Source organism: Macaca mulatta, chromosome 2 (genome assembly GCF_049350105.2).
Source record: "Macaca mulatta isolate MMU2019108-1 chromosome 2, T2T-MMU8v2.0, whole genome shotgun sequence".
Classification (NCBI taxonomy): domain Eukaryota; kingdom Metazoa; phylum Chordata; class Mammalia; order Primates; family Cercopithecidae; genus Macaca; species Macaca mulatta.
Window position 1 is genome coordinate 199,544,398 of NC_133407.1, and position 72,089 is coordinate 199,616,486.

A 72,089-nucleotide genomic window follows, 5' to 3' on the forward strand; every position below is an offset into this window, starting at 1 on the left:
ATATATATACTCTTTACTATATTCCATGGGTCAGCTATTCACAACAAAGGTAAATTTCTCAAATATTGATCCTTAATGATAAAACAAAGCAAACTGAATCAATAATCATTTCAGATTATTCAGCAAATTACATTTTTCTCTTTGGGTAGGTGACTTTTCTTTCCCAATGATGCTAAGCTTTGCTACGTGACCTCTGGTGCTCAGCAAGATACTGGCAGAAACAATGGTTTACAGCCAAGTCTTCGAAGGTGTCATGTATTCCTACTTGTCCATGTGCAATCTGGTGGTCACCATGAGAGGAACATGCTCAGGGAACAACTGGCCCAAGAAGAATGAAGTAATGTGAAGTAGACCTGACCCAGCAAGAAGCCTCCAGCCAAGCCCCGCTAACCTACAGTCTGAATCAAAGTTGTGAGCAAGAAAAATAACGTCTAATTGTTATAATCCACTAAGTTTTAAGGGGACTAATTATGCAGCATTGTTGTGACAATATTTTACTATTAATACTCTTTGATGTTTTATACTTATATGACACTATGCAGTGATGTCAAAGAGAGGGGAGTAAACAAGTTCTTGTATACTGTAAATTAAATTATTCTTAAGAACAGTTTATGCAACAAAAATCATGAAGATGTTAAGATGCTTTCTTCCTGAAATTCCTCTTCTAAATATTTTCTAAAGATAATATGATAAAGACAAATACATGATTACAATAATAGATACTGAAACTTTTCATCATAAACAAACACAAATTTTTAACCAAATTGGGTGTAAAAATTGTTGTGTATTCATTCAATGGAATACCACACAGCCATTGAGAGGAAGTTATAGAAGCATATTTCCAAATGGGGAAATACAATTAGATATGTTTAATTTTAAAATCATGGTATAACATTGCATGTTTAGCATAAAAGTGATAAAGAGAAGGAAGGAGGATTCAAAAATTGTTATTGCAAATATTAAAAGGGGTCATCCACGTTTTCCAAAATATTTGTATTTGAAAAAATACATTCAGCTTAAAATTTTACAATTTATTGGCAATTATAACGTAAAAGTAAATAACTGTAATATGTTTTTGGTGGATAATTTAGATAATTAATGTTTCATTTATGTAAAAAGAAGTTGATTCTTGTTAATATTCTTACACTTAAACCATTTTGTGGTGATGACTGAAATAGATTTCAATGTCCCCAAATACTTGACTATCACTCATTAAAGAGTATAATTTTAAAAGCCTTTAAATCTAAATTTTATGTTTATTCATGCATTCATGCTGGCTATTCCATCATATTTTCAATCTAAGGTTATTTAGATTTTTTTTTTGTCTGTGCTTTTAGAAAACAGGCATTTAATACTTCTAAGTATAAATAACAGAGTTTTAGATACTTATTTTAAGTGGAAGGTTTCTCAAAATGAATCAGAACAGGAACTTTTAATCAAATTTAGCATGTTAATGTTTTCACTTTAAAGCTATGCTTCAAAATGATTTCTAAATTTTCTTAGTTTATTCAAGTCACACCTATTGTAGTGTGAATTTAATATGTTTATACATGGTTTACAATTCCATTCAACCCTAGGATACAATTTCAATAAAGCACCATTCATATAAGACAGTCTCTATTTTCATCTTTTAATTTTTCATGAAATGTTATTTCATAATGGATGTAGCATAAATGAATTTGTAAAATAGGCAAGCACGGCACGTTAATGTTTGATGGTATTCAATAATATACTGGACAGCAACATGCTGACTTCTGACTCCACTCACTATTCTATTAAAATGATTACTCCAAAATCAACCAATCCTATTTCCCAGTCTCCTGTACCTCTGGAAGTACCTAATACTACTGTTCTCCTTCTCCAAAGAACAGTGTTTCCTCTTTCATATTTTGAGATATTGAAACCACGTCACGTTGGCCCCTTTGTGTGTCTCTGAAAGCTCTCTCTGTGGTTGTCTCCTGGGACTGCTTTTACCCTGTGTTTTGAAGGAGGGAGATTTCACTCTTCTGTAACGTTCTTTGGCATTTTATAAATTTGCCTTTCCATTCAGTAAGTAGTTGTTGATTCACTACCCGAAAATCAGATGTAAATGTATTGCCATTAACTATAGCCACTCTGTTGTACAATAGATCTCTTGAATCTATGCCTATCTAACTGTAATTATGTATCCTTTGATAAACTCCATATATTGTGTTCTTGAAAAATGAAAAAGAATGGATGTTGAGTGCTCTCACCACAAAAATAACTGTCTAAAGTGATGCACTTGTTAATTAGCTAGTGTTAACGATTCCACAATGCATATGTACCTTGAAACATCATGCTGTACATGATAAATGCATAAAATGTTATTTAAGTTAAAAATACATAAATAAAATGAACAGATTATTATATTCTGGAAATATGATTTGATAGTGTTTTTAATCTCCCTAGTTCTTCCACAAGAAAAGCAGAGTAAACAGGATGACTGAAAGAGATAATAAAATAAATCATAGATAATATCTCCAACAACACTAGTGATAAAGGATTCCAAAAATTCCCAGGTCCAGCTATGTCTTTTGAGACCAGAATGTGTCCGTAGCAGTTGGAAATGTGATCAAAATGAACAGAGAATGAAGCAGTGAGACCGTAATAAGAGATAAGGTCTATAAGTTACAGGACATGGGAAGGGCTAGTAATGTAGGAACTAGCAGCACATAGTAAAGATTTTCACTTTTAACATAGGAGTTGAGATGCAATTGAAGAGCTTTGCTGAGGAAAGTGATATCAAATCAGAGAGGGAAGGGGAAAGAGGAGAAACAGAGGCTAGAAACCAGTGAGGAGACTTAAAAATTTTAACTCTATAGATAATTACAAAAGTCTCTGGCCTAATTATAGTGTGGCCAGAAAGTTTGTGGCAAATGTAGTTGATGAATGGTATTTCTTGGTATTACTTTACAATACACGTTCTATCCAATATGTTGTTATACATAATAAACCTACACTCTTAACATAGCCTGCAAGAAATACTCATGTTGATTTAATCCATAAATAATAAAAAGTATTATTACCATACAAATTTTCTATCCTTCCTGATTTTTGGCCACATCAGTATAATATCCTCTAATTGTACCTTGTTTTTTGTGTGTTTTGTTTGTTTTATCATTAAAACTAAATGAAATATGAAATATCATTAAAACTAAATGAAATAAAAAAGCAGAAAAACCTACTTTGAAGCTGATAACTAATTGAAATATATACACACACACACACAGAGAGAGAGAGAGAGAGAGAGACTGGTAGTTATTAGCATTATTTTCACTAAGAATTTTTCAAAAGAATATAAAACAAAATTTTGGCCATATATTTGTAGAAAGCTACATCATTAAGAACATATCCTGAAGGTATAAAGATATTTAATTCCAATTGGTAACTGTATTATTAGAGTAATTTTAGTACCAATCTTATTACCAGTGTACTATGTTATTGTTATTTTGAAACTATTACATATAGAAGCAAAAATGTACACATTTTTTTAGCATCATTAAGGACCAAAATCTTACTTGTAAGACAAGGATACTGAAATATCAAGTAAAAGAAGTTATGCAAGAAATCTTGTAGTATTTAATTTGATTTGCACTTTTTCTGAAAAATAAAAATTTCCCATTTGTGTACTGGTAAGGCCTAGAAAAAATGAAAATGCTTAATGATAATGAAAATGTTTATCATCCCAACTGTGTTCTTTAACAAAATTTCTACCAAAATAAACCAATGTTCCATGAAAAAAAAAAAAAAAAAAAAAAGAATCTCTAGGTTTAATGTCTCACTCTTCTAATTCATACTCTATATAGTAGTCAGGTAAATTATGATCATGGTAGTTAAGTATTTAAAAACTTTGATGGATTTGTGATATGCAAGAGTCATGGACAGGATCCTTATTTGAAAATCAAGACCTTAAAGAATGTAGATAAATCTCCTTTTTCAGCACCCTTGTCCACTTCTACCCTATATAGAAGCCATGCTAACGCAAAATGGACAGCTCCTTCCTGAACGTGACCTACATTTGTTTCACCCTGATGCTATTATTTCCCTGTGGGATTCTCTTAAATGCTTCTATTTCCACTCTCTGAAATTTAACTCCACCTTCAAAGTATATAACAAATGACTAATTTTTACTATTTTTCCTAGGTCTACCAATCTGTGGTTTCTATTAGAGTTACTTGAATATATATTCAATTCTTCCTACTATAGCAAGTACTTTTTTAGTTAAAGCAAAGGGGTATATTTATAGTTACTTTCATCTAAAGACCAGTTCTATTGTGAATATCATTGAAATCACTATTTCCCTGACAATTCACAGTGTAAGTATAAAAACAGTAAAATAACTGTGAAATTTAAAAATTAAACTTATAAATAACGAAAGAACAATTCTAATGAGATATGTCAATAATCTCAATGAATTTTGATGATAAAAGTGAGAAAATAAAGAACAATAACTGTATTTATAAAGTTTGTTTAAAATTATGATTTGTGTTTTTTCAAGATAGCTGACTAGAGTTGTCAAATGCCAGTTCTCAGAAAGAACATCAGAGTTACAGGTGAATAGTCATGGTCTGAGTGGAAAGCTGAGGAAAGAGTGCCAAAAACACTCAAAGAAGCCACAGAATGAAGCTGCACTACAGAAAAGGAAGACAGCAAGAGCCTGGCAGAGAATCACCCCTGAGAAACTTGGGGTCTTATGGAAAGGGTAGGGGGGGCTGTATTTCTTTGCTCCCCTCACCCCTGGGTGACAGCTGACTGCTAGATTGTCGGAGAGCTCTCAGCCCTCATGAGTCCAGGCAACACTGTCAGGGTCAATTTGGGAACTTCCAGCAGGCAGAGCTCAGGGCAGCCAGATAAAGCAGTGCACTTGCACGACCCACAAAGCAAACTAAGGCAGCAGGTGCCACACTGTTTGTGCACCCATCATGGGTCACTACCCTGCCCAGGGAACTTCAGTTCTCATGTTGCCACATAACGAGATCCCCCACATATATTCCCCAGAACCATCTTTGATTTGGGCAATCACAGTGGATTGGCAGATCCCTCGGAAACTGTGAGGTCCTTGGTGAACTGCAGGATTCCTGGAGATCTAGCCCCCAACGTGGACCACTCCTAGAGGAAAGGAGAGCACAGCCTGCCAAAGTGTCCCTGGGCCAAAGGAAGCCTGGGCATGGTGGAGATTTTGGAAGGGATGAGTGTTGTCTCACTACAGCAACAGGCAGCACTGTGGTCTCAATAGATGTGAAGAGGAAGTCACTTCCTGCTCTACCCATTCACTGCTATGGACCCAACTGAGGCTTTTCTTGTACCACTTTGTTAAAAACCTGCTAACAGAAGGGCATACAAAGTTCTATGGTATAACATAAGCTTTCTGAGGCCTTGCATTCCCAGCCCTACAGAAGATAGTGAGTCAGCTCATACATCTACTACATCACCACAACAAGCAGCAACTGAGAAAGCCATATTTCAAAAGCTATCTATATTCAAGGAAACGAAACAGATCCTTGGACCTCTGAAAGCACCCAGAAACAAAACCAAATGATCATACAAACATACAGTAGAGTTACACCTTCAAGAGAGACAAGAATAAAAAATTTAAAGGTCCCATCCAAACAATAGAATTCTCAAAAATACGAAGAAGTATCTTCAGTTGAGAAGGAATCAGGGCAAGAACTGCAGTTATACAAAAGAGACAGTGTTTCAGCATACCCAAAGGATCTCAATAGCTCCATAGCAATGTATCCTGACCACAAAAAAAAAACTATGAAATTACATATAAAGAATTCAAAACATGAATAGTAAGGAAGCTAAATGAGAGCCAAGAAAAATCTGTAAACCAACTTAAAGAAATCAGAAAAACAGTTCAGGATTTGAAAAAAGGGAGATAGATAATTAAAAAAAAAAAAACTTCTGAAAATAAAAAAATTACTGAAGAAATATTAAAATGCAGCTGAAAGCTTCAACAATAGACCAGATCAGACAGAAGAGTTTCCTATTTTCGTAACATGAAGACCAGTCTTTCAAATTAACCTAGTGAGGTGAAAAAACATTGAAAAATGAACAAATCCTATTAGAAATATGGGATTATGTAAAGGAATCAAACCTACTACCTATAGGCATTCTTGAAGTAGAAGAACCAAAAGTAAAATTTTGGAAAACATATTTTTGGGAATAATTTGGGAACATTTTCTGATCTTGCTAAAGACATCAGCATGTAGCCAAAATAAATTTTGAGAACAACTGGAAGATACTGCCCTAGATGAACCTCATCAAGGCATATGTTCATCAGACTATCCAAGGTCAATGTGAAATAACAAATCTTAAAAGCAACTAGAGAGAAATGTCAAATCACCTATAAAGGAAATTCAATCAGACTAACAGCAGACTGCTCAGAAGAAACCTTACAAGCCAAAAGAGATTAGGTGATTACTTTTAGCCTCCTTAAAGAAAAAAATACCAGCCAAGCATTTAATATCATGCCAAACCAAGCTTCATGAGTGAAGAAGAAGTAAATTATTTTCCAGACAAGCAAATGGCAAGGTAATTTGTTATCACTAGACCAGCCCTACAAGAAATGCTCAAAGGAGTTTTAAATATGGAAACAAAAAGACAATACACACCATCATAAAAATACCTGTAGAAATGTACCATAAGTACAAAGTCACAGATACTATAAAACAATGATATAATAAAGACTCCAAAGGAATTAGCTATTAATAACAACACTGTGACAGCACAAAGCCTCGTATACCAATATCAGTGTGAACATAAAATGGCCTAAATGTTCCACTTGAAATATAAGTGGAAAATTGGATTAAAAACCAAAACAAAATAAGACAGAACGAAACAAAAAACAAGCCCCAATCGTCTGCTGCCTACAATAGACCCACGTAATGGCTAAAGATTCCTACATATTCAAAGAGGGAGAAAGATATACCATTCAAATGAAAAACAAAAGCTAGTAGGAGTAGCCATTCTTATATAAAACACAATTTAAGTTGAAAACAGTGTAAAAAGGAAGGATATTATATAATAATAAGGAGTTCAATATAGTCAGATTTAACTAAATATATGTACCCAATACCAAAAGCACCAAAATTCATTTTAAAAACATTATCACTAGACCTAAGAAAACAGATTGAGAGCAATATAGTAATAATAACAGACTTGAACACCTGACTAACAAATGTGAACAAATCATTCAAGTAGAAAACCAACAAGGAAACTCTGGACTTAGACCAATAGATCTAAAGACATTCACAGAACATTCTACCTAGCAGTTGCAGAGCACACATTTTTTTTTCATGTACACAGATAACATTTTCCAATTGACCATATGCTTAGTCATAAAGTAAGTCTCAATGAATTCTGAAAAAATCAAAATCATATCAAGTATCTTCTTGGATCACAGTAGAATAAATCAGAAATCGATACCTAGAGCAGCTCTCAAAATTACACAAACACTTGGAAACCAAACAACTTACTCTTCAATGGCTTTAGGGTAAACAATAAAATTAAGGCAAAAATAAAAAATAATTTTTGAAATGCACGAAAAGAATGACACAACATACCAAAGACTCGGATACAGCAAAAGCAGTGTTAAGAGGAGAGTTGATTGTTTTAAATGCCTACAACAATAAGACAGAAAGATCTCAACTTAACAAGCTAATGTCACACATTAAGGAGCTAGAAAACAAGAAAAACAAAACTCAAAGCCAGCAGACAAAAATAAATAAATAAATATCACAGCAATTCATATTGTATCTGTATAAATCAACAGCATTACGTTTTCCATAACTTGCCCACTACTTTTTAAAAAATTATCAATTTTATATTGACCCCATTTCCTATTTTATGGAACAATCAATTTCAGATAGACTGAAAATCTCAATGAAATTGTTGGGAAAAAAACGCAAAGCTTTTAGCACCTATTCATGTTGGAGTAGGCAAAGATTTTCAAATAGGAAAGAAAAAATTAATCATAATTAGAATGAACTGTTAAACTGGATTACATTAGATTTAGAACATTTCATCGTCAATGGACCTTATTAACAGTGTGAAAACACAAGTCACAAAGAAAAGATATATGCAATACTGTATCCCAAAGAGAACTCATAATAGCCTAAGAGTTACAAAGCCTTAATAGATCTATCTCTGGTGTCTTTCTAGAAAAAGAGATAGAAGGTGGGAGGAGAAAGAGAGAGATGATTTATACATCAGTACATAAAAATATCCAAATAAATATTTTATAATGTTATAAATGGAAAATATTGATTGGAAGTACCAGGAGAGTTTATTGAAACTTCATTTTTTGGGTTTATCCTATGATCAAAACCTCTGGCATCTGTACATTTAAACAGCTTTCCTATGTAAGGCTACTGGAAACTACTTAAGAACCATTAATATAGAAAACTGTTCTTGAATGTTGCTGTTATGTGCACTTTTTGCTTATTATTTTCAAGTTAGTTTATGTAAAAGAAACATATGTAAATGTATATCTAGCTTTCTAAATGAAATAAGACTAATTTATTAGCAAATTCTGTATGTGTATCATTTAGAATAAGGTTGACAACATTTAGCTCCCTTGTAATCTCACCCTTTTCAATTGCACACCACATTAAGGGAAAATGTATTGAACATGCACAAGCAAATATGCGTACTTATTTATAAGTTATAGATAGATACTACTAGAGTAATGGAGTATTCATATTCTAAGCATACACATACATAAATTATTAAATGATGAGATTAAAGTGTTATAAGCAATATTTTTAAAATATTGCTTGTCATTATGACTACATACTATTTTAGGTAACTATAAGTATTAGAGTGAGATTCCTCACTTGACATAAGGTGTGTAATGTCCTGTTTTATATTGTCTCTGAAAATTTTCCATTTTACAAGTTCTTTGCTGATAGATTTGATCATTCTTTTTAGAGTCGTATGTTTATGTTTGTATTATGACTGAAGAATGACACCCAGGAGCAGTAGAAGTGCCAGTTTTGCCACCGTTACTCGCTTGTGCTTTTGTAGTTGGAATTAACCTGCCTTTTCTAGTCAGATTTTTTAAAAGTTAAATGTCTATTGGTAGTTAAAAGTTATTCTATACTAGGTAATATAATTTACAAGCAGAATTAAATTCTTATAAGAAAAATACACTATGTAGCATGTGCTGAAAGTAAATGAATGAATCAGAACACCACTACCAATTCTATTGTGGAACTCACACTTTTTTTCTTAAAATGAACCTTCCACAAGGAAGATACATGAATACTTAACATGCAAAGTGGAGAAGCCAATTTTAATGCACACAGGAAATCTTAACCTCCAGTTTATTCAATAAAATTAACCATAACTATCTTGCTCACCCTGTGACATGTGATTATGTTACTCTTTTTAAGGTCATGGATCTAGATGGTGATTTTACTAAGGAAAAGAAAAAAAAGAGAAAGTTGCAACACTACTTCAATAATTAAAGTAATTCTAATAGTATTTTGCAGATGTATTTAGCAACTGTTTTGATTCTTCAGTAACGTATTTATTGAGCGTGTGATTTTAAATCAAATGACGCAAATGGTCAGTTTCAGCATTAGGAGCTCTGATGGAGAACCATAAACTGACTCACTCTTTTTACTTATTATATATTTTAAATTCGCATTTTCATGATGAAGCTATTGCTCTTCAGCCTTCATGATTGCAAAAACAAACAAAATATACTCTGATGCCTTGTTTGAAGAAATGGTTAATAAGCAGAAATATTTTCTAATAGCATGAATCATAATAAAAATACTGGTCATAATATTTTCAAAAATTACTTCCAAAATGAAGTATTGGGAGGGTCTATTTCTACTGCCTACTACTCATTCTAACTTTATCCTTTTGAAGACAAAGCCAGTCATCTTTGGTTGGAAATGACGATATAACCCACATTTGAACTAGCTAGGGCAATAGGGAGAATGTTTGACTCATCTGTAATCACAAAGTGTATCAAGGAGGTAGATACGGTAAAGAATTTACATTTTCCAGGCTTTCACTCTGCCCATTGTCTCTGTAATCACTGAACTTTTTATTTTATCCTGTCCTACTGCAGAATGGCTTTTTTTCTAGAAGAATAATATTAGCAGATCTTTGGGACTCAGATTTCCCTCCAGAAAGAAACAAGTCTCTTCCTCCAGCTCTGATTTCAAAAATTTAATTGGATAGTTTAGTTTCAATGTTCTTTTCTTGGACAGTTAGTGAGGTCAGTCATGTGAGTATATTTACAAAATGGGCAACCACGTTTGTGTGACATGCTCAGATCCTGGGGAGAGAAATGTTGAGCTTTTGCCTATAGAAGATAGATACTGTTTATTTGATAAGGAGAAGGCATTGAGCAGAAAACCAGTGTCCTTGGCAGGGGCTAGGTGGTCAGTGACATTAAAAGGTGCTTTGTGTTTCTGCAGTGTTAATGCATCCCTGCAAGGGAATCCAGTCCAGTAGTGAATAACATGACTAAGTACCTCATTCTCAAAATGGATGCACAAACTGGTAGGCATCATCCTTACGTTAAGCACTTCTGTTTCCTACCAGTCTCTATTATCACTAGGCAAATCTCAGGATTCGTTTAAATAATAACATATCTTTTGTCTTGCTCTTATTCAATAGTTCCATTTTGTTTATAATAGTTGCTTTTTCTCTTTAAAAATAGTTGTAAATTCAAAGGATTTTTCCTTTACTTATGTTTTCCTTTCTCTGAAGTGAGTGAGTCTGTTATTTCTTTCTTTAAATAAGCTAAATGTGGACAATCAAACAAAGAAGTAGAAATCTAAATTGTCACCCAATGCTCCCGATGATTTAGGAATACCTAAATCAGCTGTGAAACAATCACACTTCTTTCTTTTTTTAAGATTGAGAATAAGGTTTGTGTGTTTTCTAATGGAGCCACAAGTAATATATGAAAGAAACAGTTTTATTTTGTATTAGGGTTCTTTAATTTACAACAGAGCCCTTATTTCTTTAAGATAATTCATTTAATCAGTGTGGCAAAGGCAATATATCACTGAGTTCTCACATTACATTAAACAGATAATCAATAGTTTGAGACAATAAAATAAAATGTTTTCAGCTTTATTAAACTTCAGGGACATGTGGAGAGCAACTGGGAGGCAAAATGGCATTAAAAGTCAGTTAATATAGCTATTATTGCAAAGTGCATCTGAGTCACGGTTTAACATGGGGTTTCCTGTGGTTATTCAGGCAAAATCAGATTTAAAAACAGACACACAGAAAAAGAAGAGCGAACTAGATGAAATACTTAACTCCTCAATTTCTAGAGAATAAATAATTCAGTTTTTTGTCAACATATCATGTTTCATATTTTAAAATCTTATTTAATAATTTTCTTCTTATTTGAAAGCATTTAACTCTCTTACAATAAATAAATTGATAAAAAGCATTAAAGTCCAATACACACCATTATGTAAACAATTGAAATTTAGGTTGAAATACTGGTATTTAAAACAACTTTTTATATGAGATAGCACAGTTAGCACTTTTTATGCATTAGTTTATTTAATTTGCACAGCAATCCTGCTAGGGTAATTTGTCAGTTGAGGACTCTGAGGCCTAATGGACAGGCCTAACCCAGGCTTACCAAAAAATGAAGGGCAAGCTGAGATAGTTGCCTATGTTTCCTGCTGGTCCATCCAAAGAACCCAAACATCCTGAGGCTCTGAGGATCTGACTCAGGGAACTATTATAATTGAATAGCAGTTAAGGTGCTGACTAAATGTAGAGGATGCTTTTTCAGGTTATTACTAAAGATGCTTAATCAATCATTGTCACAAGTGGAACAGCTTTCAAGAGATGTTCTTTGTTTATAGCTATAGGTTTTTATGAAAATACATGGTGATGCTAAAACATTTTGCCCTCTTTTAGCAATGTTTTAATTTTTTAATCATCTAAAGTGATTAATAATTTTAGAAACACAATGAAAATACACCTGTATATACTCAGTTAAACTTTTCTTTTATCATTCAAATTGCCAACAAACATGTTTTGTGCCCCAGTTTTGTTTCTCAAACACTGCTAACTTTTGGACATAAGTAAATAAGATATCTAGTCTTTCCTCAAGTAGTTTATAGCATGGAGTTCGCTATTCTATCAATAAATAAATAGAACTAGATATTTGTGTACCTATTATCACAATTACAAAAGAAACAAATAATTACAATTGTTATTATTTTATGGTATTCTGCGCAAATTTCAAACAGTGAACACTGCAACAGAACAACAACAACAAAACATGGGCTAGGGGACAAACATGCCTGAGGCTGAATTCCATTTCTTTTACTTTCTAGCTGGTTGAATGTCGCTAATTATTTTACTTATGTTAGGCTTTTTCCCACACCTAATAGGAGATTTTTCACATTTATCTCAAACATGGGTTGGGAATATGAAATCAAGTAATGAGTAATTAAAGTGCACATTACAACATCTAGAAGATGGCAGGTAATTGATAAATGCATATTATTGATACTTAGGAGGAGCATCACCCTGAGAGGAGGAGGAGAAACTTGATTCATTGCTGTTGCTGCTGCTGTTACGGTAGACATGCCAACCAATACATTACTATCAAGATTTCACAGCATATTTTCTCTCTGAACCACAATTTTCCTAGAAATCTCTCATTTTGTAAATACCTTGTCTGCTGATGTTGGGAGTGACCTCAGGGAGGCAGCTAATGAATAATGAATTGGTATCTCAGACTAACAGACTAATATTAGTGCTAGTAGCTAATACCTAAATCAGGATATTCTAGAGTCTTTTATCCTGCCAACCCTCTAAATGGTCAAGCTACAAAAAGCCATTAAGAGCTCTTTCACCGATTAAAGGCTAATTTCAGCAATTAGCCATTTGACGACTTTTTTTTCTCCTCTCAAGCATGCACTTTTTAAATTTTTAAATTTTTTAAATGACAGTCAGATTTCACCTGAATAAAAGCCATGAAAATAAAAATAACATATATAATTTTATATTTATTGGATTCAAGGTTTCTTCCAAGATGAAGAAAATTTCTGCTGGTTCTGCCAGTACAAATAAGCATTCTAATCAGGCAGATGATACTACAGTCTTTGTTATCAATTAGTCAGAAAATTGAATCAATAAACAGTTTTTGGCAGCTAGTCAAAAGCCCATTTAAAGCAATACCTTTAGAGCAAAGTTAAAATTAGTTTTATTTTCTGAGCACCACTGGAATATTCAATATGATCTCTGAAAGCTCTGTCTGGAAAACTAAATCAAAGGGTTCCTTTCAACAGAGTACTATTGACTTAGGAACTTCCCTGATGTATTATTATTTACATTTAGATATGTCATAGGGAAAATCAAGATGCCTAAAAACTGCTAAGGAAGACACAGAAAAATTTTATTTTATGATGATAATGGAGACTTTGACCACCAGACAGCCATCACCATCAGTGCAATGCAATGTTTCTAATTGTCTTGTCCATCATCAGAAACTATGTTATGTGGGGGGAAAATGTTGATGAAAGCATGTCATGTAATTTCAGTTTACTTTCTCCACTCCTTTACTAGACTATTAGGTGCTACATCACAAAGACAGTAAATATCCCCTGGATTCCTGGGGAAGTGAATTCCACTATTTTACTTTTTTTTTCTCCATTCCTTATGCCTAATATTGGACCTGACATATATTAGAAGCTTATCACTTGTTTAAATGGATGAATAGTAAATATTTGAAATCATTGATAAAATTTTCAGAAGGCAAACGAACTCTGGAAATAACAAGAGGCTAAGGGATGAGAAATTCCAACAGGGCATTCCAGATTTTTAAAATTCTTTGAACATCACTTCTTAAAATTACTTAAAATTAACTTTACTAACTTTCTCAAAATTCTAGTTTTTAAACATTAATTGGAGCTTGGAGTCCCAACAGCTTACCCAAAAGAAAAATACCATCATTTCCCAAGACTCTGCCTACCTTGGCACGATTCTTTAAGCGCAGACAGACCGAGAGGGTAACTGCAGTGGGAGAATGAAGCCACTTTTTTTTTTTTTCCCTTGCCAACTGTGTCTTTAATCATGGATATTCTGAGTCTTTTCTCATACACAGGCAATTATTATTTTACTTTGATTTTTTATTATTATTATTATACTTTAAGTTCTAGGGTACATGTGCATAACGTGCAGGTTTGTTACATATGTATACTTGTGCCATGTTGGTGTGCTGCACCCATCAACTAGTCAGCACCCATCAACTCGTCATTTACATCAGGTATAACTCCCAATGCAATCCCTCCCCCCTCCCCCCTCCCCATGATAGGCCCCGGTGTGTGATGTTCCCCTTCCCGAGTCCAAGTGATCTCATTGTTCAGTTCCCACCTATGAGTGAGAACATGCGGTGTTTGGTTTTCTGTTCTTGTGATAGTTTGCTGAGAATGATGGTTTCCAGCTGCATCCATGTCCCTACAAAGGACACAAATTCATCCTTTTTTATGGCTGCATAGTATTCCATGGTGTATATGTGCCACATTTTCTTAATCCAGTCTGTCACTGATGGACATTTGGGTTGATTCCAAGTCTTTGCTATTGTGAATAGTGCCGCAATAAACATACGTGTGCATGTGTCTTTATAGCAGCATGATTTATAATCCTTTGGGTATATACCCAGTAATGGGATGGCTGGGTCATATGGTACTTCGAGTTCTAGATCCTTGAGGAATCGCCATACTGTTTTCCATAATGGTTGAACTAGTTTACAATCCCACCAACAGTGTAAAAGTGTTCCTATTTCTCCACATCCTCTCCAGCACTTGTTGTTTCCTGACTTTTTAATGATTGCCATTCTAACTGGTGTGAGATGGTATCTCATTGTGGTTTTGATTTGCATTTCTCTGATGGCCAGTGATGATGAGCATTTTTTCATGTGTCTGTTGGCTGTATGAATGTCCTCTTTTGAGAAATGTCTATTCATATCCTTTGCCCACTTTTTGATGGGGTTGTTTGTTTTTTTCTTGTAAATTTGTTTGAGTTCTTTGTAGGTTCTGGATATTAGCCCTTTGCCAGATGAGTACATTGCAAAAATTTTCTCCCATTCTGTTTCCTGTTCACTCCGATGGTAGTTTCTTTTGCTGTGCAGAAGCTCTTTAGTTTAATTAGATCCCATTTGTCAATTTTGGCTTTTGTTGCCGTTGCTTTTGGTGTTTTAGACATGAAGTCTTTGCCCATGCCTATGTTCTGAATGGTACTACCTAGGTTTTCTTCTAGGGTTTTTATGGTATTAGGTCTAACATTTAAGTCTCTAATCCATCTTGAATTAATTTTCGTATAAGGAGTAAGGAAAGGATCCAGTTTCAGCTTTCTACTTATGGCTAGCCAATTTTCCCAGCACCATTTATTAAATAGGGAATCCTTTCCCCATTTCTTGTTTTTCTCAGGTTTATCGAAGATCAGATGGATGTAGATGTGTGGTATTATTTCTGAGGACTCTGTTCTGTTCCATTGGTCTATCTCTGTTTTGGTACCAGTACCATGCTGTTTTGGTTACTGTAGCCTTGTAGTATAGTTTGAAGTCAGGTAGCGTGATGCCTCCAGCTTTGTTCTTTTGACTTAGGATTGTCTTGGAGATGCGGGCTCTTTTTTGGTTCCATATGAACTTTAAAGCAGTTTTTTCCAATTCTGTGAAGAAACTCATTGGTAGCTTGATGGGGATGGCATTGAATCTATAAATTACCTTGGGCAGTATGGCCATTTTCACGATATTGATTCTTCCTATCCATGAGCATGGAATGTTCTTCCATTTATTTATGTCCTCTTTTATTTCACTGAGCAGTGGTTTGTAGTTCTCCTTGAAGAGGTCCTTTACATCCCTTGTAAGTTGGATTCCTAGGTATTTTATTCTCTTTGAAGCAATTGTGAATGGAAGTTCATTCATGATTTGGCTCTCTGTTTGTGTGTTACTGGTGTATAAGAATGCTTGTGATTTTTGCACATTAATTTTGTATCCTGAGACTTTGCTGAAGTTTCTTATCATCTTAAGGAGATTTTGGGCTAAGACAATGGGGTTTTCTAAATATACAATCATGTCATCTGCAAACAGGGACAATTTGACTTCTTTGAAAACTGGCACAAGACAGGGATGCCCTCTCTCACCACTCCTATTCAACATAGTGTTGGAAGTTCTGGCTAGGGCAATCAGGCAAGAGAAAGAAATAAAGGGTATTCAGTTAGGAAATGAAGCCACTTTTGACGAGAGCACAGTGAAAATCTAGGACAAAGGGTTGATGCATGGAGTCTCACTCCACCCTCTTTCCTCACTGAGATCTCAAAAGCTGGAAACCGTATTAAAGCCCAGAGAAAAGAAAAGGGAGGCTGAGAGTCTGTGATAGAGAAGTTCATTAGACGGGATCATGAGATACATCTTATGTCCTTCATTGGGTTGGATTTGAGGATAGTCTTATTTTTACTTTAGGCATTTAGATTTATAATTTAAAAATTAAATTTTAGGGGTAACACAAAGGAACCCTGGGAACTAGTGTGACTTGAGATTTAATTACATGCACAGATCTTTTTATGTTTTCACTACCTACATTTCTACATTTTGTAATTAAAACACTTATTTTAGGCAGCTAGATCAGGAAAGCATTAAAAATAAAATGTCTATGTGATTCATAACTAATACTTATAAAAGAGGAAATACAAATACTAGCTACTTCACAGGGCTTTGTAATCTTACCCACTTTTGAATCCTAGCTCAGAAACTTTTTAACTGTAGGAGTCTCAATTGACTCACCCATAATATATAATTATAAAAATTTTTCGTTTGTAAGATGTGAAAATTAAACTACATCATGCCAATATGTTATGTGCTAAATAAATTATAGCTATTTGTTACTACCCTATCTAATTCTAAAATTATTTGAGGCATAAGTATTTATTTTATTATTGGTTTTATTTTTATCATTGCCATGATTAGGCAGAAGCAGTGAAGTATTCTAGTTTACATGGATGATAATGGGTGCCATACTATACGGACAAATAAAACCATTTGTAAATATAGACCAACATTTACCACTACCTAGAAAGTTTGAATGATATCTTATTCTGATAAAGTACTTGGTCGATTCTTTATGCCATTATTTATGTTCATTATAATCTGTGATGATACTCTTGGCCTACTCTTAATTGAATGCATGTTTTTGAGGATTTTACTTCAATTTTGATTATCATAGGCTTGAAATTCACAGAGATATTTACGCTATCTTTATTTGTCAGTTTGTGAAAGGTTTATAAGGTTTCTGACTAGCCTTTATTCCAGTGTCACGAAACAGTGAGTAACCCCATAACCCTGGTCTTATTAACCTCATGGTTAGCAAAAATAAATTAACTATCCAAGAGTCAGCTTATGTATGTAATCTAAAACCATAGTTCTTTGGGGCATATTCTTTGTCTGATCAGTAATCTATCATGTTTAAAATAAATCGGCAGCTGATCATGCCTCTACCACATGTTATCCCTTTTACTATAATGTCTCTTATCTTTTCTACCCAATATTAGGTTTTTCTTCTGTTTTATTCATTCTGCACATTACTGTTAAATGAATGTTTCCAAAACACTATTTCTATCCTTTAAGACAAAACTCATATATCACCTTATCTGGAGGCCTTGCTGTATTGCTTCTGGTTTAGGTATGCACATTTATATTACATTATTGTAACTTACAGGTTGTATTGCAATAATTTATTCTAGACTACTCTTTAACATTGACTGCAGAATTTGTGCAAGAAATGTTTATAGATAATTTATATAAATCTCCCAAAGAGTCAATATCTTCCCACCTCCTAAAGTGTAAAATCTATCATTTGTTACTGCCTTGCAAATCAATAAAATTTTGACCGAATTTATTCTATTCAATCTAGACTCATCTCTGCCCCCAATTTTATCACACCCTCTGACAATCTGGTCTTTGTCACATGATTTCCAGACCTGTAAATACTTTCCAACACCAAACACCTTTTTGAGACATAAATCAAGTGCCACACATTGTGTGAAGCATTTCCTGACCATTCTACCATGCACTAATGTCTCATCTCTAAACTTTTAAACATGTAACACAGTGCATCCAAGCTGGGAGGCTGTAGTCACTGTACCTGAGTACAAACCTCTGTGATTAGAGCAAGCTAACTAATATGTTACTGATGCAGTTTCCATAGATGTTATCAGGAATGAGAAGATGCCTAAATCATAGCATGATACGTAAAGAAGATAAGGCATCCAGTAAAATTTAACTATTGTCATCACACCAAGTGCATAAATTTAACATATAATAAAAAAGTGCTTTCTCATTCTAATACAGTTCATTTTCTTCTGAGATTGCGAGCATTTCAAGAAGAGCTTACGCTTCCTTTGTATACCTCACAAAATGAAAAGAGGTTCATTCTACTCAACCCTTTTCATTGTGGGCCAACAAGTTAAAATGTTTCATAAAGTAGCTGCTTAGTCCTTTTAATATTATGAAAGTCATTTTCAAAGCCATTACTTTATTATTTCACCCATATATTTACCAAGAGCTCAAGATTTGGCTTCAAATCTACAAATTTGGATATTTTTCTAAGACAGTTTATTGCACCATTTGTAAGCCTAGGTCACTTTCTTCCCATGAATCTGTATTCTCCTCTAATTGCATTCATCAATTTTAAAAGCATAAGTATTCTGATATAGTTCAAGTCAGTGTTCATTTCTCTTGACTTTTTTAAGCAATAATAATGGAGAGGTTACATCAAATATTGTTTAATTTAATTTCTATACGGTGTTTGCTGGAAAACTGTAAGAGATTCATGTCAGAAAGGTAAGTGCTTTATTAGAGGTAATATTTTAGTAACATGTACAAAGTAAGAAAGTTGAAATAATAAGAATTTTACTAATAACCTCTTCTTTCATTATCAGCTGAGATAATTTTTCATATCAAAACAGAATCACTAGCACTAAGAAGAAACAAAAAGATCATTTCAATACATCTTCACATGTTTTTGTAATTATGAAAGGGGATTATTTATTGAATGTTACAGTTAGAAGGAATCTTAATTATATAAATAGACATGTAATATGAACTTAATAATATCCCTCTTTTATATACCATGAGAATTTTTTTATTTTAATATATTTTCACTTATCTTCAAATACATCATTTTAGAGTCTTATTTTTCCAGTGTTTATTTTGTATTACTACACATTTTACCCCAATAGAAATTCTGTGAAAACCTGTAACCAGAATTCACATACAAGCTTAGTTTTCATATTGAAATTCTAAGCACAATCAAGGTCATTTAATGTACTGCTTTGGAAGGAATCCAGAAAAAGAGTGTGTTCTTTAGATTTCCTGGAAAATACCTCTGTTTCTGTAGAGGTAATAAAAATAGTTTTAGAATTATAGAATATTATAGTCTCGTTTACATAACCCGATCATTAAGACATTATCAGCACTAAATTATGTAACAGCTAACATAAATGTAATAATAAAATTTTTATTCGGTGTAGGATTAAGTCTTTCTTAAAACAGGCTATATACCGTCTAAAAATGAATTATTATTTGGGAATTTTGATATGTGTAAGTCCATTTCATGAAAAGGTATCAACATTTAATGTTATTGTCCTTAATATCCATTTTGAAATTCCCTGGAAAACTTACTGGATTGTTCAGAGCTATTATTTTTCCTCATAGCTTGCTTTCTTAATTTTATCCGTAACTATAAAGATTATGAATATTCATATTGCTAATAGTTTATATGATTCATAAATAGTATGAAAATGATAATCCTCTTAATTATGAGCAGCCTGATCATCATTCAAGTGTCAATAATATAGGCTTGGCTATTACACGTTCATTATTAATCTTTAAAATAAATATGTCCATCTCCTTTATGGACATTAATCCATAAAACATTAATCCTATTACAATGATCTGTGGATTATAAAAACAGACCTCTGAATCAGGATGAAAAGAATCTGAACAATAAAGAGGAAATAAATAAAAGGGTATTAGGAATTCAAACAAAATAACCAGAGATAATTAGAAAATTTAAAGTGAGGACAAAGTTGAAAGTGGAAAATTAGTAAGAACCTTTAGGTAAAAATGACAGTTCAATGGAAACAGAAACTTTCCATGAGTAGTGCCGAAATAAAAATCACAAGTCTAAGGCGAGAGGACCTTACAACCACAAGAAAGCTTCCTTATAACATTTAGTTTTCTAATCTGAACAATGCTGCACATTTATTGATTTCTAGAAGAGATTAATTTTTCAAAATTACCAAAACAAATGTGATCTTTCAAGAGTTAAAACAGTGTCCCATTTGCCTGATCCTGTTATTTCAAAGTATTTCATAATTAATTCCATCTCGTTTGACTTGACAGTAGATCCTAAAGTGATCTGCAGAATAAACTGTCGCATGATTCTTATCACCCACACTGATGAAACACAGTACCAACATACAGAAGTAATTAGTGGCAGGCTGAAAATGCATGCCTGTGGCTTAGAAACCTCAGAATTCTAAAAGGGATATAGTACTTTCATCCTATCTTTTGTGTTCTCCCAGAAAAATAATCCCAGGCTTCTTAACTCACAGGCGGAGAGCTTTCGCTAGTCACTTTAAGACAACATCATTTAAGTGAAAAGTTTAACTGGACTCTTCGGAGAGAGTTTTCTTTGCATTTGTAATTTTGCATGGAATGTTCATTTTGCCATTCATCTTTTTTGTTTTTCTTTCTGTCATTATTTTATTTATTTTAAAAAATACTTTGTATAAATAAGAGACAGGAGACACTGGCATGAGATGGCAGATTTGAAGATCTCTTGAACCCCAAAAAAGCAGCTTAGGAATATTACTTTTTAAATCCCAGGTAACTTTACAAAGTCCCTTTAAGGTTCTTGGATTATATAGCTCATACTGGTACAATTTAATCTTCCTGGCTTTAAACTCAGCTCCTAGGACAGAATGACAGCCTCACATCCATAATCAAAGTTTCTGGTAACTCAGCAGAGCCACAGGCCAAAATTCTCTCCCAGGAGAGCAATGGGCTCAGACCCAAAGACAGCTCAGGAGATCGATTGCAATAAAGCTACTACTTCTTTTTCAGAACTATTCATTCTTAAATAAGAAAATGTTTGCACTAAAACTCATGATCTCTAATGTATATAACTTCCTAACATTTTCCAATACTTCTAAACTGTCTAGAGGTTCAAAAGAAACTAAGTGGGAAAAATTCAGAGTGCTTTAATAAATAATTGTTAAATAAATGGATGAATGAATGAAAAGCTTACCTAAAGATGATCACCTAATGCCATTATTTGAGCTGAATTTGGTTGAAAAATAATGCATACCTTAAATATCCTACATACTTCCTTAGAAGGAAGCTCAGTAGAAAAATTCAAACATCAGTATAATGGTATTTCCTTTATATTTGCCTACTGATCAACTAAAGAAGAAAACATATTTATCTTCTACCAAAGCAAGATTTCATCAGTCTGAAGTTCTTAAACTCCTTTCTTTGATCATAAATGCTGAGAAAATATGCTGTACCATATCAGAATGGAATTATCTAAAATGAGACTTTTAGGACATAGTGGAATTCAGTCTTGAAACATTTCATTTTTATGCGGCACCTTCTGATAACCAGTATTATATAGAAACCCAAAGTCACTTGAAAATAGGACATGAACATATAGCTTCATCATTTGAAATCCTATTCTATCATATAGAAGCAAGTTGAAACACATCTGGTACCTCCGGATACTGAGACTAGAGAATACAGAAATTAGGGTATAAGCAAGCAAGAAATGGTAAGTTAAGGGTGATTTTATTTTTAACTTCATAGAGCTTGAAATATGGCAATTTTCCTATTAGTATTCTATACTAAAATGAATAGTTTAATAATATACCTCAGCTCTAGAAGAATAGCACTTAACTAAGGGATATATGCTGTTGCTAATAGTACAAGTTGAACCTTTTTCTCAAGTAATGCTGTGACCTACTTCTCTTCAACTGCTGTGGTTCATGCAAGATATGTCCTTTGCAATATTCTGTACCATAATGACCATGACTGTAGGAGTATATGTGCTAAGCAGTTCATGAGTTGAACTGCTTCTAGAGGTTAGACGCACATCATTGTACAGACCTTAGTTAACATTATCTAGTGCTGCTAAAGCAAGGCCCACGGTCATTGTGGACCATCACTGAGTTCCATGACTGAAGACGCTTAATTCAGGTTTTCACTATGGTACATGCATTGATGATTCTGGCTCACTCCACAATGTACAAGAGATCCCCTTTGGTGATAATATTCTATTATGGTCATTTGTTTAACACGCATCAGTCAAATGACAATTATGCATCAGTTAAACTGGATCTTGGAAATGCCGAGGTAAAATATAACCTGTCATGCCTCTTAAAGAGATGTGGGCGGGGCACGGTGGCTCAGGCCTGTAATCCCAGCACTTTGGGAGGCGGAGTCGGGCGGATCACGAGGTCAGGAGATGGAGACCATCCTGGCTAACACGGTGAAACCCCGTCTCTACTAAAATACAAAGATGAGCCGGGCGTGGTGGCGGCGCCTGTGGTCCCAGCTCCTCGGGAGGCTGAGGCAGGAGAATGGCGGGAACCCGGGGGGCGGAGCTTGCAGGGAGCCAAGATGGCGCCGCTCACTCCAGCCTGGACGACAGAGCCAGACTCCGTCTCAGAAAAAAAAAAAAAAAAAAGAGAGAGAGATGTTGGATTTTCACAGACCAATCTCCACACAGCCTTTCAGTGACTAGCCTGTCTTAATTTACAGCTTTAATAATGATTCCTACTCTCTTCTTTCGCAACTACATTGCACGTGGGTTGCTAACTCTTATGATGAACTCAATATTTTGAAAAAATAAAATCTAATTTTATTTTAAAAAACACATTGACTTCTCAAAGTTCTAAGAAATTACTGGAGCCTAGAATATGAAGAAAAATAATTTCCTTACTTCCACTTCAATGATGCGTCATTTTTCTTTTTCACCCTTTGAGTAAATGTTGTAAATGACATTTAAACATTAAATACCTTAATGATGAAGATGCACTTCATATGCTTTCATTTTCCCTCCTGACATTTTGGCTATAAAAATCCTCATAGCCTGTACAAGCCTATTTAATGAGAGAAATGAAGAAGACTCTGTAGTTTCAAAGAAACAATAAAGAATTTTATTCATAAGAATTTTTGTATCTGGCAAATGGAAGTTTGCAGCTCCTTCCTGAAGACTTCCTTACAAAGTAACCCATCTGTAGCCAATAAAATAAGGCATATGTTCTCTCAACTTGGCAAAGTAGAATTACAAAAGGTGAAAAGATCACGATCCTAGAACAGAAAGTTTGGTTCTTCTAGGAATCTGAAAAACACTAAGTAGAAGCATAATGACATCTAGATAAGTCTAAAATGCCCTCTGAGGTTGTGTACAATATTTTGGACACTCAAGTCAGGAGTGAAGTGTTTTTTCAACCTAATTTCCTGTGTAAAGACTTTTTGAAAGAATTGATAATATGTTTTAGTTTTTAAAAATAATCGATCCTAGGGCATCCAGACACAAAGCATTGGTGTCCTGGCAGAATGAGAAGGACTTCTGCATTGCACTGTGACCCGGTGTGAAAAGTCAGAGAACAAGCAGGGTAAGAAGGCTTCTGAAGGGATGAGGGGAGTGGTAGAAGTGATGGGAGATCTGTTACTTAAGGGAGGGTTGGTTTCTCTCTATGTGTGCATACATTTACACACAGAGCACAACACGAATACATACACGTTTATGCATGCATTATTGGAGCTATGACTTTTTGAAGAAAAGGCTGATTTTAGGGCTAGGACAGGGAATGGCAAAGATTAACCTAACACATCTTAATGTTCCAGAAGCAAGAAAGTGAAAGAATAAAAGGGACATGTTTGTACATATACCCATGTACATTTGTAATTATTGACATAATTTCAAATTACCTCCCCACAAAATCATAGTAATTACAAAGGGTAAATAAAGAAACTTGATAGTTGAGAAGCATGGAAGGCAACAACTTAACCAAGTGATGGACGTGAACATTATCCATAATGCCACAAATCTGATAGTTACCTTCAAATTTTTTAGAGGCAGAGAACTCTTTGTCACATACTTACAACTTACCCTTTAGTTTGAGATTTTTCAAAATAACTTAAAAAAAAAAAAAAAAAAAAAGGCTGGCATTGAAGACACAAGAAGGAAAATAATTTTACACCCCCTAGCATGTAAAACTAAAAGGCTTCCGCAGATTGACAAAAGTTAAGTTGTTCATCCCCAGGGACCTTTCCAAGGTACTGAATGATACTTACCTAATCTCTCTTTGTCCCTTTTATCTGAAGCCCCCCTTCTCTCCACCTGTATTTTTTCCTCTCTGTTAACTCTGTTGACAGGGTTAAACTTACCAGAGTGCTAACTGAAGTGGTTCAACTCCAATGGTTACACAAAATCAGATCTTTTATCCTACCTACTCCTACAAATACTCCAGCTTTGAACCAAATTAGTAAACTAATTTCTATATGCATTTGGGGCAGTATAGTTTAGCAATGGAGGGTGAGAACTTTTTAAAGCATATTCCTCATTTCAAATCCCTTTTACAAGCTGTGTGAATAATGACAAGTCTTTGTAACTACTCTGTGTTTCAGTTTCCTTGTTTGTAAAAATAAGTTAATAATTGTACTTATTATAGTTTTAAGAATTAAATCATTTATTATGTTTAACATATGTATAATATTGCATGTAACATTAGTACTCTATGTGCATTTGATGCTATTAATGATTTTTAACTGTTCTGTGATAAGTAACTATTATATTGTGTCTACGATAGAAATATCAAAACACATGCTAAACTGCATCCTTTAGGAATACTTGGAAAAATTCCAAACTCCAATGACAACTACTTTGGTTGGAAACAATGACATAGAATTGAGAAGTTCTAGCTTTTTTAGCATGAAAGAATTTCTCTTAAAAAAGCAGCTGTTCTTTCAGATAAGATGCATGCATCAATAACAAAGAAACCAATATTTTTTCATTGGTCAGCTAAATCAAAGTTGACTTAGATATTTATCTGATAATTTTGTCATTAATATCAAATGTCTTCAAACAGATACATTACTTATGTAGAACATTCCACTTTGTGATAGTGTAGTCTAAGGTGTGATTTCTAGAAAGGTAATGCATTATAAAATAGGTGCATGTGATGCTGCCGGCTCCAACTTATTGATGTATTCCCTGTGAGCTTCAAACACTGAGAATCTTTTTTATTTATAACATTTTGGAAAAATTAGCTCTTATACAAAAGTTACTTATGGATGTGATACACTCTTATTCAAAATATATACTTTATATATATGGTTCTTCTTAAAATTAAATGGAAAAGTGAAAAAGATTATTATATGATCATCATTTTCCATTAGAATGACAGAACAGATAGAGAAGTGTCCACGTAATTGTGGTTTCTGCTGGTACTTTCAATGGCAAAGACTGCAATTTACTTAGTGTTTTCTCTGCTAGTGTGGCTTCTCTGGCTTGTCAGCCTTTAGTATATCTGAATTGTATATTGCCTACATGTTTCTGATGTTTTTGAAATGTGTACAAGTTAGTATTATTTAATACTATTATACCAGTAAGTATAATGTCACAGTGCAGATAGTGATTTTTTTTTCTTTGAGACAGAGTTTTGCTCTTGGCGCCCAGGCTGGAATGCAGTGGCGTGATCTTGGCTCACTGTAACCTCCGCCTCCTGGGTTCAGGCGATTCTCCTCCCTCAGCCTCCTGAGTAGCTGGGATTACAGATGCCTGCCACAACGCCCAGCTAATTTTTGTACTTTTAGTAGAGATGGGGTTTCACCATGTTGACCAGGTTGGTCTTGAACTCCTGACTTCAGGTGATCCTCCCGCCTCGGCCTCCCAAAGTGCTGTATATACATTTGCTTCACGTTCTACTTTAAATATGAAAAGTTACAAAAGTATAAAATATCTAGATGAGTTACAAATAAAAGAAAAAATAAAATAAAAACTGAGCAGTTGTGTACTGTATCACCTTAAGAGACAGAACATCGCTAACCATTTTGAAAACTCCTGGGTTTTTATTCCCAAATTTTTCTTCTTCCCTAACCACCCTCCCAAAACACTATACTGAGTTTTGTTTTCTATGATTGCCTTGTTATTTTAAATAAATAATTTACACATATGCATATATAAAGAATATATGTAGAAAAATATTTAGTTTTATGCATTTTGATTATCTTATAAATGGAATTATGCTATACATACTATATACACCTCGCAGATACATATCTAGATATATATATATACACAGTATATACACTTAGCAGATACGTACCTAAACATATAGACACATAATATATTATGTTACTGCTTTTCCTCAAAGTAATTTTTTAAATAAATTCATGTTCATTCAACAATCTAATTCATTCATTTATATTTTATAGAATATCCCATTGTATGTGTATAAACAAAATTCGTTTATTCTTCTCTAAATGTTTATCAAGGTGTTTTACAGATTTGGTCCTCTATTAAAAAAAAATAGTGCTATAGAAATTCTTGTACATTTTGCTTGGCTCCCCATGGCAAGTGTAACTTTAGAGTGTATAATTCGGAAAACCGAGGAGTGGTAGAATGTGTTTGTCTTCTACTTTTCTACAAAATTCCGTTTTGTTTTCAAAAGTGTTTTTACCAATTTTAACTCCCTCTGAAGGAATGTAAGTCTTCTCATCCTTGACAGCACTTGGTTTTGTCAGATTATTAAACTTTTGTCAATCTGGATGTGAAATGGTATCACATTATGTTTTAAATTTACATTTAATTTGCATTTCTCTGAGGGGCTGCCAAGCAGGAGCTGCTGACTTGGAGGAGGCAGGAGACACAGCTGCCGCTACAGAAGAAGGGGCAGTACAAAAAGTAGAAGGAGGGATGAAATGCCCTGGTTTCTCCTGTAAAGACAGGAGTCTTTACAGTCTTCCATAAGTCTTCCTCCAGTCTTCCATAAGTACCTCCTATTTGAAAAACGTACCTGAAAATATGTGGTTAAGGAAGCCTGGAAGGTGTAATTACTTGAAGTACAGAACTGGGCAGAAAAGAATGAGAAATAAATCTGAAATCAGATTTGAAAATGGCTTTCAGAGCTATACCACATTTAACTTGTTATTCACTGTCTCTTCTACTGGAATATAAAGCTCAGTGAATAAAAGTATTTTGCATATTTTGTTCCCTTTGCTTAGAACAATCCCTGGTACATCAACAATAAATATCGAATAGATGAATGAATGAATTAATGGTCAAGTCTCATACAAGCCATATCCTCTCACATATTTAAATATTATTTTATGATTAAATTCTTGACTAAATACATAAATTGATATAATTTAATTTTTAGAGAAAATTCATATGAGATAGAAGATCTATTTGGTCATCTAATTTTTTCTTGTACTGCTGTTGTTGTTTATAAGCTCCTGTATTAGTCAGGGTTTTCCACAAAAACAAAACCAATCTTTAGGATCAAACAAAAAAATAATAGGGTCTCACTCTTTCATCAGCAAATGAGAGAGGGTGAGATCCTATTGATTGTGTACATACACATATATACATTTATATTTATATATATTTAGAGAGAGAGAGACAGAGAGATTTACTATAAGGAATTATCTCATGATTATAGAGTTTTGCAAATCCCGAGATTTGAAGGGTGGGTCAGCAAGCTGGAGACCCAAAAGAAACGATTGTTTAACTTCAGTGTATGTCCAAAGGTCTAAGAGTCAGAAGAACCAATGGTTTCCTTTCAGTCTGAAGGCCAGAAGGCTCTGGACCCAGGAGGAACCATTGTTTCAGTTTGAGTCCAATATCACAAAAAAACTTTTGTCCATCTCAAAGGCTATCAGACAGGAGGAATTCTCTTCTACTCTGAGAAGCCTTTTTGTTCTATTCAGGCCTTCAATTGATTAAATGAGGGCCTCTCACATCTGAGAGCGCCATCTGCTTTACTCAGTCTACTCAGGTCACATATGAATCTCATGCAAAAAATGCCATCACGGAAACATCCAGGATAATGTTTGACCAAATATCTGGGCACCACATGACATGGCCCAAGTGGACATCTAAAGTTAATCACCACAGCTTCCTTTACAAATCAAAGTAACTGTTGTATATGAATGCAACAGAAAACTTTACCTTACATGTCCAAGAAGCTAGGAATTCCTGGGGCATTGAAAGCTGCCCAAGAAAACAATTATGCTGTTTTTTCACTCTCATCCTGACCTCAGATGAATGTGGGAAGTAGGAGACAATGATCCCACGATAGTTCCATGAGGTGATTTTTCAGGATTTACTAACATTCCTAATTTCACTATTCTCCTACCTTTAGCATAGATATCAAAATCATTCAGTCATACCTTGCCTCCCTGTTTCCTTCTGCCTTTGAAGTAACAGGTGCCTACCTGTCCATTAACACCATAGCTTTCTTCTCCACCCTGTTGTGAAGATCCTTCTACCCAGCCCAGCCCTCTAGTCTGCCGCTGCTATCTTTTTTATTTTTCTTTCATTGTGCTTTTAAAGTTTACTCTTCCCCATCTTTCATCCCTGTCCCTCGTTGCTTTTCTTTTTTGTCGTACAATGGCTGACTTACTTTTATTTGTAAGCTATTCCTTAAATGTCACCTCCTCAGAACCCTTATCTGATTACATTATATACTATGGCCTTTTCCTCTTGCTTATTCATCTAAGCAGTTTTCAAACCAATTGCCATGACCTGCAGTTACTCTGCCTTTTTTTTTTTTTTTTTTTGAGACGGAGTCTCGCTCAGTAGCCCAGGCTGGAGTGAGCGGCGCCATCTTGGCTCACTGCAAGCTCCGCCCCCCGGGTTCCCGCCATTCTCCTGCCTCAGGCTCCCGAGGAGCTGAGACTACAGGCGCCGTCACCGAGATGGGATTTCACCGTGTTAGCCAGGATGCTCTCGATCTCCTGACCTCGTGATCCGCCCGCCTCGGCCTCCCAAAGTGCTGGGATTACAGGCGTGAGCCACCGTGCCCGGCCTGCTCTGCCTTTTGTTTGTTTTCTTACTTACTGTCTGTCTCACCCTAGTAGAATATAAACCAGGTAGGGCAGGACATATGCAGGTTTTCTTGATGTGATAGCCACAAAGATTACCAAAGCGCTGGGCAGCTGTATGAATTTATAAATCTTCTGGGAAGACCCAGTTTTTTCCTCAGATAGGTAGATTCATTTCAAAATGAAAACAAATGTTATTTTCACTAATATATGACTATCCTACTGGATTTGTGTGTAGTGGGTAATGTTCTACAGTGTGTACCCCATGCTAGGAGGAGGGAATACATTGGGTCAGGCATTATTAAGCAACTCTATGTACTGGTCTGCCATTTTTATAGAATATTAATCATTATAGGGGCACAAAGTATCTTTTCTTGGCCCATGAAAATGATCTGAATCTACTTTTACATTATAGAAACCCAGTTTCTTCAATATTGTCAGCATATTTTATTTTTTGGCTCTCTTTACCCTACTATTCATTCTCCTCTGAAAACATCCCAGGTATTAATGTGCCACATATGGAAATTATTCAGTGGTCTAAAAGCAGAGGAAAGCAAAATTATGAATATCATCACTCTGCTTCCTTGGAAAAATAGAAATTTCTAACCTTGATGGAAAATTCACATTGATTCTGTCATGATTTTACACTTAATGGGAAAAATAGAGACACTGATCTCATTAATCCCAATAACTGAAATTTTACATAGGTTTTACAATATGTTAGGAATATTTTTATAAAAGTTTTCTAATATCCACTAGACATTTCAGTTTACTTACCCATTAAGCAATAGTATTATCTAGTAGATAATTAATGAATTTGGAATTTTAAATACCAAATTTTAAATTCCAAGTTTAAAATGTTTAAAGTTTGTTGAATAGCTTTTCACAGTTAAAGAAAGAAATACAAAGTTGAAAACATTAAATTTGATACTTAAATTTTAAAATGATCTCACAATATTGGACACCCATGCCATTTATAGTTTTAGGTCAGATTTTGGATTTGAATAATATTCCTAAACTCTGTGTAACCAACTGTGTGATAGACAAGGAAAGAGGCTCATGAGATTAAACTACTTATCCAAGATCTGATAGCAGCAGAACCAATAGAAGGGTTCCAGGCTTCTGATTTACAGTCTGTTTCTTCTTCAGTTACACTGTGTTGTTTCATATCCAAGAAGGATGATCCAACAAACAGAAAATGAGATGATCGAGAAAGTCTACTGCATATTTTCACTGGGAGCAAGCAAATGATGTAGTGTAAACATAATAGTGTTTAAAGCCTGAAGACATGGCATCAGCATCCTATTCTGCCATCGACTGAGTGGCACTGGACAAGCTACTAAATTTCTTTAAACTGAAGCTTCCTTAAAAAGTGGGAGTGACAATTAAGTAAGAAAATGTACAGGTACATTTTTAAAACTTTAGTGTATTACCAGTTGGTTTTGTTTTAGATTTTTTTGTTTGCTTTTTAGCAGCCTTGTTTTGTTTTACTCCACATAATGTCAGATAAATCCTTTCATACTCCTGGATAAAACTCTTCATGACAAAAAATATTATCAGATTATTTAGAGTAAAATTTTGTATTTATTCACTTCTTCTGGGGACTATGATCTTCCAAATGATCTATTTTTACAATGAATGGTTAATGTTCATCAAATGCATAGATTCCACCTTTTAAATCAGTTTGAATACAATCAAATAAACCAAAATATATAAGTTGTTAATAAAGAAATTCATAAAATAGAATGCATGTTGCAGAATCATTTTTACAGCTACCAGTTCTATGGGATAATATGCAGAGAAAATAATTTTATGTTAACTTTCAGTTGTTTACTTTCAGATAAATTGTTACTTTTTTACTTGTGTAAGACATCTTAAAAATAGACCAAACAAGGGGGATAAAAGTAACCTTTACTGAGTTTTAAGTTGGTTTGCAGATCAATGAACTATGTCATTATTATTCTGATATTACAGAATGATGTTTATTTGGAAGTCATAAATTTGAATATCTTTCTTCCTAACGACTTCTTAATTCATAAAACTAATATTTTAAATAATATAGAAATAAGAGTGATACAATTACAAAAGTTATTGAAGTAAGATCTGGAAGAGGTCCATTTTCAGGCTTCCAGTTTAGTGTCATATTAACTCTTCTCTAAAAAGGGAAAATATAAAAGCTGGAAGCCAGTGAATGATATGCATTAAAGACTTTGTGCTGGCAGGATAGGAGCTATTAGATCATAATGTCCATAATTTCATGAATATAGAATTGTTTCCTATACCATTACCCACTTCTTTGTCTGGTCTACATAAATGGCTCAAGCAAAGGGGCCTTTTACTATATCCCTAGGAAACAATTCTTCAGCCTAATAGACCTAACAAGGCTGCCTTTTCTATGACAGTTACTCACAAATTTCCTGCACTCAATTTTATCCCATTACTTCTGGTTATTTTCTCTTGACTAACCTAAAATTTTCTCCTCTCCCCCACCGGCCCCCCCTCTTTTTTTATCCTAGGTATGCTTTCAAGTGAATGGGTTTCCCATTAGTCTTTTCACCAAATTAAATGGATACTGTCTTTTAATCTCTGTCCATTAATCATTTCATTTAGACCCTTAATCATTTGCATTGTTCCTTCCTGAAGTTTCATTTGTTTGCTTTTTTCTCACACTGGAAAGTCTATGTTTCTTTTCTGTACTGTGGACATTTTTGTAAGAAATTTAACTAATATTATTTCTGACTAGCCTAATCTCACCTCCCAGAGATGATTCTTTTATGTTGTCTTCCACAGCATTTATGCTTAGGTTTTACTTTACTAACTACACAATTAATTATGCACTCTGTAGGGTTTTTTTTACTTGATGTTATTTTTATACATTTCTTAAAAAGATATATCGTTTTTCTCCATTTTGTGGCTGTTACTGCTATGTATAGTTAATTTTTAAAAGCAAATGGGTTTTTATAACCTTCGTCAGGAATTAGGCTTACATAAACCCCAGAAAGGAATGTCATACCCCACACTGAAGAATGGAGCTGTAGTGTTTGTCAGAATTCTTTCTGTAGCAAGACCTCCCCCTTTTAGTTACTGAATATACTCAGCCTTTCCAACTGAGAACAGTTTCAAGAGAACTAAAACATGCTTAGCCGTAGTATCTATTAACTCACATCCTATCATGTATTGTATTGTTACTCAAAATTAGAAATTCATTTAATTTGATGAAGATAATTTCCAGATAAAATGCAAATTTTTTTAAGTGGACTGACAAAAAAAGGAAAACCATGAAGTATTTATCAGATGAAATATTTAATTCTCAATAGAGAACTCATAGCTCCCAGAGAATGAGATGCACAGTAGTGTGTTAAGATAGCTTGGTAGGAAATTGTAGTAGCTTGGTAGGACTATTCCAATCTTGGCTACTGTCTTTCCTTTCATGGAAAAAGAAGGAACTCTGCACAACCCAGAACTCAGAGGCTCAGAGACATTGAGAAACATGGACAAGAATAAACACTGAAAGATAGAACTTACATTGAAATAATGTAAGGCTTTGTTTTTTTCTGGTGAATCTTCTATATGCATTCACACAGTAAATGATATCTTTGTGAATATAGTAATGTCGACTACATGGAAATTCAACCTGATGTAGACTGCAGTATGAACCATATCCTTCCTGGATCATGAAAGAAAACAGAACTCAGGTGATATGGTTTGGCTCTGTGTCCCCACCCAACTCTCATCTTGTAGCTCCCATATTTCCCACGTGTTGTGGGAGGAACCTGGTGGGAGATGACTGAATCATGAGGGCAGGTATTTTCCATGCTGCTCTTGTGGTAGTAAATGGGTCTTATGAGATCTGATGGTTTTTAAAAAAATGGGAGTTTCCCTGCACCAGCTCTTTTTTTGCCTGCTGCCATCCATGTAAGATGTGACTTGCTGCTCCTTGCCTTCCGCCACAATTGTGAGGCATCCCCAGCCATGTGGAACTGTAAGTCCAATTAAACCTCGTTCTTTTGTAAATTTCCCAGTCTCAGTTATGTCTTTCTCAGCAGTGTGAAAATCAGCTAATACAGTAAATTGGTATCAGCAATGGGGGGCTGCAGAAAAGATACCTAAAAATGTGGAAGCAACTTTGGAACTGCGTAACAGGCAGAGGTTGGATCAATTTGGAGGGCTCTAGAAGAAAACAGGTAAATATGGGAAAGTTTAGAGCTCCCTAGAGACTTGTGCAATGGCTTTGACCAAAATGCTGATAATGATATGGACAATGAAATCCAGGCTGAGGTGGTCTCAGATGGGGATAAGGAACTTGTTGGGAACTGGAGCAAAGGTGATTCTCATTATGATTTAGCAAAGAGGCTGGTGGCCTTTTCCCCCTGTCCTACAGATTTTTGGAACTTTGAACTTGAGAGATGATTTAGGGTATCTGGCAGAAAAACTTTCTAAGCAGCAAAGCATTCAAGAGGTGACTTGGGTGCTGTTAAAAGCATTCTGTTTTAAAAAGGAAACAGAGCATAAAAGTTCAGAAAATTTGCAGCCTGATGATGCAGTAGAAAAAAATTATTTTAATGAGAAATTCAAGCTGGCTGCAGAAATTTGCATAAATAACAAGGAGCCAAATGTTAATCCCCAAGACAATGGGAAAAATGTCTCCAGGGCATGTCATAGGTTTTCATGGCAATCCCTCCCATCACAGACCCAGAAGCCTAGAAGGAGTAAATGGGTTGTGGCTTCAGAGGGTGCAAGCCTAAAGCCTTGGCAGCTTCCACGTGGTGTTGAGCCTGCCGGTGCACAGAAGTCAACATTTGGATTTTGAGAGCCTCTGCCTACATTTCAGAGGATTTGTGGAAATGCTTGGATATCCAGGCAGAAGTTTGCTGCAGGGGCAGGGCTCTCATGGAGAACCTCTGCTAGGGCAGTGTGTAAGGGAATTGTGGGGTTGGAGCCCCCACACAGTATCCCTACTGGTGCACCACCTAGTGGAGATGTGAGAAGAGGGCCACCATCCTCCAGACCCCAGCAGGTAAATCCACCGACAGTTTGCAATGTTCACCTGGAAAAGCCACGGACACTCAATGCTAGCCCATGAAAGGAGCCAGGAGGGAGGCTGTACCCTGCAAAGCCAAGGGGCGAAGCTGCCCAAGATTATTGAAACCTACATCTCACATCAGCATGACCTGGATATAAGACATGGAGTCAAAGGAGATCATTTTGAAGTTTTAAGATTTGACTGCCCTGCTGGATTTTGGACTTTCATGGGGCTTGCAGCTCCTTTGTTTGGCCAATTTATCCCATTTGGAATGCCTGTATTTACCCAATGCCTGTACTCCCATGATATCTAGGAAGTAGTTAACTTGCTTTTGATTTTACAGGCTCACAAGTGGAAGGGACTTGCCCTGTCTTGGATGAGACTTTGGATTCTGGACTCAAGTTAATGCTGAAAGGAGTTGAGGGATGTAATGATGTGGTTTGACTGTGTCCCCAGCCAAATCTCATCTTTTAGCTCCCATAATTCCCAGGTGTTGTCGAAGAGACCCGGTGGGAGATGATTGAATCATGGGGGCAGATCTTTCCCATGCTGTTTTTGTGATAATGAATGGGTATCATGAGATCTGATGGTATTTAAAAACCAGAGTTTCTCTGCATAAGCTCTTTTTTTATTTGCCTGCTGCCATCCATGTAAGATGTGACTTGCTCCTTGTTGTCTTCCACCATGATTGTGAGGCATCCCCAGCCATGTGGAACTGTAAGTCCAATTAAACCTCTTTCTTTTGTAAATTGCCCAGTCTTAGGTATGTCTTTATCAGCAGGGTGAAAAAAGACTAATACATAAGGTTCATCCAATGATTCTATATTAACTCTATAAAATAGAATTTCCTTTAAGGTAAGCCACAGGAAAAATATAAATACATTTATCAGTGAGATTTTAGTGAAGTGATTTGTTTTCATATATTAGAATGCCATATAACTTGAAAGAGGGAAAATATAATTCAGCATATGGGTTTTCAGATACAACTGAATTATTGATAAAGGCTTACTATTATTTATGTTGGGCAAAGTTAGTTCTCAAATTTTGCTGACAAATTCTACACTGCTGACCCTGATAATAATGGCAAAACATCATAAGATTTTTTTTCCTGATTATATGCCTTTCCATAACTATAGTTAAAATACAAATGTCCAATATAAAAAAAGTCATTTATATTTGAAAATTTAATTTGCTATTTATGCTTTATGCTAGTTCATAAATCATTAATCAATATCTTTATGGAAATGATATTTATTATTGATTTTTGCAGCATCCTTGTAAGCACCATATTTCTATGAGATGTCTGATTGAATGATTTTCTATAACTTTTGCTTTACTTGTACTCAATAATGAAACATATACTTTCACAGTAGTACAGATACATAAAAACTTTTGGCATGAGTTATTTGGTTGTGTCTACTAAACATTGTGTTTTAAACTTTGCAATACAAGCAAAGTAATTAGTGGTCATATTTTGGCAAGATTTATTATTCATAAGCTGCATCTATTTCCAGTACAAGTTTCCATTATCTGCTAGGTGCTTTAAGGTTTGTTTTTGATCTTTCATAATACATCAATCATTTTCTTCTATTTTTGAGGTTTGACTTAGCGATTCCTAATGGGACATTAATAAGTGTATTATTCTAAAATTTGGTGAATTTGGTTTTCATGTAAATTGTTAATTTGATAGGTTAATTTTATCTTTTATATCAGCAATGTCATTGTTTTTGTTTGCTTTTCTGATTCTTTTTGAGTAAATATTCAATATAGTCTATAAAATTATTTCTGGGAATTTCTTCCTGTATCTAAATAAAAATATTATAGCTGTCATATTACCAGTGTTTTATAATCAATTGAATGATTTTTTTTTCTACTACATTCTGTACACGAAAACTAAATGTGAAAATTCAAAGCTAAGCTCAAATTAGTTAGCATGCGCATTGTGGCCCCTACATTCCATTGAGTTAGTGTTTCTGTTATAGATGTTGTCCTTTCAATAAAGTCTCTAAATTGAAACTTCAAATTCCATCATTCTTAAATTACTTGTAAGAGGAATAAACGCTATTTTTGTGTGGGGGCCACTGTTTTTATAGCTATGTAGATGTAGTCATGGGGACAATACATGTCAACTCCTTCTGGAGTAGTTATTGAAGTTAAAAGAATTTAGCTGTGGCGCGATGGCTCACGCCTGTAATCCCAGCACTTTGGGAGGCAGAGGTGGGCAGATCACGAGGTCGGGAGATCGAGACCGTCCTGGCTAACACGGTGAAACCCCATCTCGGTGGCGGCGCCTGTGGTCCCAGCTCCTCGGGAGGCTGAGGCAGGAGAATGGCGGGAACCCGGGGGGCGGAGCTTGCAGTGAGCCAAGATGGCGCCGCTCACTCCAGCCTGGGCCACTGTGGGAGACTCCGTCTCAAAAAAAAAAAAAAAAAAAAGAATCTAGTTCCTAGTTTTCCAGCGAGTACTAACCAGGACCAACCCTGCTTACCTTCTAAGAGGAGATCAAGGGCTCTCAGTATGGTATATTTGTAGACAGAGTAAGGAAATCATGGTATTTGCAGTAAAAATAACCGTGGAAGACATTATGCTAAGTGAAATAAGCCAGTCACAGAAGGACAAATACTAAATGATACAACTTATATAGGGAATCTAAAACAGTGACAAACATGGAAGCAGAGAGTAGAATAGTGTTTGTCAGGGGTTAGCATGAGGGGAAGTGGGGAGGTATTAGTCAAAGGGCAGAGTTTCAGTTATGCAAGATGGCTAAGTTCTTGAACTCTACTGCACAATATAGGGCCTATAGTTAACAATACTGTATTGTATATTTAAAAAATTTCTAAGGGGGTACTTGTGTTAATTTTTCTTATCACACATACATGCACATACAAATAATGATAATAAATAAGGAAAGCAGGTGGACATTTTTGGAGGTGATGGCTCTATTTATGACAGACTGTGGTGATGGTTTTATGGGTATATCCTTATCTCCAAACTCATCAGGTCATGTGCATTACATAAGAATAGCTTTTTATATGTCAATTATTCTTCAATAAAGTACTTTTTAAAAATCAAATCTAGTTTCTCCAATTCCATACTGTATTAGTTAGGATTTCCTATGTTATGTTGTAGTAAATGATGTCCCTGAAGTTTCAAGTGCTTACCTAAGTGTAGATTTATTTCTCCCTCTTTCAATGTCCATTGCGGGTCACCTGCGGCTTTATTCCTTGTCATCTTTAACCAAACCCTGATGAACTGGGTAGTCTCTAGTGGAAAGACAATCTATCATCTGGTAATGGAAAAATATGTTAAGCCACATGCTAGTCTTAAAAAAATCTGCCAAAATGTCATTGGCCATAGCTATTCACATAAAGATATGTGACCCTTTTGAAAGGAAAGGCACCACAGGCCACACTTTTTAATCCTCCTTTTTCTTAGGTGCTTGAACTACTGAAGCTTCCCTTCTACGTAAAATAATACTAGATGTTCAAACAGAGAGGGATAAGCTAATTCTCCTATTCAGTGAAGATTTTTAACATTTAGTTCATTGAATAATGTGATAAACACCCAACTGGATATTTCTGCAATATAAAATACCATGTACAGGATATCATTATTTTTTATAGTTTTTTTCCATCTCACCATAATTTAATGTTGATTCTGCATCCATAACTCTGGAATTTATTCATTATGTAAAAGTGTCGAAGAAGATTTTTCTTTCCATTATGCATAAAATGAGTGCATGTAAAAATACACACAAACTTTTTCTAATTAGAAATTATTCTGGTTAGAAAGTAATAAATCACCTGTTTCAAATCACAAAGTTCACAAAACTTATCTTGTTGAAGAACTTTATCTCTGTGTCTTAAAAAGTATGTCTTCTTTGAATCACCATTTCATGCCAGGAATTTGCAGAGCTTTATCATACTTTATGCCATCGTTATTAAGTCCCTGGCAAAAGAACATGTTTAGCCTATTTTGTATGTTTCATTGAATGATATAGTTAATATTTTGAGTCGCTTATATTGCACTCTTTACCTTTCTTCTCCTCATTTCTTCCTTTATTTTTTGCATAACTGGAATTCAAAAGTTTTCATAGATGAATCATGACCACGCAGCTTAATTTCAACAAGCAACTGTAGTCCAAATATACATTGGATTTTGTTACTTTGCTGAGGTTTTAAGGGTACTTAGCTTCGAAAAGTTTCTATTATATTCAATATGGGACTGTCCACTAGCAATATCATTTTATTTCTTTACATAAATAAGAATCATAGAATTTTAGACTCAAAAAGTAGCAGAGTAACATTTGTTTTGTGTCTTTTTTATCATCTGTATGTGACAACTCTTAAAATATTAAAAGTTAGTTATTATCTTTTCAAAGAATATTTTCCTTGGTTAAATAACTTTATTTTCTTTATTCTTGTTCATATGCCAGTATCAGATTCATCACTATCTAGGTTTCAGCCCTGCTCGTTAGTCCCTAGTTTCCTTCTCTCTCTCTCTCTCACTTTCTCTCTCTTTCTTTTTTTTCTTCTTTCTTTAATATAAGGCCTGGAATTTGATATACTCTGTCTTTTAACAAACCTAATAGGTTTGTTAGCTCTCATAGCATGCCATTAGGTTGTGCTGAGTTTGTAGTTGGTTGAACTCAATGAGTGGTTTAATATTGATCTCTGAACTTATTTTTCAAATATTCTGTTGCTCAATATTCGATTTCAGCTTTCATCTTTTTCTCTGTTGATGCATCCTTTTTTCTAAATTTTTAATTGCATTTTCATATTCAGTTTGTGTTCTAAGATATTGGCTCTCACTCTCAGCTGTATCGCAACTGTGCACTTCATGAAGTTTCCTTCACTGATAACTATATTAAACTTCACAGGATCAAGTACACAGGCTTGTGTCAGGCCTTTGGAGGTCCCTCTTCAGGTTGATATTGAAGGGTCAACACAAGAAATCTACTGGTTTAATTAGCTACAAATCCAACACCTAAGTGTACTAGCATCCAGCCAGTTTTTCTCTACTTTGTATATTATGAAATGATGAAAGCCCTTGTCAAATGCTTAGCTGAAATCAAGATAAACTGCTTCGAAGACATTCTCAACATCTAAAAGTTAACTTAGTACAAGTAGAAAGTAAGTGTTGCTACATGCATCTCCTACTCAGTAAGCCCATGACCTTTCTCTTTACCCTAAAATGCCCAATTGTTGAAGGATGTTTTTAATAAGCCATTCTTTAAATTTCCCAGTTATTGTATTATTCTTACACATTACTTTTTTCCCCATTTACCTTTTGTTAAAAACTGGTACAGTTTTATGCCTCCTTATAAAGTTTCTAAGAAGTATAAAAGTGAGATTTGGTGATCATCTTTGCAGTTTGCACAGATGGATATATAAAATTTTGGTGCTAAATAATCAAGTGCACTTAAAATAACTAAGTGCTTTTCTAACACTGGTGAATGTATAGAGTTTACAAAATTGTATTGTATTCTCACAATAGTAAGATTTTATTAGCACAGCGAGCAGTAATCTGAGGCTCAGAAGGCTAGTGAGTTTCCAGGGTATAGAAATAATAGGAGATTAAAATATGTGTTTATTTAGTATTACTATTTGCTTTTAACTTTCGTATTTAATGGTAACATTTATACATATGCCTTGTGGAATAGTAAACACATACAAAACAGGAAAAAATCTCATCATTAATTGCAACACACAGATATTAATGGTTGTTAATATGTTTAATCTCTCCTCTCCTCAATTATGAATACTGAAGCCCCTTCAAATTTAGAAGGAGACTGGAAGTTCCCATTTGCAGCTGTCTGTTAACTTTAAACCGCCTCTCACAGAAGCTGGTTATAGAGACTTTATTCTGATACTCCAAGCATCATTTTTTTCAGTGTGGGCTAATCTTTATTTTTAAAATGTGTTGCTACCATTCTATTTTTTACTTTTTTGTATCAATTTGACTTCTTGTAAAAATTTAATTTTTAGGACCTCCTGCCCTGAAAAACCCATGTCCCATTTTAAAAGTGCTGGGTTTAAACACTATTTTGAAAATATTTAAAGTTGTTCTTTAACTATACTTAACACTATTGTATTATTAAAATAGTCACAGCCATTTTCTGCCATCAACTTCAGAGCTATAATCTGCTTTTAACCTACTCTCCCAATTATGTATCTCTGTCATCTACCTACCTATTTAATCTTAAGCCACTATTATCTACCAGCTGAGTCATAAAATTGAAAAATAATTTGTATTTATCAAGAAAACAAACCAGTCAGTAAGAAGAAAACTGACGTGTTGGGCAAAGTGTTGTTCTGATATTTAGACTAAAAACCCCTAAAGTTCGATTCTCTGTGTCTAAACATGATGTACACCGATTGTGTACAATTAATGTTGCTTAAGAAAAAAGTCTCTTTCTGAGGGGAATGGCAAGGGAGAGTATTGTAAGAGTGATGAAGAAAGGAGAAAGAAGTGCAATTATATTTTCAGGTGGACTTTCTATTATTAATTTCTCGGGATAGGAAACACCAAATATATTTACTATTATTTAATATTAAAATTTATTTTCCTCAATCCCTGCCTTATTAGAGGCTGACTCTACTGTATTCATTTATCTTTGGCTATTAAATAAAAATAATGGTTGTTCATAATTTCTATAGCAGCTTTATCTACTTTATGTGTCCTATAGAATTCCATAAAAAGGAGATTTAATATTCACAACGTAGCAAGATGAGCCTTAGACAAGAACCCCTCAGACACGGAGTTGTAGAAGGAAAGGGCTTTAATCAGCTGGGAGCATTGGTGGACTCAAGTCTCCCTAAACCAAGCTCCCGGAATGAGCAATTCCTGTCCCTTTTAAGGGCTTAAAACTCTAAGGGGGTCCATGTGAGAGGTCATGATCCATTGAGCAAGCAGGGGATACATGACTGGGGGCTGCATGCACTGGTAATCAGAACGGAACAGAAGAGGAGAGGGCTTTTCACGATGCTTTTCCATACAATGTCGGGAATCTATAGATAACACAAGCAGTCAGGTCAGGGGCTGATCTTTATCTACCAGGCCCAGGGCAGTGCTGGGCTCTCTACCTGTGGATTCCATTTCTGCCTTTTCGTTTTTACTTCTTCTTTCTTTGGAGGCAGAAATTGGGCATAAGACAATATGAAGGGTGGTCTCCTCCCTTAACTAAATGAGTAAGTGACTCTTAACTTTAATGTTAGCTTTTGTAGCTGGTCCAGACAAAAGCAAATGACATTGTAATATGATTAAATTTAGCTACCTAAGAACTATGGTATATGAATAAAAACATAGTTAAAAATAATGTCTGTCTTATTATGCTTTATAAGCAAGTATTTGGGAGTCTTTAAAAGAGATCAAATGAATAGCCTTTAAATACATTAAAATTCGGTTAGATTTCCTTCTAAATAGTGTAACCAGTTGTGTCTTTTGAAGGGCAAACCATGAAATCTGACCACTAACCTTCATATAACATACAGAAAATTGTTGTTCAGCTCTTAGTGAGGTAATGGTAACATAATATTGTATATATGTATATTTATATTCATTTATTTGCTTTAACTCAAAATTTATCTGACATTTTACATAGGTTTAAATTTTTTGTCTGTTTTCACAAAAGTTTGTGGAGCTTTTATTCTCAGATTTCTCAGGACAATAGGTAAAAATCTTTTTAAGAACTTCCTATTCAAATTTAAAATCTTGTTTATAGTAGAAAATATCCTCTTCTAGCTTCTTTCTTTGCCAGTTTTTATTAGAATTTTAATATGAGCATTCCGTTCATGGTGATCATCTTATCCAAATCACTGTGCCATGGAGTTCTCATCCCTTCCACTTAGTGTCAAATTTAGTTGACCTTTTTGAAGTTCCATCTTTCTTCTCAGACTTATCATCTTATAAAGATATTTTTAACACTTGAGCTTGTATTTTCTTCACCTTTTATAGCAATTCATAAAGATTAGTTTTTGAGCCATGTATTTACATGTGGTGTCTTGCAACTTTCTAAATTATTAAGATGTTTTACTGCATTATTTAATATACCATCACATCTCAATTAGTGATCTGTGATATATACACACACACATATATTGCTGTGTAGTACTGATTTACACTTCAAAAAATGCCTGTTTAACTGTTAACATTCTTAACTTTGTATCTCTGCTTTCAAAGTATAATTTGAATGTCTGGTAATTTTCCTTTTTATCTGTCAAAATCAAGCATGGATAAATATTCTATTTAAAGCAGATGCATAGATCAATGCCTGTGGATTTGAAATTTTTTAAACTATACATATTTCAAAATTACTCAAGACAGAGTTTTTTAAATAGCTTGGATAAGTAGCTGAATGTCATTACAGTTCATTAAGTTTCATCAAATGGCATGCTATTGCATGTTTACCCACCTAAATGTACAAAGTAGACTGATTGTATTAATGGCGGACAGGGATGTGCCAGGTATGCTTTGCTTTCCAACTTTTATAGATGTTCACATTAACCACAATAAGGCGTTGTCATCATGATCCAAGGACATAATGGAAATCAGTTTCTGACATAGCATATATTGTCCTTGAAAACTGCACTGACAAAATGAAGGGTCCAACAGTACTTCAAATAATAAAGAACAGATCAAGGATATTACTACAGATCTAGGATATATGAAAACTGTTATGGTTCTAATATCCTTCTTTAAAATATGTTTTGTCTTAGTATCCAAGAAGTAAGGAAAATATATTTGCAACATTTATAACTGTATATTTACTATAAATATCTCATATGATAATAATTTGGATAAACAAGTAATTTATTGAAGAGATGTAGAAAACTTTTTTAAAAAGAAATAGTAAGTTAAACTTAAGTTTCTGTTTAGCTTGCTATATTTTTACATCAGCCTTTTATGTAGAAAGTAAAAACTTATCATGAGATTATATAATAAATTTGCTATCAGGTAAGTTTTGTTTTATTTATTTTCTTCTGTTCACTATTACATTTGTCCACTACTAAACTTCCCCATTTAATTATGGTCATAGATAAGCTGCATTGATTTTGTATAAAATCTGCCAGCTTGTGTAAAACACGTCTTTTCTCAGTTCTAAAACGATACACATTAAATGCAGAACTTTCAACTTACAAGATCACCTTGTAGAAAGAAGTTGAAACACCAATAATTTACTTGTTTTAGAAAAAAAAAATGAATGTCAGTCATCTTCATTCAACTTTGCATGGTCATTATGCTTTTCTTACTCTGCTACTCTACTAAATAATAGCTTTTACAGATTAAAAAAAACTCCCTTATACCCTTATACTTATACCCTTATACAATATACAAAATATTGCAATACTTTGATATTTTCATTTTAACTCTATTGTAAATGGAGAAATTATTAACCTGAAATAAAGTGATCGAAGTAACCCTGAATAAAAGTCATTCAAAAGCTATTTCAGTGACACAACAGCAATGAAGAAATACAGCAAATTGACTCTGATGTAATACCAATGATCACATCTTTTCACTCTGAATTAGTGGTCATGGATATGTTAAAAAATATGTGTTTGGTGCAAACTTTGCAAATACACATAAAAATACTGGATTTTCTAATCCCCGAAAGAAGTTATCTTCTTTCACCTCTCAGTCGTGTAAGAGTTAATTCTGTTTCCTACAAGGATGCAATCTGTAAGTTAGGTCTGGAAGGCAGCAAAGGCAACCTGGACTTGAAGTTAACACTTCTGTTGTCAAGGGTTACTGATGGGGGAAGGGAAGGGGCTGGAAAGGGAAAGAGTTATGGAAATGAAGAAGGATTGTAGCACACACTACATAAATTCAAATGCTATACATGTATTTGGAATCAGATTTTGAGTCTGTTGTATTTTTGCATTGTGTTTTCATTTATTTAGTTTACACATTGGTGGTGAATTTATAGGTTGGTTGATGTTAACCTTCCGGGGTGTCCCTTTCCAACAATGTTCATTTAGTGGTACATTACATATATGTAATAATTTTGTAATTAAATTGGAATTTATCATAATTATTTACATCAAAGAACAATAAAATTATGTTACTTCCTAAATTGTAATATCAGTAAATATCATATCTAGGATTTTGTGGAAAGTCTATGTCATTTTAATTTAAATGAAGAGTTCTCTTCTCCTCCACAAAATTAAAGACAAAAGAAAACAGCATGTTTAAGACTTCAAATTAATATATATTAAGATTCAGCATTTAATATTCTAATTCTTAAAATAACTGGCTTTCCTGATGATGAACTAAAGTGATTTTGCACACTGTTTCAGTATTTCAAATTGCTAGTCACCACAGGTCTGCCTCACTTTAAATCTCCTTGTTATGCCAATTTGCATTACTAATGGACTTGCTAAGAGAGAAACTGCAAAAAGAGAATGTAGCAATTAATAGTAAATGCTTGACATACTGTGACATTATAGATACCTTTATGTTGATTTATATTTTTATGCCAATATTTACAAAGAAAATATTTCTGAATTTCTAATTTTGCAAAGTAAAAATGATGCCCATGCCATTGTCATTGATATGATTTTTTTCTGTAGCATTTGATTAATATAACCCGTGTTTTATCATTGGTAGACTCATATTTTGGCTTCTACTATCTACTACCCGTGTAAGATATTTTATCTGGAGTAGCTATGAATTGTAAGGAATACAATTGGGTGCTATGTGTACCTATGTGAAGCGCAGAAGTATTTGATTATATACAATTTCCTGGATTTATATGAGAGTAATGCATAATAGAGAGCAAAAGAGGGTTTTCTTGCCAAAAGTATCTGTGTGAATTTTCCTTCGAAAATGTTCTTTTAAAATCCTTTGTATGATCAAAGCCACTCCACACAGACAATTAAAAGCAGATATGAAATGATAGATCACATGACAGGAGTTAAATGTAAAGGTTTTTTTTTTTCCTCCTCCCTCGGTTAAACATCGCAGCAGGCATTACAATACCAGAGGTAACGAATCAATTAAATCCATTTTCCCCTCGGCGTCTCCAAAGCTGCGTGCCTAGTGTTGCTGTGTAGTTTAGAACCGGAGCAGTAGGACCCAGGGGCCTCCGCAGCCACCAATAGAAGCGCACACTTGGACCTATTTGTATGCAATGCCTTCTGCTCTGCGCATTAATAGTAATACAGATAACGGGTTTGAAAGAATTCTCTACCGAAGAAGGATTGAATTTTTCCAGGGTGCTGATACCGAGAAGAAACCCGACTTCACTCTCTCCCCATTTTCCCACTCTTAGGTTGAAAAGTCTCAGACACCTTTCGCTTGGTTTAAACTCGGAAAGGTCTCAGTGCACAGCAAAGTTGGAGGGGCTGCGTCTGCACTACGGCGCCGCTAGATCGCTGAAAACAGGCTTATCCAAGGGTAAGTCTCGCAAATGGTTGCAAAGGAAGTGACAGCAGGCTTTCGGTTTGTGAACGGGGACACGCTGGGTTTTACACTGGTGGTTGTGGGAGTGCAGAACGGTTGCCGAGAGGACTCTGCGGTTTATCCAGAAATTGTGGCTGATACGCCAGGGTGTTTTGGGGTAGAATCCAAAAACCTTCAGGCTAAATCGGAAATTGCAGCCTTGCGATCGGGAGGGATTCAACAAGTTTTCCTGCAGGGATGCGATGTTTGTTTATTCCTTGCAAGTTGTGCAGAGTGTCTGTTCCAGGTAGGCTGCGACTGCTTAACAAAGAAGTTTTGGGGTTTGTTTGTTGTGTGTGGCTGGACTAACCCTTGTCTGAGTAGGTTTCGTGCCGCCTTTGGCTTCTTGGGGGCACACCGCGCAATTTCCTCCTGGGATGCGGCGAGCACCAGCGGTCTGCTGGGCTGGGGCCGGGCAACTTTGCAGCTGATCTCAGTGTCGCTGACCGCGCCGTTGGGAGTGATGTGAACTGACTGAGGCGTAGACCCCGGCTGGCTGCAGGGAGCTTCCAAACTCTGAAAGCATTCTCAGGAATGGATGAGCGTGGGGGCTTTGAAAATAAGCGTTACTGGGTGGATTTTGGTAAACTCTTGGCGACATGTAGGCAGTGGGGACTTTTGACACTTGCGATTGCAACCTGCAGGATTTTGCCTGAAAACATGGTGCTGATGTGAAGATGAGCGCTGAAAGCTGAGCCAGCGGGGACTTTATGTGAGGGAGGCAATGAGGGAGGGAAGGAGGAAGAATGAGAGAAGACAGATGAATGGAAAAGGTGCGTCCCGTCTTTCACACACAAAAACCACACGAGTGGGACGAACTAGGAGGCGCTCCAGTTGGAGGCGTTTAGCTGGAAAACGTATTGCAGGGAGGTCCAGGAGCCCCTGCATTATGGATGAAGCTCGTGCCCTTCTGGGGCCCCTTCCTGCTCCCTCTCCCGGCCCGCTCTTGCCAGCGCCGCTTCCCCGAGCCTGCGGCCCCAGCGTTGGCGCGGGTGCGGCCGCGCGCGGGGCTCGGTCCCACAGCTCCGCGAACACAATAGGGAGAAGCAGGCGAGCCCCGCGGGCGGCCGATGCGGAAAACTCGGCGTGGCAACCCCAGTGCCGCAGCCTGCGCTGCCGCTCCACCCGGGACAGCGGCGCTGCAGAGGCGGCTCTGCCCGGCTGCCACGCGCCCTGGGGTCTCGGAGGACCGCGTGCAGGGCGCTCACACCTGGCCGCTGAAATCCTGGGATCCCCTTCTAGGAGGCACTGTGTCCCACGCACATAGCCCGGTGGGGGGATGGAATGCTAAGACATCCCACTCCTGGCTCGAGTCGGAGCTTCCACTACTCGAATATCCTTAGTATGCACCCCAAGCATCTAGAGGACCTGCGCCCCCAAGAGAAAAACGACACGAAGGGGAAAGAAGGGAAATGTTGATGAGGCTGCAAGAGGGGAAGGAAAACAAGCAATTTGGGGCAATTATGGTCAGTGGTCAGGCTTTTCTGGGCTCTTTTAAGTGGATTGATTTAGACGGAGCTTTGAAATGCTGCCCCTGGCCTCTCTGCCGCACTAAAGGGGGCAGATTTCCAGAAGCAGGAACTCACTGGAGACTCCTTCTGTAGATGAAGGGAGGAAAGGGCAGGGCAGGAGGCTCATTTCACAGGGTAGTTTAACCCTGACCTCAGCACCTCCCACCCTTTCACGCCCCGCCAGGGACTGCCCCGACCTTGTAAACTCCTCTGTGTCATCTGCCCTGTGTAAGTGATTTTCATCAAGCTGTGTGGTACAGAGGCCTGTTAAGAGATGGCTGTCTGTTTCCAAGTAGTGGTGGGAGGTTGTTTAATTTGGAGGTTGATTGTCAACCCCGGATGAGAGCGCAGAGGAAGGAGCGTAGATGCAGGACCCTATAGAATGGGCCACTTGGGGTTGTCAGTTACTTGAAGGCTACATATCAAAGGAAATAGAATGCTTTGAGCACCTGGGGGAAGACGGTGCCATTTCATTTTTTCCTCGCTTTCCCTGCGCCTCCTTTATTGTGGTTGTTTGGGAACTAGGATATAATAATTACCAAAAAAAAAAAAAATGTTGAAAATCCACTGATTTATTTGGAAGCCTCATAACTGGGTTTTCAGGCCCAAACTTTTATGCTCCTAGCACCTATTGTTCTGAAAGCCTCAGTTTGCCACCTTAAAACCTGCTTCTCTACTATATCTTGAGGAAGCACTGGTAACTTTCAAAGGCCATCCGTAAGCATGCAGCATATTGATTTTATTAAAGGGAAGAGGCAGGGTTGGGAAATGTTCCGTCAATTTTTGCCCTTCCAATATCGGCCCCCATCCCCCCCCAAAAGGAAGATGAAGCAGCAGCAGCTCAGAGCAGATATCTAGTTAGTAAGAGGACTTTGTTTCTTAGGGACCTATACCTCTCCCATGAGGGACAAAGATTAGGAGTATGTAAGGAGTGGGGGCATTCACCTCATATTGTTGCCTTGGTTTTTGGACTTCCTTTCACCTTTTCCCACATATCTTCCTGCTCCATGCCTCTTCCAATTTAGCCCTGTAGGATCTACAGAATTGAAGCACAATGACACAGCTGCAGATCCCTGGTGGAGGCTTGCTTCAGAAAACAGCTGTTAATCACATGTTTGTTGTATTTTCCTATTTACTTCCTTTTACTTCCCTTCCCTTATCCTGTCCTTGAACCAGTGTTACCACCTTCTGGGCTCTACTCTATGAAGGTTAGTGATTTCCAGAGATACAGCACTGAGCTGAGCATGGGAGGAGGGCAGAGACTCAACAGCTGCCTAGGGAGTCCCAAAGGTTTAATGCCGACTTTCTCTTACCCTATGCTGCATGAAATAAAGAACAAATACCCTAATATCTCCCCAAAGAGAACTGCATTGTTCTGTATAATTTTCCTTTACCTTATAACATAACAGAATCAATTCAAACATGAAATAACATTGACCAGAGATGAAAAGGAAGCTATACACTTGTGTGCACTATTTGGAAACTAGTGTTGTGCTTAGCTACAAAATCTCGCTTTTTGGCATTCCTGTATACTTAATACATTAGGAACTACTTTTATTGAAGCAAGATTTAATATGTTACTTTCATTATGAGGCTGAGAAACTCAAGACACCACAAAGATGTGAATTTAAAATGAAAAAAAAGCAAGGCAGTAAAGCAAGCCCCTGGCAGCTTGATGAATGAGCAGGTGCAATGCACCATTTGAAATGTAACTTGAGGTGAGCTTCCGCCAATTTGCTGGAGAATGAGCTCCTTCTTGTCACCTAAACTCAACTGAGTTTCCTCTCTTTCTGAGACCCTAAACAAAAACATAATAGCATACAGTAGGCTAGATTATGACCTGGTCACATAATCGTTTATCTCTCTAAACTTGCTGTTGAAGTGAGCAATGTTACTGTTGATGTATTCATATTTGTACCTAAAATATATTAGTGCTATATGGATCAGTCAATTCTCCCAATTCTACAGGAAACTGAGGTTCTAGAAGATTAACTGACTAATTCAAAACTGTATAGGATAAAACTGTAGAAACAGTGTTAGGCACCGTACCTGCAACAGGTATTTCAGTTAATCCCCATATAACCCTTTCAAAGTAGGCTTTATTAGGTGTCTACAACATATGAAGAGAATGAAGCTCAGAGAGGTTAAGGAAAATATACATGACCATTCAGCAGAAAAGGGGTAGAGCCAGGATTAGAAACAAGTTCTTTCTTACAACAGAGTACATGCTTTTCTAGTATGTCATACTGCTGCTTTTAAATGAGCCATTCTCTTCAATTAACTATACCTACCTATTTTCTCCCATACTTAAACAAGGAGTTTGATTATTCCTTGAATTTTATTTTAGTACTCGTAATTTTTAAATCTCCTTTATGTCGTTTTCATGTCCAAAGCATTATTTGCATTTGTCCAAGACCAACCTTTTACAGTTACTTTCCAGGGATCTCATAGCCAGTAAATAACTGTTTCAGAAAATATACCCCACCCCTATCTGACACCCTACCCGTATTATCATCTCTGGGGAGCAGATCATTTGGGGAAAATTGAGGGACTTTTCATTTTCTTTGAAATTTGTACACATATAGCCAGGATGTCTGAGAAAGATCCATTACGTCATTTTCAGCCAGAAGTTGTACATTTCCACCTTTACATTCTGCACACATGTCTTCTCTAATCTGCAAAATTATCTTCCTCATTTGGCCAAACACTATCCATTTGTCCGGGATGGTTCATGTTCCTTCTTTACCATAAAATTTTTCTTATTATTCCAACACTATTGCTGTTCCTTACCTCTGAAATTCCAAGTAAGTTCCAATAACATCTGCTGTCTAATCTGGTCTTTATTCAGGGATTAGGAGTAAACTAACATTTCTTGAGCCTTTACCTTATATACTTTTACATACATTATCCGTCAACTATAAATTTCTATTTCTTCATTGTATTTCTTCATTTTGCCCTTATTGTTTTTTCACTCTAGATAGTCACCCAGATGTTGTGATACATTTCTGGAGTTTATTTAATGACATCCAAATTTTATATTTCTTGTCCATGCATTGCTCTGATTGTCACACCTATATTTCCAAAGATCTAATGTCATCTCCACATAGAGATGCATCACAAACATTTTAAAGGAAACTATCTTAAAGGAAAGCATTCCAAGCCACAGGTATCATCCTCCATGCCACACACTTGCTTATTTCTTTAGATTTCCAAGTTATAAATACTACTTCATGCATCCAGACACATTCCTCTTTGCTATGTCCCTCTGCCTCATTCTCTATGTTCAGGTCATGAAAAGAAAAACAAATTATGATTTTTCTCTTGAGCTTCACCTCTTCTCCTCATGGGCCTGTCCTCCAATTCTTCCTTCTGCCTCCTGGGATCAGCCATTTGAAGTCATGTGCATCCAGCGTGGCAAGCTATCTGTTAGGGCAGAAATGACAATTTCTAAACTCCTTATCACGTCTTTGAAGGTACTCTGTGATATGAAGCGTGAATTCTTCTTTTCAGTCTTCAGAATGATCAATTACTATGAAAATGTACTTGCATTTTATTAAATACTCAGGATGTTTCATTCCTCTGTCTGTGTGTGTGTGTTTTCCAGAATTCTGCCCCAAATGGTTCTCACTTTCTCATTTTTTCAGCGATGTTTGAAAACACAAAACAAGTGTCACTTCTTCTGTGAAGACCTTCATGTTGCGAAAATAGGTTTAAGTATTCCTCCCTTTCTGATCATTTAATAATGCCTCTGAAATTCCATTGCAATCATTTATTCATTTCTACTATGAGACTGCACTATGATCTGATGTTGTGTCTTCTCCAAATGCATATGCTGAAATTAAAATTAGGAGATGGGGCCTTTGGGAGGTGATTAGACCATGAGAGCAGCGCCCTCAAGAATGGGATTAGTGCCCTTATAAAAGAGGTCTGAGTAGGCCGGGCGCGGTGGCTCAAGCCTGTAATCCCAGCACTTTGGGAGGCCGAGACGGGTGGATCACAAGGTCAGGAGATAGAGATCATCCTGGCTAACCCGGTGAAACCCCGTCTCTACTAAAAATACAAAAAACTAGCCGGGCGCGGTGGCGGCGCCTGTGGTCCCAGCTGCTCGGGAGGCTGAGGCAGGAGAATGGCGGGAACCCGGGGGGCGGAGCTTGCAGGGACCCAAGATGGCGCCGCTCACTCCAGCCTGGGCGACAGAGCGAGACTCCGTCTCAAAAAAAAAAAAAAAAAAAAAAAAAAAAAGAGGTCTGAGTAATCTCTCTTGCCCCTTCCCCCACGACTAATCATGAGAAGATGGCCGTCTATGAAGCAGAAAGCGGGTCCTCCCCAGACACCAAATCTTCCAGCACCTTGATATTGGACTTTCCAGCCTCTAAAACTATGAGGAAAGCATTTCTATTGTTTACAAGGCACCTCCTCCGTAGCGCTTTGTTGTGGCAGCCTGAAGATTCTAAGACAGACTCTAAATTCTGTGAAGAAGTATGCCTCAAACTTTGTCCATTGAACCAAATAAATCTTAAAAGTGAAAAAAATAACCCTTAAAACACCAGTTCCAGGATCCCCCATCAGAATGACTGCAATAGAATATGTGGGGGTGGAGCACTTGAGTCCACATAGTAACAGATATTCCAGGTGTAACCAGGGACAGGATGTTGATCACAAGAGTTGCTCTCCAATTCAGCCAGATCAATATGGTCCTGATTTTAGCAGTTGGGGGAGGAGCCATTTGCACAGCTTTTTAGATCTTATTTTGTGTCTTCCCGGATTACTGTGCTTCAGAGAAAGATTTGCTTAGAGTCTAATAAATTAGATCACATGAGTCATTCCTACCGAAGTACGAGAGTCCTGCATCAGAAAGGCCGATTTGCCAAGAGGAGAATTTCGGTAATCACATGTGAAAATGGCATTTAGAGTTGAGGTGCTGCTGTACAGAGTACTTGGAGCTTTTAATGACTCTGACTTTTTATTATTATGACATGTTTGATTAGCAGACACAAAAATGAGTTAAACAAGTTCCCTTGAATTACCACCCATGTTAAATAATAAAAGATTAAATGTAATACTGAAGTTTTCTGGGTACTCTTCCAGATTGAATCTCCCTTTTAAGAGCTAACCAGTGAGTAAATTTGCTGTTATTATTTATATGCATTTTGTCTTGCGTTTACTATATATATTACATCTTTAATTCATAAATAGTATTGTATTAATTAAGTGAAATATTTGCCTAAATTGTCAAATATTGCTTGCATTCTTGGAAATTTTTTTATGATTAATTAAAGTTGCTTTGGGTAGAGTTACTTTATTCATATTCATTGCAATACAGTATTCTATAAATAGTACATTCTATACTATATATACAGCATTTATATTCTATAAATACTATAAGTATATAAGTATATTATAATTTTAAATATATTATTAGATATTTAGTAGATATGGTAAAATATATCGTATATTCTATATATAGTATATATATTCATATATAATATAGTGCATATATATAGCATATATACAGTATTAAAATATATATTATGATTTATGTTTTTCTCTCTCATTTATAGGTATTTTCACTTCTTACTATAACAGACTGTAGCAATTTTTTGGCACATGTCTCACTATGCACATATACTTTTTAGATATTTGCCTAGAAGTGAAATTGCTGGCCGGGCGCGGTGGCTCAAGCCTGTAATCCCAGCACTTTGGGAGGCCGAGACGGGCGGATCACTAGGTCAGGAGATTGAGACCATCCTAGCTAACACGGCGAAACCCCGTCTCTACTAAAAACACAAAAAACTAGCCGGGCGAGGTGGCGGCGCCTGTGGTCCCAGCTCCTCGGGAGGCTGAGGCCGGAGAATGGCGGGAACCCGGGAGGCGGAGCTTGCAGAAATTGCTGATGATATGCAATGTGTTTCTTCTCTTTTTTGTGCGCAAACCCATAATAGTACCTGTAGTATATATAGTTTCCAAGCATATTTGTGAAAGCCCCCATGAATATTTAATAATATTCACATTTCTTAATTTTGCCAGTTGAATGGTTTTAATTTGTCTTTTCTGATTATTAGTGTGGTGAGCATGTTTTCATAGAACATTCAGGGTTTTTTTTTCTGTGAGTTGCTTAAACATATTTTTTACTCATTTGTCTAGTGAGACATTTATCTTTTATCTTACAGATTATAGAAATTCTTTATATATTCTGGATTCTACTTTTATTTTGGTATATGCATTTGAAATATATTTTTCTAGGTGGTGTTTTATCTTTTTTTCTTCTTAATGAAGGAAATAATTTTATGTATTTTTTTCAAATATGATATACATTGTGCTTTATTAAAATTGATAACCTTTTATTACATTTTTCCATCTTGTTTTGGGACACCAATCTTTATGGTGAAGTCATAAAGTATATCTTACATTTTTTTCTGAAAATTTTTCACTTATGCTTTTTTATTCTTTTTTTTTTTGAGATGGAGTCTCACTCTCTCACCCAGGCTGGAGTGCAGTGGCACAAACTCGGTTCACTGCAACCTCCACCTCCTAGGTTCAAGCAATTCTCCCGTCTCAGCCTCCCGAGTAGCTGGTACTACAGGTGCCCGCCACCACACCTGGATAATTTTTGTATTTTTAGTAGAGATAGGGTTTCACCATATTGGCTAGGCTGTACTCGAACTCTTGACCTCAGGTGATCCACCCACCTCGACCTCCCAAAGTGCTGGGATTACAGGCATGAGCCACCACGCCCCGCCTCAATTTTGCTTTTTACATTCAGGTATTTTGCTTTAGCTGGAATTGATTTTTTGTTTTATGTGCTGAAAAATATGATTGCCACTCATAAGTTTTCCATATGCGGGTGGGCTAGCACTGCCTTTTGTTTATAAGGCTGGTTGGCATCTGTCCTCGCGTGAGACACTTGTTTCTGGTTATTATCTGTCAGGTGGGTTTGTGGACAATCATCTCACTGAATCATCACAATGTTAATGAACCAAAGTGAAAAGCATTAATTAAGACTAATTAAGACTTCAAACAAAATCCGATTATGTTTAGCCAGAATTAAATACCATTTTTTAAAAGACAAACTGTATAATCTCTTTAAATTATATGTGAATTGTTCATGTGTAATGAGTCCTTAGCTAGGCATAGCATCATTTACTTAGTTTTAGTTCTTTATAGAGAATATTAATGAATACTATTTACTAAGGATGAACTTTCCTTGTGTATAGGACTATAGCAAAGGTAAACCTTAGAAATGGACTTCAGTATGTGGAAGGAAGAAGCATGACTCACTGTACGACTGTAGCATGACTGACCATTTGCCAGGTGAATTAGAACCTGGAGATAGAACATTTCGGCACAACAGCCAACAGCTTCTGATCAATGTGTAACTCTTGAATAAGCATTCAAAAATATTAATCCAAGCACAAAATGTTTTGAAAGGAAATTATTCCAGCATATTGTACATATTATATTAAATTTTACCCTGGAATGAGGAACTAGGAGGATTGTAAAACAACTTCGCTTGCTTATATGCAGTCGCAGAAAGTATTCTGTAAGAATTTACCTTTTATTCTCCAATTAACAACCTCATACTAAACAAGCATGCTTTGTGCTAAATAAGTATTAGATTTTTAAAATATTGGGTATTAATTTAAGAGAGTGTTAAAAATGGCCTGGTTTAGCCAATGACAGATGCATAAATTCATAAGCTTACCTAAAATTAATCTCTGTACCAAATATAAATTGTATTCATACCAATAATTTTGATTTCTTCCAATGAATGATTTTTGTCACAATTCTGATAAAGGAAAGAAATTATTTTGGAAAATGAAGGAATTTATTGTGTGCCTTTATTCAGTCTTTCTGGCCCTCTTTTATGTGATTTTGAATTTGAGTTCTTCAGCACTCTGCCTTTCATAGACTCCAAGCTACTTTCCTAACTTCTTTCCCTTTCTTCTCCCTTTCTCCTAAGTATAGTGTGTCTTACAATACACTGTACACTTTACCCTCCCTCAACACACCACTCTGTTTCCAACTCATTGCCTTCACCTTCTTGTCTTCTCAAAACACCTTTCTTCTTTTCTGTCTGTAGAGATTATGTTCATTCTCCAAGATATAACTTTATTTTTATGCCCTTTTTGAAGCATTTTCTCATTTTCTTATAGAAAGGTCATCTCTCTCTCATTTGTGTTTGAATAAGACTCAGCACTTGCCTGTATTACCCTTTAGCACAGCATTATTTGTGTCAATCTTAATAACCAGACTGTGACTAACTAGGACAAAGATGACAACAACGTATCGGTGTATTTATCTAAACTTATGCTGTCTAATACTCTAACCACTAGCTACATGTGCCTATTGACACTGAATGTGCTAGTGCAACAAAGGAACTGAGTTTTAAATTAAATTTATTTTAATTTAGAGTTTCAATTTAGATAGCTAATTTTATGTCGTGAATATGTGGCTGGTGGCTACTGTCTTGGATAGAGCAGATATAGACTGTTTCCATCAGCAGAGAAAGTTCTATTAGACAGTGTTGGGAAGAATAGACTCACAGTAGAATTAGAAGCAGATGAATTTATGAATAAAATAGTTTTACAGGGCATGGTAATAACATCAATGCTTTAATTTTCAGTGGATAGCTGCCACGGAGTTGTATTTTACTCATGATCGTGTTGATAAGAATAATTTTGCAACTCTACAGATTTCAGCATGTCCAGGAAAGAGAGAATCTCAGCCTGATCAAGGAGGCAATGACAATGTGAACCATCAAAGGAACTAAAAGAAGAGTTAAAGCTGTTTTTGGTGAATTCCCTAAATATTCACCTACAACCTGTTTTCCTGAGGTGGAAGTAGAGTAATCATCATCTTTTAAGACTCTGGGATATAAAAAAATGCGATTGGGCCAGTGGTCATAATTCCTTCCCTTAATATTTTGACTCCTTCACGTGAGAAGGTAAACTCATGTCTTCTTTTCCAAATATTGGATTCAATTTGACATTAATAGCCATAAGGATGACTATTATTCTTATAGTTATTATTTAGAGATAGGGTTTCATTCTGTCACCAGGCGGAAATGCAGTGGCACGATCATAGCTCACTGAAACCTCAAACTCCTGGGCTCAAGTGATCCTCCTGCCTCAGCCTCCCACAGTGTGGGCATTACAGGTGTGAGCCTCTGCCCAGGTGTTTGGCCTCTGTCCTCATTTGAGACACTTGTTTCTGGTTATCGTCTGTCAGGTTGGTATGTGGACAGTCATCTCACTAAATGATCACAATGTTAATGAATTAATTAAGACTTCAAACAAAATCAGATTATGTATTACCGGTGGAAATGTGAAATGGCACAGGCACTGTGGAAACAATACTTTGGTTCCTAAAAAAAATTAAACATAATTATTAAATAATCCAGCAATTCTACTTCTGGGTACATATTCACAAGAATGAAAAGCAGAGACTCAAACAAATTATTTGTACAGCAGTGTTCTTAGCATCCTTATTAACAGTAGCCAAAAAGTAGAAAAGCCCCAATGTCTATGGATGAATGAATGAATACACAAAAAGTGATCTATTATGTACAATGGAATTTTTTTCAACCATAAAAAGAAATGAAATTCTGATACACACTGCAACTACATTGTGGGTGAACTTTGAAAACACTATGGTAAATAAAATATGCCAATAAACAGGATAAATATTATGTGGTTCCACTTATATGAGGTACCTAGAATAATCAGTCCCAGAGATACAAAGTAGAATGGTGGTCAGCAGGGATTAAGAGGAGGGAGAGATGGAGAGTTATTGTTTAATGAATACAGAGTTTTCCGTTTGGGATGATGAAAGCATTAAGGAGATGGATTGTGGTGATGGTTGTACAACAATTTGAATGTACTTAATGTTACCGAGTTAAACACTTAAAATGGTTAAAGGCATACATTTTAGGTTCCATATATTTTACCACAATAAAAATGACTTTGATAAATATTTATTATGGAATCATTTTTGCTTGGATATCTTCACTCCTTAGAAAAATATCTCCACTACTAATGAGGCCTGTCAATGTTCATGTTAAAGATAACACCATATAATAATAGACTCTTCGCCTATTAATATTAGGAGGAAGGCAATAAATCAAGAGATTTTATGGAAAATGAACATACCTGCAATGCGTCTGCCCTATGGGTTGCAATATACTAAACAAGTATATTTAAGAGAGAAAATAAAATACATAACAGTGAATACTGGGATTCTGGATATGAGAGCTGGCGAGGTATGATAGAGGTTTTGGAATGAAATGACTGCATAACTGAATGCAGTAGGTGTGTAAAACCCCAAGAGGACTTCCTGTTGAGGGTGATACAAAGCGGCCAATAAGGCAATGTCTTAGCCACCTGCACATGCAAACTGCCAGATCAAAAACTAATATGATCAAATGGGATTACTCCAGTCACACAAATGTATGCCGAGATCGTGAATTGCAGATTATGGAGCATCTGCTCCCTTTCTGACTCCTTGTGGGGCAGGATATGTACAAGGAAGGGTCTTGCGGTGATGGTGAGAACACTGATTGCTCTTGGTGCTGGAAACAAGCCACAGTCACATCCTTTTCTTTTGTTTTTTCCCCTTCTTATTATGATTCACATTCTGATTATAATATCACTTTAATCTATCTTCCTATTCTAGTGCCATTAAATATTTTAAGTAGAAGCAATTTGGCATCTTACAGATAACACTCTTTCCAGATGATGCTCTAGGGTACTTAAAACCCTCCTTGAGATTCACTGCCCTTTTTACATTACACAAAGATAAGGCTTTTCATCTAACATGCAGAGGGCATGAGCTGTGAGTTTTTTGTTTTGTTTTGTTTTTTGTTTTCAGAAGAGTAACCCATTGGGCTAGCTTGGTTGTATTCTTTGGCATGATGCTGTTGCTTGTAGATGGGTTTCCATGTAATTAAATTCAGCTTAATAAGCACAAGAGGGTAGAAAGAAGATCTTGATTATCTATTAGAATAATATTGTAATTAGACAAATTAAGCAATCATTTTCATTCTAAGCATTGTGAGATAATTTGGGGGTATGAGAAACTATTATTAAAGTGGTATCAGGGCCTGGTACAAGTGGCTCACACCTGTAATCCCAACACTTTGGGAGGCAGAGGCAGGTGGATCACATGAGGTCATAAGCTCGAGGTCAGTCTGACCAACATGGTGAAACTCCGTCTCTACTGAAAATACAAAATTAGCCAGGCATGGAGGTGCGTACCTGTAATCCCAGCTACTTGGGAGGCTGAGGCAGGAGAATAGCTTGAACCCAGGAGGCGGAGGTTGCAGTGAGCCAATATCACACCATTGCACTCCAGCCTGGGCAACGAAAGCGAAACTCTGTCTCAAAATAATTAAACAAATAATTAATAAATAATTAAAAGTGATATCAGGTAATTAGAGCTTGGGTAGGGGAAAATGTCAAGAAAGAATTGTTTGTGTTTTGTCCAGAGCTATGGTCTTAGCTAACAGAGTAGCAAATATGGTCTTTATTTTGCTTTAGTTGCTAATTCCAGAGCAGCTAAGGAAGATTTTGGTTGGAAAACTGAAAAGCATTGCCTGTTTTTCTGCAGTCCAGGCACTTTATATTTCATTCTATTCCTTCTCCATTAAGTCTCTCCAACCTGCCTGTGAGGAGAAAGGATGCTAGAGTGGGAAGACAAAGACGTGGAGCTAGTGCTGCTGAGATGCTCAGTCATTCGCAGGATCTTCTTCTCATCGGTTCCTATAACCTTGTCTTCATTCACTTTGGCATTCTTGTCTTCTATGACTTACCTTCTTAAAATGAGCAAGGGACTGACTTGAACAACTTATAGTGCACTTCAACAGGCATCTATTAAACACCAATCTGTATAAGGCAGGATACTAGACAATGGAAGGCACTGAAGTGAATACGAGTGATCTCCGCCCTCAGCAAATCCAGGTTACAGCATAGACCAGTCCCACAGCTTCAGTGGGGTTCTCTCTCTCTGCTTTCCTGTTCACTTCTAAAATGGCATATAAAACCTGCTGACATAATCCTATTTCAGAATAATCACTGTTTATCTTCAGAGACAACCTTTTCCTTGGGGCCATGGCTCATCAATTTTCCTCCTTCATGTATTTCCAACCTCTTTAATAATTGATTTCTTTACCTATTTTTATCATTATTTCAATCCTAGAAAGAACATTTGCCGAAGTTTTCATAATCCTTTCTCATCAAGTTATTTCCTTGTATCCTTAGACCGCCCGCACCCTTAAAAACCAAACTTTTTGAAATAGTGTCCTTTTTGACTATCTCCTATTCTTCGCCCTCAATCAATGGTAGATTTGTACAGCTCTAATCTGATCACATTTAGATCCCATACATTTTAAAAGTTGCCAAGTAACAGTCTAGCTTCAGATTTCATCCTATTTCAAATTTTTGGATCATTTTAAATTTATCAAATAAGTTCAAAGACACCATTCTCTCCTAGATTTCCTCCGTATCTTTGACCTTTCCATTCCCTTTGCTGCCTCTTTCTCCTCTGTCAGTGTTTCAAAAGCTGTGTATTCCCCAGGTTCTACCCATAAAGCTTTTCTGTTATGATTCGGTGGGTTCTCTCTTAATGCTCTTCTTTGCATCTAAGACTTTAACTTTTATATAATGGAGAAAAAAAATGACATGGCATTAATAATAATTATTGGCAAAGATATTTGCAGATGATGTCTGTAGAACACTTATTGCTTGCTCACCATCAGGAGAAGCACCTTTATCATTTTTTGCACACAATCCTGCAAATCACTGAGTAGACAATATCATCACTGATTTGCAGATAAGTCTCTCATGTACAAGGGTTCAGGGCAGAGCTTAGGTTCAACCCTGTTTTGTTTGACTTCTGAATCCAGGCTCTTAACATTAAAAGACTTCTTGCAAATAGATACCCTTACAGAGACTCTCAATTTAGCGGTACACTAAAATCACCTGGGAGAGTTGTTTTTTTTTTAATCCCAGTATCCAGTTTGCACCCCAAATCATTGAAATCAGAATTGCTGAGAATGTGAACTAAGAGTTAATATTTTTAAAAAGTAGTTTAGGTGATTTGAATAAGCAACAAAGTTGAGAACCACAGGTCATACGAAATATTTTGATGGCATTCAGTGTATTTGTTTTTCTATCACCGATCTCTCTCCCCAGCTTTATTTTCATTTTACAAAATATTTTCCAGGCTTTACTGTGCCTCTTCATTTGTCTGCTCTCACTCCCACCCAAATGAACTAACCGTCAGTCACACTATTAATGTTTGCCTTATAACCTAAATCTTATTAGATTTTTCCCACTCCCTACTGCCTCAGGTCTTTTAAATTAAGCCTGTGGACTTAATTGGGATCTCCCTCACTCCTCATAGTTGATAATCCCTCTTTTTTAAAATTGTATCCCTCAGTCATATTCTTTCTAATATTCTTTCTCTTCTTCATTATCTCTGCAAGTAAAGTCACTCAGGCTGTCCTCATCTCCCATGTAGAATTTTGTAGTGGACTCCCTACCTATTTTCCATAATTATGTCCTCCCCACTATTTATTTTTTTCCTTGTTTTATCCTGTCAGTGTTAACTTTCAAATATGCCCATCAGCTGTGCTGCTCTTGCAATTAAAACCTTTGCTTGACTGCCTGCAGAATAGAGTCCAAGCAAATTACAAGAATTTGTGAAACCTTCCACCCTCTGCACACACCTTTCTTCCTCACCTAATTTCTTTTGGCTTGATTGAAACACCCTACATTCTAAAGCCCTTTCTACAAGCTCCCATGGCACCACTATGTTCCATTTCTTAAAATGTTTTATCATACTTATTCAATGCCTGCCTTCTCTAATAGATTGCTAGCACCCAGAGAGAAGAATGAGTGACTCTAGGTCCATCGCTATCAGAGTGCTTTAAACAGGTTTTATTAAAAAAATTTTGTGTTGAGCGAATACATGCATAAAGAAATGCATACAGAAACTTCTCAAAACTGTCATTTCACATTTTTTCTTGGAGTGGAGTTACCAAGTACTCTTCCTCTCTGGTCTTTATCTGCTAAACTCATCAAATTTTAAATGTGAAGTACACAAATCCACTATTTCTGCAATTCACTCTTTACAGAAACAGTAACTTTTCCCCTGTTGCTTCCATGGTATGTTGTTCCTACATCTGTCAGAATTGTATCAGATAAAAATGTGTTGTATTGTTTCCCTTTTAAAATAAAAATACTCAACAATAAGGGACATACTGTTTTCGTTTGTAGCTGCTATGCATATGATAGTGCCTGCTACAGGTGATAATTAAATTCTTAACTTTGTTGAATGGATAACTGGTTTCCTGCATTATTGAGTGTATTTAATGACCCTGGCCAGTGACATTCTGGCAACTCTATTTAATGGTAAGATTGTGCACTTCTCATCTGGATAAAATAAATGGAAAAATGTAATGGTTATCTAATACCCTGTGACTATTCATTAATGAGCCTATGAGTAAAGAAAATTATTTAATTTGTTATCTGAATAACCATATTTTCATCACTTTGTAAATGCATGCCCATGTTATTGTAGATAAAAATTGCAAGATGCACTGAAATTTGATAACCATCCTTAAATATTTAAGCCTTTCTTTTAAGTGAAAAAGAAATGATCTTATACTTCACTTGTACATTTAACAGTGGGTAATAATCCATATACAAACATCAGGATACTATAGGTATATTTGCTTTATGGACTTTAATAACAGCATTTAGCTAAATTATCAAACACAGATAAGTGATTTTACCTATTGAATTTTATTAATCCCCCTTCCCTAATTTTGATGAGGCTATATTGAAAACCTGAATTTTTAAATTTCTAGTAGATAATATGACTACCTTACATTTAGATTGCAGTGCTATAGAATATTTTCAATCTCAATACATTTTTGCAATTAATAGTACATTTTAATGATGCAATAATTCAATAACAATTTACATTTATTCAGGAATAGAAGGCAATATAAATCATAAACAGTATATTAAATGTGTATGTAATTACAGGGAATCAATGACTACCACAGTTTATCATTGTGTATTGAGATATAGCATATAGAAGAAATTTCCAAAACAAACTAAAATATTAAGATTTAACGCAAGATAAATTTTCATTTGATTTGCAAAACTGTAAAACTAACATGATATCAGCCAACTTTTTCTTGGAGGAAAGAATATTTCTTCAAGCTACTGTGCCATATAGTTAGACTACATATCTACATGAAATTATACCATTTCACCCAGCCTACCTATTACTGGGGATATACCTGAAGGATTATAAGTCATGCTGCTATAAAGACATATGCACACGTATGTTTATTGTGGCACTATTCACAATAGCAAAGACTTGGAATCAACCCAAATGTCCATCAGTGACAGACTGGATTAAGGAAATGTGGCAAATATACACCATGGAATACTATGCAGCCATAAAAAAGGATGAGTTCGTGTGCTTTGTAGGGACATGGATGCAGCTGGAAACCATCATTCTCAGCAAACTATCACAAGAACAGAAAACCAAATACCGCATGTTCTCACTCATAGGTGGGAACTGAACAATGAGATCACTTGGACACAGGACGGGGAGCATCACACACCGGGTCCTATTATGGGGAGGGGGTGGGGGGGACGGATAGCATTAGGAGATATACCTAATGTAAATGACGAATTATTGGGTGCAGCACACCAACATGGCACATGTATACATATGTAACAAACCTGCACATTGTGCACATGTACCCTAGAACTTAAAGTATAATTAAAAAAAAAAAGAAATTATTTATTTTAAAGTAATTATTTCTCTGGTTAATTTCAGAACAACCAAGTATATTAAAAAATTAATTGTTTGTTTTAGTCATTTTTTTTTCTGTGTTACTAGCTTCATAATACCTGCAGGTGACAGTAGACTCATCATCTGAAACAATCAGAGAATTTAAGAAAACAGAAAAGACCATGTATTAGTTCATATTCATGCTGCCGATAAAGATATACCCTAGACTGAGAAGAAAAAGAGGTTTTAATGAACTTACAGTTCCACATGCCTGGGGAAGCCTCACAATCATGGTTGGAGGCAAGGAAGAGCAAGTCACATCTTACATGGATGGCAGCAGCCAAAGAGCTTGTGCAGGAAAACTCCCATTTTTAAAGCCATCAGATCTCATGAGACTCATTTGCTATCACAAGAACAGTGCAAGAGAGGTACACCCCCATAATTTATTCACCTCCCACTGGATTCCTCCTACAACATGCTGGAATTGTGGGAGTTACAATATATGTTGAGATTTGGGTGAGGACATAGCTGAACCACATAATTCTGTCCTGGCCCCTCCCAAATCTCATGTCCTCACTTTTCAAAACCAATCACACCTTCCTAGCAGTCCCCCAAAGTCTTAACTCATTTTAGCATTAACTCAAAAGTCCACAGTCCAACATCTTATCTGAGACATGGCAAGTCCCTTTTGCCTATGAGCCTGTAAAATCAAAAACAAGTTAGTTACTTCCTAGATACAATGGAAGTACAGGCACTGGGTAAATACAGATGTTCCAAATGGAAAAAAGTGAAAAAAACAAAGAGGCCATAGCCCCCATGTGAGTCTGAAATCCAGCAGGGCAGTTGAATCTTAAACCTCCAAAAAGATCTCCTTTGACTCCATGCCTCACATCCAGGTCATGCTGATGCAAGAGGTGTGTTCTCATGGTCTTGGGCAGCTCTGCCCCTGTGGCTTTGCAGGGTACAGCCTCCCTCTTGGCTGCTTTCATGGGCTGGCCTTGAGTGTCTGACTTTTCCAGGTGAACAGTGCAAGTTGTTGGTGGATCTACCATTCTGGGATCTGGAGGACATTGGCCCTCTTCTCACAGTTCCACTAGGTGGTGTACCAGTAGGGACTCTGTGTGGGTGCTCTGACCCCACATTCCCCTTCCATACTGCCCTAGCAGTGTTTCTCCATGAGGTCCCCGTCCCTGCGACAAACTTCTGCCTGGGCATCCAGGTATTTCCATACATCTTCTGAAATCTAGGTGGAGGTTCCCAAACCTCAATTCTTGACTTCTGTGCACTTGGAGGCTCAACTCCACATGGAAGCTGCCAAGGCTTCGGGTTTGCACCCTCTGAAGCCATGGGCCGAGTTCCCTTTCAGCCATGGCTGGAGCTACTGGAACACAGGGCACCAAGGCCCTAGGTTGCACAGAGTATGGGAACCCTAGGCCTGGAACACGAAACCACTTTTTAGTCCTAGATCTCCAGGTCTGTGATGGAAGAGGCTGCCATGAAGACCTCTGACGTGCCCTGAAGACATTTTCCACATTGTCTTGGGGATTAACATTCGGCTCCACATTATTTATGCAAATTTCTGCAGGTGCCTTGAATTTCTCCTCAGAAATTGGGATTTTGTTTTCTATCGTATTGTCAGGCTGAAAATTTTCCAAACATCCACTCTGCTTCTGTTATAAAACTGAATGCTTTTAACAGCACCATGCCACATCTTGAATGCTTTGCTGCTTAGAAACTTCTTCTGCCAGATACCTTAAATCATCTCTCTCATTTTCAAAGTTCCACAGTCTCTAGGGCAGGGGCAAAATGTCACCAGTGTCTTTGCTAAAACATAGCAAGATTCACCCTTACTCCAGTTTTCAACAAGTTCCTCATCTCCATCTGAGAACACCTCAGCCTGGATTTCAGTGTCTGTAGCACTATCAGTCTTTTGATCAAAGACATTCAGCAAGTCTTTAGGGAGTTCCAAACTGTCTCACATTTTCCTGTCTTCTTCTCAGCCCTCCAAACTGTTCCAACATCCGCCTGTTTCCAAGTTCCAAAGCCACTTCCACATTTTTGGGTATCTTTTCAGCAGTGCCCCATTCTACTGGCACCCATTTGCTGTATTAATCTATTTTCATGTGGCTGATGAAGACATACCAGAGACTGGGAAGAAAAAGAGGTTTAATGGACTTACAGTTCCATGTGGCTGGGGAAATCTCACAATCATGGTGGAAGGCAAGGAGGAGCAAGTCACGTCTTACATGGATGGCAGCAAAGAGCTCGTGCAGGCAAACTCCTGTTTTTAAAGCCATCCGAGCATGTGAGACTCATCTCATTCACTATCACGAGAGTAGCACCAAAAAGACCCATTCCCATAATTCAATTACCTCCCACTGGGTTCCTCTCACAACACATGGGAATTGTGGGAGTTATAACTTGAGATGAGACACAGCCAAACCATATCAAACCCGAAAAGAAATGTAGAGATTTGCCATTTGGTAACATATCTCTTATTTCAAATAAAAATTTTGAAATAAAACTCATTGTATTTAAACACCATAATTTAAAAGTGTGTGGAGATCCATATTAATAATATAATTCCACATGTAAAGACTACAAATGCCCCATAATCAAACTCTCCCATCTGTTATAAAGGTAATAAAATTGTGTGTTTTATGATATAATTCAGATTCGCTTAAAAATATTTGTAACAGTATATCACAAGTCTCCCTTTTGTTCATTATTACTTTATAATTCTGAATCTGAATATCCCAAATAATATTTCACTAGGTGCATATCTCATTATCATGTAGCTGATGGTCTCTTGAATTCATTTTAATAAAAGATGAAGATTTATTTAGCTGTATTCTACTATAGGTTTGTTATTTGAAATAATTTATGTAAAAATTATATGAAAATCACAAAATTTTCTACAAAATTGGAAGTACCAATATGCTTTAACAAAATCTGCACTAGTATTTTGTTGTTGTTGTTACTGAACAACTGTGCATTTTTATGAGCAAACAGAAATCCAAGTGAAAAAGAAAATATTAGGATAGTTTGGTCAACCATATTACAAATAATTTTATGTATTCATATATTTAGTTCTACTGACAATTTCAAATTATTTTTCTTATTTCCTGTTTTTGTTTTCTCTTTATAGTGGTGTTATTTGATCATTTATCCTATCTTCATTTTTTGTCTCATTTTTCATTGAGTATTTCCTCCAGCTTTGACACACATTTTCATTTTCCTGAAACACACTACATATTTGTCCTGTGTATTTCTTAAATATTAGTCCCATCTAACATTTAGTCATTTTTATCACTCTCGGTTTTCCTGGGATGTCTTTTAGTTTGTGGGGTGACTATATAAATAAAATGTTATACCTGTGACTATACAAAATATTTTGCTCAGAGGAACTATAATTTCTTGTTCAAGGTATTCCTTGTTAAGCAGTTTAAACTGGAACTCTGCTTTCTGTTATATCACATGAGCCATCAATGTATACTTTCTCATTACTTTTAGCTCTCTGAGATGTTTACTTCCCAATTTCTTCTATTAAAATTTTACTTTTGCTTAGGAGTATAATGTTCACACAGACAAATTATATTCTTCTTTCCATAAAAATATAATTTATCTAAGCTCATTAACATAAAGTGCTTTTAAAATCTGTATGTACATATATACACACATGTATACATACATAATCTCTATATTATCATTTCAAAGCTCCTTGTTGGAGTCCCAGTATCCTATTGAAATCCAGATAAACAAACATATTTTCAAAATAATTGAAAACAAAGAACTGAGCACTCTAAGATTCCCTGAGTGCATTGCATTTCAGCTAGCATTCTCTCTAATCAACCATTGAAATCTAGAAACATATCTGCAAGCAAAATACACTTACATTTAAAAAAGCAAAACCCAATTTGTAGAATGAAAGTGAGTTTATATTCACTACTTAGACCTGGATGATTTATGGGCTGGAATACTCCTTTACATAACAAAAATAAAATGGAACATATAGCTTAGAAATTAAATAAGAGTTTAAGCTCAGCTTTCTTATTTAGCAAAGTATAACTGATCGCCTGAAATAATGCTTTTTTACAAAGAAAATGATATTGAATTAAAGCTAAATTAGAAATAAAATAATTTAATATTTGATTCTTTATAATTATCAACCAAGTCTTATGCAAATGTAAGCTATCATAGCAACAAAGGTGTGTTTTTGTTAAAATTATTATTTTAGGCGATCTCTGAAAAAGCTAGACTCCATTGTAGGTTCAGTCATGTGTTTTGATTTATTTGTGGTATAAAACTTAAAAATGAAGTAAAATATTAGGACTAAAATCTCAGAATATTAAAAGTGCAAGATACTCTGTGGTATATTTCTCATCTCATTACTTTGTGGACTAGAAACCAGAGGTCCTGAAATGGAAATTGATATCAAGAGAAGAAAAGTGAGGTAGAAATTGAGCTAACATAAATGTTATTATAAATTGGCCATTGAAATTACTTTTGTTTTGAAAATACCTCTTATGACAACATGTTTGTTTTAGAAAGATGATGTTGGAAGAATTCCAAATTAGAATAGGAATTGTCAAAATGTATGGTGTAAGCACTGTATCAGTAAAGTGGCCACAAATTAATTAATGCTTGTATCACAACTCAGCTATTCATATCTCTCAGTCATCTTAAAAAAGTGGTTGATTTCTTTTTTTCTAAAAATTAATGTAGATTTTTATAACATTTTATCTCCAAAATCTCAGTATTTTTAAAGATTGAAGAGGATATGTTAATCACATCTATGATATACAGAAATGTACCATTTCATTCCTGGATGGATGTATGGAAAGAATGGAATTGAAAACTTTCCATAAAACTAATCCATGATAAACCTTAAAAAGGATGATTCCAAGTGAATATTCCACTTCTGATAGAAATAGGGAAAAGATTATATCATGATTGCCTCAATTATTCACTTTCACTTTTACACTTTGTTATAAAGTTTCAAAGCACATTCTCGTATTCTGTGGCCAGTGTATCTGTAAGTTAACATGAAAGCAAACACAAAGCAATTTTTAAAATTATACCCTTACATGAAAAGAATATATAATTATTTCAATAAAAACAGGGATTCATAATTAAGAGAATTTTTAAGGGGTAAAAAGCCACGAATGAAGAAAAAAAAGAATTAACTTGACCTTAAGCCAGTTATATACATATATGGTTTTATTAGTCCTTAATGAGCTAACTTATTTCCTTATAGTTGTAATTACAGTCTAATAAACTATACTAAAGTGTATTTTCCAAAAATGAAAAGGGACATCACCATTTGTGGCACCTTGGCTATCTCTTTTTACATGATAATGACACTTTACTTTTTTCTGAGTTTACAGGATAAATATTATTACACCCATTTTGAAAATAAAGAAAAAAAGCTTAATGACCCAACTTGTAAGAAGCATAGGCAGGCTTCAGTCCTAGCTCTGTCTGGCTCCAAATTCCTTAGGACATATCGCCTTTGCATTGATTCTGTTAAATGTGGATGAGTCTCCTTGCAGACTACTCTGATACATTTCCCAGTCAGTGACAATTGTGATAAAAACTGAAGAATTACATAAATGGATTTGTCCTTTTTAAAAAAAGACAAGAACCAGATTATAGTTTTCACTGTTTTGCGTAATTGGAGATCATGTACATTAATAAGATTATTTCCTTTGTGTTTTAACATCTTTAACTAGTAGTATTCTATTTAGATGTTACATCACATAAGTACCAATGCTGCTGTTGAAGAATATGGTCTCAGTCTGAATATTTCAGGGCAGAGCAGGGACAACCAAGGACAGTGTGGTGATAAGAACTTCTCTGTGACTGACTGGTTAGGTTAATGTATGTAAGCTATACTTAAGGCAAAAACACTCTGAATGGAGGCTTGCAGAGGCACCTTTTATTCTTACAAACCACAAAAACACTTAACTAGCACCCTTCTGGTTGAAATAGAAGGTTTGAACAAGAATAATCATTGGATACAAATTATATTGTGGATTATAGAAAAAATAGGCATTTAAAGCATTCACTTTTAGAATATATATATGTATATATATTCTACTTTTGACCATATGTGTATATATATCATCCAAAATATTGTAATTTTTTTTGTCATTTATCACTTCATAAACTGGAATTTTTGTAAAAATGTAGTAACTATAATTTTGAATAAGGGGCTCTTTGTTAGTATTTATTTTTCTTCACACATCCCCTATTTTATTGTGAAAATAGGGAGTATAAGTTATTCTTGAGATCAGGTATCTTAGTCACCTTGGCCTTCTATAACAAAATACAGTAAACCCGGTGGCTTAAAGGATAAATATTTACTTCTCATAGTTCTGGAGGCTGAGAACTTTGAGATCAGGGTGTCAGCAGGGTTGGTCTCTTGGTGAGAGTCTTCTTGCTTTATCCTCACATCATGTGGAAAGAGAGCTAGGTCTCTGGTCTGTACTTATGAAGTCACTAAACCCATTCAAGAGGACTCCATCCCCATGACCTAATTATCTCCCAAAGGCCCTACCTTCAGGTATCATCACATTGGGATTATGGTTTCAACATATGAATTCTGAGGGGACACAATCGTTCAGTCCATTGCAATAGGGTTTCTTTCTTAACTAATTTTTCATACCCAGTACCTCACACAGACACTAAGTCCTAAATAAATATTTATATGCAGTCATGCACAGCCTAACCATGATTCAGTCAGTGAGGGACCATATACGTGATACATACACAACGGTGGACCCACAAGATTACAGTGAAGCTAAAAAGTAGCTACTGCTTGATGATGTTATAGCCATGGTAATGCTGCATCATAACATATTACTCACTTGTTTGTGGTGATGCTGATGTAAACAAATTTACTGCACTGTTAGTAATAGTGGAGCACATGCAAACCATGCAAACATGTACAGTACAGAATACTTGATCATAAATGACTGTGTTACTGGTTTTATGTATTTACTATACTATACTCTTTACTGTTATTTTAGAATGTACTCCTTCTACTTAAAAAAAAAAAAGTTAATTGTCAAACAGCCTCAGGCAGGCCCTTCCGGAGGTGTTCCAGAAGAAGGCATTGTTATCGTAGAGACGACAGCTCCCTGTGTTACTGTTATTGTTCCGGAAGACCTTCCAGTGGGTCAAGATGTGGAGGTGGAAGGCAGTGATATTGATGACCCTGATCCTGGACACAGGCTAATGTGTGAGTTCATGTCTTACTTTTAAACAAAACTGTTTAAAAGTTTTAAAAATGTGACAAATTGAATAAAAGCTTATAGAATAAGGATATACAGAAAGAAAATATTTTTGCATAGCTGTAGAATGTGGTTGTGTTTAAGCTAAATGTTATTACAAAGAGTAAAATAGTTATACCGAAAAGTTTACAAAGAAAAAAGTTTCGGTAAGCTCAGGTTAATTTATTAGTAAAGAAAGAATTTTGTAAAATAAATTTAGTGTAGTCTAAGTGTACAATGTTCACAAAGTCTACAGCACTATATAGTAATACCCTAGATCTTCACATTAATTCACCAGTCTCACTGGCTCATTCAGAGCAAATTCAGTCCTGTAACTCCATTCATGGTAAGTGCCCTATACTGGTGAATCATTGAAAAAAAATGTATAACATATTTTTACTCTACCTTTTCTATGTTTAGATATGTTTATATACACAAATACCATTGTGTAACAGTTGCATACAGTATTTAGTAAAGTAACCTATTGTATAGGTTTGTGGTCTAGAAGCAATAGGGTATATTATATAGCTCACACAATAGGTGTGGTAGGCTATACCTCCAGGTTTGTGTAAGTACACTCTATGACATTTGCATGACAAAATTGCCTAAGGATGCATTTCTCTTAATGTATTCCCATCATTAAGTGATACATGATCAGTACCCATAAAGTCATGGTTGGATGGATGGTTGAGTTAAACAAGGCTCTATCTCAGAAAGAGGAAGTTACTATTTGGGAATATGTTTGCTAGAAACAGAAAAGCACAATGGGCTACTAAATGTTTAATCTGCTCAAGTCTAATCTACCCTAAAAATACCCTTGCCTGATTAAAGTCACTTGGTCACCTTACACACTCCAACCCAAAGCCCCAAAATGTCTAAATGCTTTTTCCATCATCTATGCCCAGAACAGAAGGCATTTCACCAAGCCTCTTTGCTTTTGAAGGAAGCTCTTGTAAGAATTGCTAATGTTGCAATAGTAATAAGAAAAGGAATTATCAGGGAAATCAAAAATTGCTGCTGAATTCTGCAGCAAGCTTAGAGAAACTCTCAGCTGTTCTCACATGGCTATAAAGAACTACCTAAGATTGGGTAATTTATAAAGAAAAGAGGCTTAATTGACTCACAGTACTACATGCTATACAGGAGGTGCAGCTGGGGAAGTCTCAGGAAATTTACAATCATGGCAGAAGGTGAAGGGGAAGCAAGCACATAGCACATAGTCACATGGCCAGCTGGGGGAGAGAGAGAGAGAAATAGAGAGAGGGACAGAGAGAGAGAGAGAGAGTCTTGCCCTCTGTTCGTCTTCAGTTTTAACACCACATGGAAGCCTTGGTGGCTTGCACCCTCTGGAGCAGCAGCCTGAAACATATCTGGGGCCCTTTTAGCCACAGCTGGATCCAGGACGCTATGTACAGAGACTGCAAAGAACAGCAGGGTCCCGGAACTGACCCACAAAACCATTTTTTTTTTTTCCTCTTAGACCCCTACGCCTGTAATGGGAGGGGCTGTTGAAAAAACTCTGAAATGTCTTGGAGGCATTTTCTGTATCATCTTGGCTATTAACATTCAACTCCCCTTTACTTAAGGAAATTTCTGCAGCAGGCTTGAATTTATCCCCAGAAAATGGGTTTTTCTTCTCTACCACATGGCCAGGCTGCAAATTTTCCAAACTTTTATACTCTGCTTCCCTTTTAAATATAAGTTCCAGTTTCAGATCATCTCTTTCTTCACACATATGACCATATGCTGTTAGAAACAGCCAGGTTGCATATTGAACACTTTGCTGCTTAGAAATATAAGCATCAGATACCCTAAATCATCACTTGCAAGTTCAGAGTTTCACAGATCCCTAGAGCTGGGGCACAGTGCTGCCAACCTCTTTGCTAAAGCAT